Raw genomic sequence first — 72089 nt, forward strand, 5'->3', positions numbered from 1 at the left:
GAGAGATCCTTAGACGAGGAAAGGTTGAGAGGGAGGAGGGGTGGTTGTGGTGAGGGTCGTCAAACTGCTCACAGTGGCAATGCGCGACGTCTTTGGGTGGTCTACTGAAAGAGAGTGACGAAGAGAGGGAGTGAGATTCAGGGAGGAGGAGAGAGGGAGATCTAGGGGATGAGGGTGAGGCTGCGACGGATGAGGGGCTAGTCGTTGGGGAAGGTGTGAGAGCAGACGTCCAAGGTTGTGCCGTCAGCTGCAGTGGCAACAACGACAATGGCTGGTATGCAATGAGGTGAGGGAGAAGTGAGTCACCATGGAGATTTTTTTTTACGAGTATCTAGAAGAAATACAAGCTAATATACCTTTCTTTACATGGTTCGGAATCTACAAATCAAACCAATTATCAACTATAAATAGAACTACTATTCAATGGATTAAACAAGAAAGTAATTAAATTGTTTATTAAGAATATCCCCCATTTTATGTCATTAAGTATGGCTAAAGATGCACTCAAGTCTTAGTGTCACTGATAAAGAAACATAATTCAATATCAGATATTAAAAACACAGATAATATAATTCAACAAAACGATTATACTAATTTATATTTATAAATTATGAGTAAACAATAAAAAAGAATTGATACTATCTAGCATTAACCATGATGTTAAAGAAGCAAAAGAAAATCATTTATTTGTTCCCCATGAATTTCTATCTCATTTAAAAACTAGTTTTTCTAAAAGTAAAAATTATTGATTAAAACAAATCTCTAACAAGTAAGAAAAATTAAATATTTCTAATATTATTTCTACTTCACTAAAACAACCTCATATTAATGTATTAAGTAAAACAAACTCACTTATCTTATTATCTGATTCTGAAATTAGTAATATCGAAAACTAATTTAAAAATATAGATTTCAAAATAAACAAGATTAGAGAGAATCATGTTAATGAATATTCTGCTAGAGCTTCAAAACATCATATTTCCATTACTCGAAATTGACATTTGCGGCCAACATCACCAGATATACAATTTGAGGAAAGAGAACTTATAGTAAGATTTACTTTTTTCACCAGATATGCTATATGAATTGAACATAGATGGATTATCTGAATATGAAATATTAAATCGTTTTCAAGAAATGATTATGGTTACTAATGTATATAAAGGAAATGAAAAAACAAATCATTAAGTGGCTCACATTATTATTCAAGATTTTACTGGCCAACTAAAAGACTGGGATCATTATCTTTCAAGTGAATAAAGAAATAAAATATTAAATCAATATAAACATGATGAAAGAATGCATATAATCAAAGCAGATGAGGGTCAGCCATTAGAAGATGCTGTTAATACTTTAATATTTATATTAACTAAGAATTTTTTTGGAGACTTTATTCGATTTAAAGAAAGAACTAGTGATTTATTAATTAATTTAAGATACCCTCAATTATCTAATTTTTGTTAGTATAAAAATGTATTTATGTGACCAACTGCTCATTTTCCTCTCGATTGGTCAAGAGTTTTACCTTTACATTTTAAATCTCAAATTTATGTTTTAAATTTAGCAGATAATTTTTAAAGCGAAACGAGTATTTTAAAACCCTCGAAATATTTTAAATGTCCAAAATTGTTTTAAATTGGGTAATTTTTAATATTATTAAACCAATCCTAATTTTCAAGTAAATCTCTTTATATTTTGGAGTCCCGAAAATAATATAGTTTTAGAAAATCATTTTATTTAAATGATTTTAGCTATTTAGGAGTAGTACTTAATATTCATTATTTTATTTTATGTTAAAAACTCTATTTATTTAGATGTTTTTATTTCTCTTAAGAAATATTTATGAAAAAAACTCATCATTTTATTTATGATGAACAGTGTTATTTTTGGATCAATACAACAAAGTTGTATTTTTACATTTAGTCTAATTTCCATTCCTTTATATTTTCTTTTCGTCTTTTCTCCTATTTCTAAGTGTTTTAAGAGAGGTTTGTATTCGCAATCCATCTTAACTCATTTCAACTCATTTCACTACTATTCATTATTATTCATCAACTTTAACTCATAAATTTCACTACTATTCATAACTCATCTCATTACTATTCACAACCCATCTCAACTCATCTTCGAATCCAAATGACACCTTAATCTACATCATTGGACTGTCATCTTTGATGCGTCTTGCTCATGCTTGAAAGAGTATCTTTTGTCGATGTGACTAACCGCTCATTTTTCTCTCGACTGATCATGAGTCTCGTGTACACGTTTTAAATATTGAAGCTATGTTTTTAAATATAGTGAGTGATTTTAATGAAGCCAGCATTTTAAAGTCGTTGAAATATTTTAAAAGTCTAAAATTATTTTGAATGGAGTATTTTTAGTGTTATTGAATCAAGTCTAATTTTAAAGTCAGCCTTTTTATAATTTGAAACCAAATAATAATAATAATAATAATAATAATAATAATAATAATAATAATAATAAAATTTTAGAAAATCATTTTATTTAAATAATTTTAGTTTTTTCAGAGTATTATTAAATATTTCTTGTTTTATTTTATGTTAAAAATTCTATTTATTTAGATAATTTTATTTCTTTTAAAAATATTTAATAAGTTTTATTATTTGTCTTATGATAAAAAACATTATTTTGAGACTAAGAAAATAAAATTTTATTTAAAATAAAGTTTCATTTCATTTGCTACCTATTTTATTTAGAATATTTTTATTTTTTTTAAGTGTTTAAATATTTGCTATTAGATTAAAATTAGAGATCCCAAATGAAAGTTTAGGATTAAATTCGTAAAGGTAACCCTAGAACCTTCATTTTTTCCCTCCCCTCTCTCTCCTCCCCTCCGGCCGCCCTTCTCTCTCCCCGATTCCTCTTCTTCCCATCGCCCCCCCCGTCCCAGCCGCTGCCGACGCCGCCACTATCCACCGGCACCACCCTCCCGACGTCGCTGGTCCCCTCGACCTCCGACTTCCTCCTGCGACTCCTCCACAGCCCACGCCCGAAGCCTCTCTCTTCCTTTCCCTCGGTTTCTCATCACGCAACCGCCTAGCGCCACTAGCTGCGCCACCGCGAATGGCCCCCTTGTCGTTGAGCCACCGTGGGTCTTTTCCCCTCAGCCCCTCGCCCTCTCACCGAAGCCCCCACTCTCTTCTCCCATCAGATCCCAGCAGATCCGTGTACCCTCGTCGTGCGTCGTCTCCAGCCATGGCAATCGCCACCCTCTGCCGCCTACGGCTCCGCCAGTCGCTAATCATCGTCCACCATTGCTCCATCCAGCTCCCGCGTCTCTCTCTTCTTCTCTGTTTCTCAACCCACGGCCATAGCTCTTCCGCGCCGCCACCAGCCCTCCGCCACCAAGTCTGGCCGCAGCCACCTCCCACATGGTAGTAGACCGTGAAGCCCATACCACCACCATACCCTAGTCAGCCCGAGTCCTCTGTCTCACTCTCCTCCCTCTACCCCACGGCCCCACCGTCACCACCGTTCCTCCATAAGCAACAGCACCACCCACAACCGCCTTGAGCAGTGGCCACTGCAAGCCCCTTCGTGCACCCAAACCGGAGAGCCACCACTGCTCAGCTCCACCTCAGACCCCTGAAGCCGCTGCCCAGCTCGGCTCCTCCACCTGTGGTATAATTTCTGCCCCTTTCCATTGAGAAAATATTATGTTTATGTGTTTGTGTGGATGTCGATGTCTGCTTGAGTACTGAGCAGATTTGCTGTGTTTAATGGTTGTGTTGGACTTAGAAGAAGTGAGGTGGTTGGGATTTGTATTGGAGTTGGAGGTGAAGTATGCAGATTGCGAAATATGATGTTGTGCTATTTTTCCTGTGTGGAGTTTAAACAGATCTTGTTTGAGTATGTGTATGCAATGAGTGTAGTGTTGGAGTTGCTTAGGCTGGGAAGTTGTGAAAAAACATGGTTGTTGTATCAGTTTGAGATTTGTGAAGCTATGATTGATTGGGTTGTTGTCTATTGAGTATGAGTATGGACATGAATATCCAAAGAGATTTTAATTGTACTTTGTGAATGTTCAGGGGATTGATTTTATGTATATCGATGTGATACAGAGTTTATATGACTATTTGATGGTGTAGTGATTTTTAAGTGGAGCCCAAGTGTTGGGTAGAATATTTATATTTTGTTAGGTTGATGTACTTGGGGGGCAAATTGCTAGTATTTGTTATGATTTGAGTGAGATGAGGTGAATTAGTACTAATTATTGAATTAATATATGGTTATGCTTGATTGTGGATAATGCTACTTAGTTGAATTATTTTGGGATGATTGGTGTGAATGTATGAAGTTGGGATGGATTATTTTGAATTGTTGGGATTTAATGATGGAATTGTAGTGAGTTGAAGTGTAACAATCCCGTCCCGGGAAGGGCAGGATTGCTACGTACCTACCTGTTCTTTTAATTTTTCTTTCTTTAATTTTTAATTTTTTTCTAATAACATGTGGTTGGCATAAACATAATACACGTGCACTCTAAATTTTTAATTTAATAAAGGGAGCACCTGATAGACATTCTATTCGAATATTCATCTATAAAAGACTCTCAGAGTCCATCATACGTTCATAAAAATATAACTGTTCTAGTTAAGAAGAGACTCCGTCTCAACATAAAAGCAACACCCATAAACATAACCCATTATCCATGTAAAGTCGAACCAACAGAGAAGGCACTAAGCGTCTTCCTCTCCTTCTGCAGTAATGCCTTGCTCTCCAGCCTTTTTGTCGACGTTTAAAACATAAACACAAAATGAGTCGAATACTTAGTAAGTAGTACACTATGCAGTAAACATACTAGGCATCTATTCTTTTTCTTTTGAAAACATGAATACATAAACATTTTGCTAATTCTTGACAATTTTTTCATGCATAACAGTTTAAGGAATAAGTCATACTTTTATGCATAAACATTTAAGAAATAAGCAATAACTATGCTTTCATGTATAATATTTTAAGAAATAAACATGCTTTTAATGTTTCACTTTCTTTGGTCGGTACATACTATTACACCCCGTATAGTAGGGTTAACGGTCTTCCTTTGGACTTGGATTCTGCCCGTGGCTACATGTTAGAATCCCTTTCAGTCTGAGGGTAGCACTGGGTGCACTACCAGTACTACTTACTAGGCATTGTAATCTGCCCATTCCTTTGGTACCCTTTTCATTCATATGGTTGTTACGTATTTTCATACATTAAAATATTCATTCATTCAGTCTTTTCTTCCTATCATTCATGTCAGTCTTTTCAGTCTTTTCTTTTCAGTCCTTTTTATTTAACCATTCATTCATGGAAAACATCATTTAAAAGCATGAGCTTAAACATAATCTTTCATGGCATTCATAAAGCATCAGTTTATAGGGACATTTTAACATCAGTTTATAGGGACATTTTAAAACTCATTTAAAGCATCACTTAAAGCATAAGGCATGAGACGTTCATTTCCTTTTTTTTGCAATTGAAACATTTTCATCATTTTCCTTAGTCCTATGCATATGCATCTTTATAAATAAGATATATTTTCATGTTATACTACATATAAGAATAATCAATAAGTTTCTTGAGAGAGCATGTATGAAAATATCATGATTTAGAACCTACGTGCATGCATTACCTTATACACATACACAATTATAATCGATAGGGTGCTTAACAGGGGCTAGCATGAAAGAGTTTGTACATACTATATTTGTGTACTCTTTTCTTTAGAAGAACATTTGCAATAAGAGAGACATTTTTTCATAAAGAGAACTTGGTGTAAGAAGCATGGTCATAGCTGCAAGCTTTACTAGTGGGTTCCTTTGAATTTGAAAATAAACTCCTATTAAATGAAATGGAATAAACACATTAATATCCATATCACTTTAAGCTTTACTAACCGATACCCTTACGTGCTCACTTTAATTCCAATTTAGAATTAAAGTGTTTTTTCTTAATCCATTCTCACTTAATGAGCATAATCTACTAGGTACAACCTTAACCCATTTAGCTACCCACCATACATGGCACTAGGCCAAAACATTAATATCATCATTCCAAACATTTTAAAGGAACTCATGGAAATAAATAGCATGCTTGTTGTCCCTTTAAAGACCATTGTTTTCTATATGAAGGGTAGATGGAAATAATAGTTAAGAAATGCATAGATTGTAGGAATTTATTTAAGAATGAAAAGGAACAAATAACTGCTACAAGTCTGAAATTTTCATCAAAGAGGGCATTTGATAACTTTGTAATATCGTATGGAAGGTAAATCCAACAAAAGGGCCAAAGCTCACAAAAGGATTGATTTTGTCACTTGTTTTCAATGATTTTTCATACTAAAATTTAATTTTAGTTGAACAAAAGGTGAAATTGAACAAAGAGGATGAAATGGGCTGGTTTAAGCCCCAAAACAGAACACATTACAGAAAATTGTGCAGTGCATGGGTAGCAAGCAGGTCTTAGTACATTCATGCTCTTAAACATCCCTCACTTAACCAACAATCTCAACTACATAATTAAACAATACTAGAGTTGTAAAAAACTTAATAAAATATCACATTTTTTTAAAAACATAGCATAAATAATGGATACAACACTCGACAACTCAGAATTCCCAAAGCAAGCTTACTAGTTTAATTAAAATTCTTAGTGGCTTACTTAGGCCATAAACCTTGAGGAAAGTATGTCTAAAATTAAACCTCAACTCCATTAATTTAACTCATAAAGACAAGATTTAACATAATTAAAATATGGCTTAAACTCAAGAAAATACAAGGAAGAGCTACAACAAAATGTCTTGCAAAAACAGAGCATAATGCATAAAAGCTATCATTCCTCAACTTGGTTACCACCCTATTAGAACAACTATTAGGGGAAACAAATGAGAAATCAGTCTAGAAACTACCACACAACACTCGGTCAGCACAAAAATTCAAAAACCCCAAATACATGGCACAAGTTTGCTTAGCACAATTTCAATCAGCAAGAAATCTTGAGGATTAGAATGTTACCTGACTTGGCTTCCCTTTCAAGATACGGAAACAAGCAACAAACAAGAAATGGAAGAGGAAATCTAAATTTCACGGCTGCAAAATCGTTCTCCTTGAAGAAACTTTGGTTGGATCTTAAGCTTGAGGAAATGGGAGAAATTGGCTTGAAGAAGGAAGAGAAATCGTGCGGGCTCGAGGAAACCGACAGGGTCTTTCGTGTGAATGAAGGGGTTTCACTTAAGGCTTGATAAATTCTCTCTTGGCTTGCCTTAGAACTGACGGGTGCGAGGGAAGGAAAATGAATTCAATACCTTGCTTAGGAAGCCTACAGGTTCTATGGAGAAATGACTCAATTGCTTTAGTCAAAGCTTGTCTCATAAGCTAGGGAGATGAACGGTGGAGATTGAATGTAGGGAGATATTTTCCTCACCTACCCATTCTATGGTGAAGGGAGCTTGGGCCATTTATTGAATAGATAAAAATTAGAGAGCTAAAGGAAAAATATTTCAAAGTCTTAAAAATCATACCATTGATTCATTTTAATAAATCATATTTTAAAATAAAGTATATTTACTTAAAATAAAATAATTAAAATCTTTATTTTAAAATGCATAAAAGGATATTTCACTTAAAAGAATTAATAAAAACAATGTAAGAGTCTACGCAGTAGGATTCGGATATTACATGAAGAGCATAGTGATGACGTTGGTTTCTAAATTGACAAATTTGTATATTCTTAATGTATTATGTGTGGATGGTATCGTGGATACTTAGATGGATTATATGTTGATCTTAGGTGATAAGAGGGTATGACATATGTATGTTTGATAAATTGTATGGGTATGCTTGGTTGACTGGTGTTATGCATTGGATGTGAGGAAATGAATTGGGACTTAGGATTGATGTTAGTTTGGATTATGTATGGGGGAAGGGTATTATTTAAAGACTGGTATTGTGACTGCAGTTGGGTCGTATAATGAAATGAGGTTAAGCTGTAAGCTCATGAATGATGGTTGGAGATTAAAGTGAAGCATGAAAGCCTACTTTGTTAATTAGGAAATGAAGTTGGGATTTCTAGATTACAGTTTGGGCCTAAGATTTTTGACTAGGGTTATACTTCAAGGATTGGATGAATACATGTGTAAGTGAAATGAATTAATGCTATGAATACCTATAGGTGTAAATTTGTACAATTGGGGATGTCATAAAGAAGGGTGCAAGTAAGTAGATAATGAAGGTTATTTGGACAATGACTAGTTTAAGTGGAAGAAGTCTAAGTAGAGAACCAATTGGAGGTTAAAGCCATGAGGGAGACAATGGACTAAGAGTTGGATAGTTTTATTCTACAAGTTTTATGCTTAGTTGTAACGCCCTGATCCCGGAGGGGGTCGGAGAGTTATTTCATTTAATTTAAAATCATATATCACAGTACATATATAGATTCCAAATTCTCAATGACGTAAGGACCACACGAAACAAGAGGCAACCTAGGAGCATGAGGGCGACATGAGGGATAAATATCCCACCCTTTTTCTTTGAGGTGCGTTCAATTTCGAGGACGAGATTATTTTAAAAGGGGGAGAGTTGTAATACCCGAATCCTACTACTTAGGTCCTTACATCAGTTATTAATTCTTTAAGCTAAATATTTTGAGATAAAGATTTTTATTATTTTATTATTTTATTTTAAGATGGGTGTGCTTTTATTTTATGTGGATTATTAAAATAATTCAAGGTCATGATTTTAAGACCCTTACAATATTTTCTCTTAAGTCTTCTAATTTTTCATTTATTAAAGAAATGACCCAAGCTCTCTCCACCATAGGATGAGTAGGCGAGAGAAATATCTTTCCACACTTAATCTCCACCGTTCATCTCCCTAGCTTATGGGACAGGTTTTGACTAAAGCAATTGATCTCTTTCTTCCTTGGACCCGTAGGCTTCTAAGGCAAGCAATTAAATTCTTTTTTCTTTCCTTGCACCCATCGACTTCTAAGTCAAGAAAGGAGAGAAGTCCTTCAAGCCCAACCGTGCGACCTACCTCCCATTCTCTCCCATTCTATTCTTCTTCCAATTTCAAGCCAAGCATCCATTTTTCTTTCTTCTCAAGAGGAAAATAGCAAGGTAAGAATACCCTCAACCTTCTCCCTTGTGTATTTCGAAACTTAGCTATGGTTTAATCAAAGTGGGTTTTTCTTTTGTTGATTGTTGATGTTTCAGTTTTGGACTTCCAGCCAAGGGTTTGTGTACTCTCTATTTCCCTAAGCCAAACCTACCTCTTCTCTTCTCCATTTTCGTGTTTTGGGAAGGATTTACTAAAGGTAAAAACCCTAAATTGAACTACTCGGTTTTAGTTGATTTTGGAGACTAATTGAGTTGTTTTTGCTTGTATCTTAATTTTAGTTATTACCTATGTTGTTAATAAACATGAATGCTCTGTTTTTGGCACAAACCGAGTATGTTGAAGCTGCTTTGCTATGTATTTTGCTATTTAACTTGGTTAATCATAAGTGATGTTAATTGATCTTTTGGTATATATATAAATATATATATATATATATATACGTTGGTGCCATGTGTGTTTTGTTGATGTCTGGTGGTGATTTGTTATTAGGATGCTAGAGGATTGGTTTAAAGGGGTTGGCTTAGTTTCTTGTAATTTTATAACTTGCTTCTAAAATGTATTAAATGAGTAAAATATATTCTTGGGTGTTTAAAGTTGTCAAGTTTACTTAATGGGTTTAACCTAGCTGTTTTATGCTATGTTTAACTAAATAATTATGTTTTAACAAACTTTTCTTTGATTCCAATGTTACTAGATTTATAGTAAGAATTGGTATTAGAAGTAGATGATTATTTGTGCATGTTATACTACTGTGTGTGAGAGCTGTCTAACAAGCATAATCCCATGTATATACCCTGTTTTGATGACAAGTGAGCATTTTCTAATAAGTGACAACTAGCCATTCAAAAAAGGCATGTCTTTCTAAATTGATTAGCTTGTCTGAGATGCCTAATCTGTCCTAAGCGCCCTTTATTAAGCAAATTTTCAGATTTGAGCTTTTATCCCCATTAATTTCAAAGTAAGATTAAACCCAATAAACTTTGTTAAGCCTATGAGTCCTAAACTACATTTCCATATAAAATACCCAAGTGGCCTCTCGCGTTATGTTATATTCAAGTTCACGTTCATGTTATGTATGCTCCCATAGGCGTTTGTGGGAGCTTGTGGGATTTAGTTTCAGTAGGGAAGGATTATGGGTCTTAGGAGAGTAGTTGATATTGAACAAAAGTCCTTTGAGGTTTTAAGGGATGGGCGCAGGGTGCTCCTTATCGAAACAGGGTGGAAGCTGGTGAAGAAGATGAGTTTTGAGTTGGCCACGACCCTTTTTTTTTTATCAGTAAAAGATAGATATTATATATATGGATGAAAAAAGTATAGCCCTTGTACACAGGAAGTATACATAAGTGCTCCTAAATACATTCTAAGAACGATAAATTAAAGACAAGAAATCCTGAATATTGTCCCCATGCAAAACAATAGTGGAAAACCAACACATTAGAGTGGAGAAAAAAATATGATGAGAGATTTGCCTCTCTTGGATTAGAATATGCCCATATGTGAGGGGTGCATGTTGGGCAAACAACACAGACAATCATTTCCCAATGGAGAAGCTTGGAGAGCCAAATTAGTTTTAGAGCTTGTGCATGCTAATGTGTGTGGTCTCATGAGGACACTTTCTCAAAGTCAAAATAGGTACTTCACTTTCTCAAAGTCAAAACAGGTACTTCATTTTGTTTATTGATGATTTTTCTAGAATGACTTTGGTGTATTTCTTCAAAGAAAAAACACAGCTTTTGAAATTTTTAAGAAATTCAATTTGCTGGTGGAAAATCTTAGTGGCAGAAAACTCAAAATCTTGAGAAGTGATAGAGGTACTGAGTTTAACTCGAAAGTTTGATGAGTTTTGCAAAAATGAAAGGTTGGAACACCAGTTGACAGTTGCCTATACTCCACAGCAAAATGGAGTTTCGGAGAGGAAAAATAGGACTGTCATGGAGATGGCCAGATCTGTGCTAATGGCAAAAGGGCTTCCCAAAAAGTTTTAGGCTGAGGCTGTCAACACAGCCGTGTATCTCCTAAATAGATGCCCTACAAAGGCTGTGAAGGATTTAACTTCTATTGAAACTTGGAGTGGGTAGAAACCTACTGCTGGTCACAAACCTACTGCTGGTCACCTTAAAATCTTTGGATGCATATGCTATATCCATATCCCTGAGCAAAAAAGGCACAAGTTGGAAGAGAAGTCATCAAAGGGAATTTTCCTTGGATACAACTCTCAATCCAAAGGATATAAGGTCTTCAATTTAAAAACTTAGTAGCTCGTAACCAGTAGGGATGTGGTGCTTGATGAACACTCAACCTGGAATTGGGAGAAGAATGAAGACTCAAATCAGCCACTGATTATACCAGCAATTGGAGAACCTGAAGTGAGGCTTGAAAATGATGATGATAATCGGCCAGCAACACCAACTTCAGCACAAAGTTTTGATAGCGACCTTGAAGTTTCAGACCAATCTTCACTCGAGTCACCTCCTAGAAGATTAAGACCTCTAAGTGAAATCTATAAATCTTGCAACTATACCTCTTCGGAACCTAAAAACTATACAGCTGCTGTAAAAGAATCAGTTTGGGTGGATGCATTGAAGGAGGAGATCAAGATGATTGAGAAAAACAATACCTGGGAGCTTGTTCCATGTCCTGACAGCAAAGAGGTTATTGGAGTTAAATGGATTTATAAAAGAAAGCTTAACTTTGATGGCTCTCTAAAGAAATGCAAAACAAGATTAGTTGCTAAAGGGTACTCACAACAGCCTGGGATAGATTTCAATGAAACCTATGCTCCTGTGGCTCGACTAGACACCATTAGAACTGTTGTTGCACTTGCAGCTCAAAGGAGTTGGAAGATTTCCCAACTTGATGTCAAATCAGCATTCCTCAATGGAGAACTTGAAGAGGAAGTGTATGTTGATCAACCCAAAGGTTTCAAGAAAGAAGAGGGAAAAGTGCTTAAGCTGAAAAAGGCTCTCTATGGGCTTAAACAAGCACCTTGAGCATGGTATAGCAAGATTGATGGTTACTTTTGTGAACAAGGCTTCAAAAAAAGTATGAGTGAGCCCACACTTTATGTTCAAATCAAAGGTAAAAATCTGCTCATAGTTTCATTATATGTTGATAATTTAATCATAACTGTAAATGATCCAGATATGATTGAAGTTTTTAAGCAAGAGATGATGAAGACTTTTGAAATGAGTGATCTGGGATTAATGCATTACTTTCTTGGTATGGAAGTCAGTCAAGAGGATGGAATTTTCATTTCTCAAAAGAAGTATGCTGAAGATTTGCTCAAAAAGTTCAATATGTCTGATTGCAAACCAGTGGCAACTCCTCTAATTGCAAATGAAAAGTTCAAGAAAGAAAATGGGGGAAAATTGGCAGATGCTACTGCCTATAGAAGTTTGATTGGAAGCTTGTTATATCTTACTTCTACATGACCTGATCTCTTGTTTGCTACAAGTTTGCTTTCCAGGTCCATGCAAAATCCCAGTCAAGTCCATTTTGGTGCTGCAAAAAGGGTACTAAGATACGCTCAAGGCACATTGAAATATGGCATTTTGTTTAAGCCGTGTTCTTATTAAAAATAATTGGATATACAAACAGTGATTGGGCTGGTTCAATTGATGATATGAAGAGCACTTCAGGATTTTGTTTCAATCTGGGATCATGTGTTTTCTCATGGGGCTCGAAGAAACAAGGATCAGTGTCTCAATCAATAGCTAAAGCAGAGTATGTTGCTGTTGCTAGAGCTGTCAATCAAGCCATTTGGCTAAGTAGGATCCTTGAAGATATGGGAGAAAAACAACAATTTCTAGTGGAGATTTACTGTGATAATAAGTCAGCAATTGCAATGTCCAAGAATCCAGGTTATCATAGCCGAACCAAGCACATTGCAATCAAGTATCACTATCTAAGAGAAGTTGCTGCTAGAGGAAAAATTGAGCTTAAGTTCTGTAAGTCAGAAGAACAAATGACTAATATTTTTACGAAGGGCACTTCCTAGAGACAAATTTTAGAAGAAGCTACTGTGATACCCCATAAGATATGGATAAGGGTAGGTGGTGTATGGGATCCCACATTGTTTGGAAATGAGAATTTTTTGCTCTTTATAAGGTTCCAATGGAGCTTCAATTATATCATTGATTAGTCCTTTTAGAGTATAGGCCATGTGGTTTGGGTCTTCCATTAGGGTGTTACAAATGGTATCAGAGATTATCCTAACTAGAAATGTGGGACTTAAGTCGTGCCACCTACAATGGATAGGCCCGACGAGGACGTCAGGAATTTAAGGGGGTAGATTGTGATACCCTATAAGATATGGATAATGGTAGGTGATGTATGGGATCCCACATTGCTTGAGAAGGAGAAGTTATTGCTCTTTATAAGGTTCTAGTGAAGCTCCAATTGTATTATTGACTAGTCATTTTGGAGAATAGATCATGTGGTTTGGGCCTTCCATTAGGGCGTTACAGCTACGTTAGATGCTTGGAGTTTCAGAAAAATGGATCAAGGAGGGGTATTGAAGCTGCTGCACATTCATGCCGATGCAGTTTTTCAATAAACTCTATTATTAGCTTTTTGTTATTTTTAGCCAACACGGCTAACATTTTGCTTTGGAAAAAACATGTCATTAATTGCTGTTAGTTTCAAGAATGCTTATAAGTTGTATTTGGTTTATTGCATACGTGAGAACAATTAGAATCAATCAAACAAGTTGTTGGTTGAAAGTTTTCCTCTGTATTCATAATTTTCTTTTGTTATGTTCCTCTATTCCAACACCACCAAAGGATCGGATTTAGCCTCAGCATGCTCAAGCACCCTTACTGGCGGCCGGGAGCCTCAGTCAAGGATGAACCCTGTGTGCATGGAGGGAATTAATCTCCTTGATTTGTCGATGTCCGAGAAACCTTGTCGAGGAGGCCTCAAAAAATAAAAACTTACACCATGGGGGACTTTCGATGTCAATGTCCAAGGAGCAGTCTTACCCCATTCTTTTTAGTGTGATATAATCGTCTGACTAACTTAAGCATCGTAACCATTCCCTCTGGCTCGGGATGTCCTGGACGGCATTATGTGTTCGACCAGCTCTTATTTTCTGGGACTCTACTGAGAAGATGGGCAAATGTTGTACAACTTTTCTGCACAATATTAGCACATCTCGAACATGTCTCTGGCTTTTCCCCATTCGTTGTTTATTAAAAGTTGTATTGTACTCAAGAAATTAAATTACTACGTACTAGTGATTATCCAAATTAAATGCATATTGCCTGTTTACAAACTAAACATCGAATGTATTTGAAGACAAGATACACGCGGAGTACCTCTATAGCTCAAAAGAACTCTTGAAAGATACGTATCACATCCCATGTATTTCTGCTTGCATTGATCAATCGATCCATAAATCATAGCCAGTATCATGGTAAACATATGGATACATGGGCTTTTGGATCCACATCGCAGTAGCTGGAACGTCCATAAATCCAGGGTGATCTGTTTCTAGCATGCACATGTCCTGAGACAAAAATGGCTGCCATTTACTTTGGACATTTTGATAAGATATTTCAGATAAACTAAAATTCTCCTCTCTGTGTTGGCTTCTAACAATTTCAACAACTGGATCAGTGCCGCGTGAAGAAAAGAGATCATTAATGGGCATTTGTGTTGACGTCGGTATACCTTTAATGGCATCCATGTTTGGCAAAATTGGGGCATCGCAAAGTAGGAGATCTTGAAACCCGGAAGAATCGTTCTTGTTAACTTCAACCTCGGATGATTTCCCCATTTCTGATATAGTCGTTGATGACGAAGTGTTGATCTTACTTCGCTTTTTCAAGTGCGTGTGCCAGTAATTTTTTATTTCGTTGTCAGTTCTTCCGGGAAGCTTTGCAGCAGTTGCAGACCATCTGAAATAAATTGAACACAATAAGGACATTACACTCAAGTACTGTAATTTAGAAGATCACCCGCCGGGTTTTACTTTCTTTACTATTAGATCCTCTAAAAATGATTCTAAAGTATCTTCAACATCTGGGCGGTTTAACAGAAGTCTTAAAGCTTTTGCCTTTCATCTACGTACCATGGAGAGAGAGAGAGAGAGAGAGAGAGCCTTTGCCTGTCATCATGGTATGCATATAAAATCTTGCTTTTAATACTATCTGAATTCATATTACGAAAATAGAAGCGAAGTTGTAAATAGTAAACCCCAAATCATGGCATCCTTACCATCTCATAAAAGGATTATAATTTGTGAAATTAGAGCTATGTTGGATGGATTGCTTTTATGTCTAGAGTTAAAGATTCCTGCCATAGAGATTTGAGTCTGATTCTTTGGCATTAGAACTTTAACAATGCAAGTTCTTTTTCTTTGTTGTGTATAGTTTTTGAGGTTTGTACAGCTAATGTTCCATTTGATTTTGTTGAGCTTTGTATCCTGGTGTTTAGTCCCACCCAAATGAGAGCGATGCAATGATAACTCTATTGAAAAGACTGATCATACCATACATCCGTCTGCTAAAACATGCATAGGAATAAGGTAGCATTTTAACTTTGAAGTACTCGTGGAAAACGAAAGAGAAAAGATAGGTTTTTTCCTTTAGCACGTCCACTTGTTCCAAATTATATCCATTGATCATGATCTGAATCAAAATCCCATCAAATAAATTGATTAAAAACAATGTTTTCCACGTAGATATGAATTTTGCTTTATGGAATAGCAACGAATGTGCATTTAAAGAACACTATTTTCCGATCACCGGTAAATCTTCCATATAGAAGTTGTAATGTACTTTACTTACCGGTTTCCCAGCACTTCATACCACTTGAGTATAGTTTCCTCGTCTTCCTGGCTGAAGTTTCCTCGCTTAATGTCAGGCCTGAGGTAATTCATCCAACGGAGCTTGCAACTTTTCCCAGATTGTGCCAAACCTAGAAGAAAAGCCAAGTATAAACACCATGCACGAATGATCACAAAGACGGTATAAGCGAGATTGAACGTTTATAATCTGTTTCCTACCACCAGCTTCTGGCATCCAACACCAATTCCAAATGCCATATCGCTTAATATAGGCTTTCAACTTCTGGTCTTCTTCAGGACTCCATGAGCCTCTTCTGGCGGGCATTTTTTTGTCACCCTCTAAATTAGTCTTCACCATCTATAGCTGTACGTATATTATAGCTCAATATTTCGACTTGCAGAGACCTCAAAACCCTAAAAATAGTTGCGACTATTGCTTTGCTCGTAGTGTCATAGATCTCAGTAAAAAAAGGTTTTTAACTTTTCATGTGATAATGATTTCCATATATATATAAAGGGAAATTAATTAGCTTACTCGAGGTCCTGGAACACGTCTTCGTTATACTTATATAGTCAAATGCAATTCAACTTTCTTTTGAATGAAATGGGCAAGTTGATATATTTTTTATTCCGTCAATGAGCAAACAATATTATAAAGTCAAACCTGTAACGCCCCGATCCCGCAGGTTCAGAGTGTTAGCTCTTATCACCTAAAATCATCTCCAATATCACATAGTACATACTCTAATTTTTTTCTATCGCGCAAAATACTCATTAATTCACATCAATTACTCTAGTATAAATATTCTAAGACAATACAAAATCTTAATATAAACATCAACCTCCCAACAAATCACATCATTAGAGCACAACAAGCTTACTAAATAAAACCCCTCAATACTCATATAAACCTTCTATGCTTAATCCATCATTCTTAACTCATCTTACCCATGCTCCATATTCTTGATCCTCAATTGAAATATTCAAATCATCTGAAAAATATTTGGAGATAAGGGTGAGTTATCAACAACTCAGTAAGCAGAGAATATATACTAGCGTGCAAACATGAACATTTACAAAATACAGTATGCAACAAAAAATATTTTTCCAGAGTTATCATGCATAACAAAATATGTTTTTCAAAAGTAACAGAGCGATGGTTTTAAGACCAGTAAAACCCAGAGTATTTTGGCATAACATAACCTGAGCATCATCGTCACATCAAAACAGAGCATCTTACAGAGCAGAGACCATGTTTCACCCCCGTGGTAGGATTGTGCTATCCCTGGTAGCCAAACCGGGCAGAGATAGAGGTGAAATCTTTCCCTTATTCTTCTCGGAGCCCCGAGTGTGCACATAGGAAAGACCACAATAAAACCACATTGTTTCCAAAGTGGGTGCACTCAGAGACAGAGAAGTTGGTACCAACCCAAACAGAGCAGAGCATAATAGAGCAGAGACAGAGTCAGATACAAAATCAGTACACCATGCCAAAGGTTTTTAGATGCCATATCAAAATAAAACAAAGTACCAAATCATAATCAGATCATTCTCACATTTCGAAAACAAAAGTTAGAGCATCTTTCTAAATCAATGCACAAATTTTCAGATTCTCAATATTGCTCTTTTTCAGATTTCAGAGACAACATGACAAAATTTAGCTCATGTCTACACAATGCATGTCAGAAAATATTTTCTCTTTTTCATATAGATTTCATGAGTAATGCAAATAAGCGATCGAGGTTGGTTTTTCCCAAGTTCTCATTTCATCACAAAAATATGCAAAGTTTTTAGAAAGTCATCCTCAGTCTCAATAATTCGTATAAGGTCTAGCATTGAAACCCCGCTTACCTGGACTTCTTAGTTTTTTTTTTTTGAAATCTTTTTTAAAAATTTCAAACAATAATTAAGCGTCACCTATAAAATAACCACGTAATTTTCGTAAATTTTCAATTAATCATGTGTTTTGATATTTAATCCTAAGCTTCTAAAATAACCTATTTAATTCCTCAAAACCTAAAATTTACAAATCATCACTTTCTAAAATCATCAATATTGATTTAATAACTTGACTAAAACATTTAAAAGTCTGACCTATTTATTAATGAAAACAAACTATAAAGTTTAATACTAGATAATATAATTATCCCAAAATATTTTAAAATAAACCATAACTATTTTTAAATAGACTAAATCATATCTAAAATGTAAAAATAACATTACGCCAATATTTTTTACTCTAAAAATAAAACTTTACTTAATAACATGTTACAATTCTTAAGTAATTTTCTGTAATCATAATTAAAATGTTCAAAATAAAATTTCACACTTATTGTAAAAATATAATATGCTACTATTAGTACAATTTGAAAACCCTATTTATTTTCTGTAAAATTTCTTATACTTCCCGCATAAACCATGTAAAAAACAGATTTAACATAAACAAAATTTCAAATTGAAACCATCTAATAATAAGGGCAAAACTGTAATTCCGTATCTAAATAATAGGTAGTTAAGGGTATTAATGTAATTTCTCCATTCTTTGAAAACCAACAAAACGGCAAACCTACATAAAACACAAAACGTGCATGGCAGGGCTTACCCAAGGAGAAAACACGCGGCAGTGGGCGACATAGCGAGGGCTAGGCAGACGGCGGAGCACTGGAAGCGAGAGAGAGAGAGAGATGAGCGAGAGACCTCATGTAGAAAGAGAGAGGGACGGAGAGAGAGCTCGGCGTGAAAGAGAACGGAAACTCACCATGGGGCAGTGAGGCTTGCGACGGTCTGGGGGTTGGGCGTCGACCAGGGCAGTGTCCGAAGGTGGAGGCTTGTCCTCCGGCATCTTTTGATGGCAGTGGCGTCGGAGTTGAGGGGGCTGACGACATGGCTCACGGTGGGGATGCTTCCCCTGTTTCGGCGTGTAAAAACAAAGTCCTTCACGTCCCAAAGTGTATCAGCTGCTTGGTACGGAGGTGCAGGGCAGAGCAGCGGCAATCACAGTGGTTTTCATGTTTGTTGTGGCTGTGGGCAGTTTCCTACTGCAGCGTTGCTTCCGGTGGATGTTTGCAGTAGCGCGGGTCAAGCACGATGGTTTAAGGAGCTGCGCAATGGCTGAGCAAGGGGAAGCTATAGTTTCACGTGGGTGGTGCACTGGCAGTGGCGTACGTCGGAACAAAGTCTGCTCATGGTGGGACTACTCCAATGAGAAATGATGCTGGCGTGAAAAGGGCTTCCCGTGAGGTTGGGGTGGTGTTTTTCCAAGTGGGTGAGGACCGGGTTGGAGGGTGGTGCTGCTTGCAAAGAGGAGTTGTTGGCTACGGTTTTGCGTGGCAAGGCAGCGGTGTGAGGTTTCTTCGTGCTGGAAGTATGTGTGTATTTATATTGGTGATTGAACAAAAAAAAAAGAAAACCCTAGAGGTATAGGGAGACGTGAGTTGGAGAGAGCTGGAAAATAGAGTCGTGCGTGGGAATGGAGTGAATAAAAAAAAAAAAAAATACACGAGAGATGTGCAAGACCATGCATGCCGTGGACGAGAGCAAGACTTAGGGGCAAAAAAGAAAATAGACGGAAAAAAAAAAAAAAACGTGCGGGAAAGTTAACGTGTGAAAATAAAATAAAATAAAAATGAGCTTGACTGGGTCTGGGTGTTACAAAACCAATCATGGTTTCCATATATATTAGCAAGAGGGAATGATCAGAAAGAAAGGGATGCCATCTTTTGACCTAGTTTCATCGCATATGTGAATCGTATATATCTACATGCATGTACATGAAGGATATATGATCAGATTTCTCGATTGATCAGTTCAAGTTTATTATATTTCATTATAAGATTGTTTCAATCCTCTTGATCAAAATTGGTAATCCAGTTTATTGATGCATGCGTAAACCATGATGTGTAAACCATGATCGATCGGTTCAAGGATATATCATGCACTGATCTAAGAAACTGATATGATTTTAGTATTACAATGAAAGGAATTGGAAGATAATTTATAATAACAACACCAACTCTCCCTACAAATTGATCATTAAGTAAAGATTTCTCATACGTACGAAAGCAACATGCATGTTTTGCCAAGGAATTGTTCTGCATGGTCATCAACCATTGTGCAGCAAAAGTTGAAAAATATATGGAAACTTGTTGTTCTTCATTGTAAATCTTTTCATCATTTATATACATGTGATATCTCATATGATAAGGATAAGGGTAGGTAGTGTATGAGATCTCACATCGCTTGGGAAGGAGAAGTTCTTGCTTTTTATAAGCTTCCAATATGGCTCCAATTGTATCATTGACTAGCCCTTTTAGAGTATAGGTCATGTGGTTTGGATCTTCCAATGAGACGTTACATGTTATGCAACACATGATTTTAACTAGTGACTACATGCTATTTAATTAGTAGTTGGCACGTGAAACCACTTAATATACCATGCACGTACGTCAACATGTATATTTGACTTGAAATGACAAGATTCACGATGAAAAGGTAATATTATGCAAATAAAAATGATTAATTTGGTCATGATCAATAAGTGATCATGGGAGTCTATGATTAAGTATATAAATTATAAAATAAATAATCAACAGGTGTTTTTCTTTTCTTATTTTTTCTAATATTGCTGATTGTTTCATCAGCATGGAGCAATGAATTGAGAACGTCCATTTGGAATGTTAACTAGAATCTGATCACAATTAAGAGGCTCATTAAACTAATAATCAAAGTATAGATCATCAAATTAACAAAATCTAGCCTGATCCTACGTACGTGGCATTATACTTTAATGTCTAGTGTGAGATTATTATTCTGAATTCTAGAGGTTTCAACGAAATAGAAGGTGAGAGGTTTGGAAAGAAAGCGGTAGACGACAAGGAGAGGCGCATATCACAGTTCATTATAAATAATCTAAATCAATATCTTTATTTTGTTTGCTCATAAAATTATATGCTATATATATATATATATATATATATATGAACACCCATTTAGTTAAAGCTGTCACCCATCGATCCTACCATGCATATCTGTGCGCATATATATATATATATATAATTGTTATATCCTTTGCTTTCTGCATTCAACTCATGATACCCTCGTGCCTCCGTTTCATACTTCCAATTCAAAGGACGTAATATAAAATGATGTTTCTAACTAGTAGCTACTTTTAGTCGAATTAATATATATAGAGTGGTTTTTTTGTTATTTTCTGCATTGGTCTTTATAGTCTTAATTTCTTTGCTCCAAAACTCCAATTAAATATATATCTTGATTTCTTTGTCGTCTATGCATGTCTCTTTCCTCTCGTACATACATATATGATATAGATAACAGATCATCTCACTACAACACATGCAATTGCTTTTAAGTGACGGTTGGAAAATTGTGACAGTCCCTAAACCGTCATTAAAAAGTCTTTTCTATGACGGTTTCTAGAAACTGTCACTAAAGACAGATGAGACTTTTTTTACGTTCCAACGTATGAGAAATTTACATTCGAACATCACATAGATGTTCGAACATTGTGGCTACTTACGTGCGAAAGTGAAATGTTTGGGCGTCAACGTTCGAATGTTAATCGTAAATTTAAATTAAATATGACTCTAATTTAAAAATTATGTGATTTTTATAGTTCATAATTTGTGAACAAGTCTAAAAAATTGACTTGTATATATTTATATATACACAATTTGTAAAATATAATTTTTTATATATATTTATATAAAAAATATATATACACAACTTGTATATATTTATATATATTTGAAGTGCAGTGATTTAGTATTAAAGTTGAAAAATATAACATTAAAGAAGATTGAGAATTGAAATTAAAAAAACCATAGAAATATTAAATAATATTTTTCCTTACATATATTAAAAGCAAAATACAAAATATGATAGAATTTTGTAAACAACACTCAGATGACAGCGTTGTTCGTAAAATTTGTACTACATATCTCCTCAGTCAAGGTATCAATCTTATCATTGAGGATACCTACAAGATGGGCTATCTCGGTGACAGACACCTCTAGAGCCCTGAGCGATTGATCGATCTTATGATCGATATGCGCAGTCAACTGTGAGATCACTGCATAAACCCAAGCAGGCCGTGCATCTCCCGCAGATGTACTCGTCGGCTACTGATTACTGCTCCCCACACCTGGTTGAAGCTACATTGGAGGAACTAGATCCTCTATAGTGGGTGGTTGATGTCCCTTCATCTGTCCAATGCTATGTCTATGCGTGATCATGTCAATGGGGCTCATTTGATCTTTGACCCGCTCCTCTAGCTAGGTTGGCACTCTCCGAGCAAGTAATAGCCGGCTGATCAGGACACCGTATGGGAAATTTTCCGTGGAGATGATGCTTACCTCGTAATGGATCCTCTCAAAGATGTGCAGTGGAAAATCTATGGGATCTCTATGTGCCACTCATATAAAAAACTGTGCCTGAAGCTGACTAAATATGGTTTTATGTGCTATAGGATCCACGTTTGTTGCAACAATAAGATGCAACATGCTGAAAAAAGGTAGCAGATGGTTTTGGTTGAAGTCGTTCTTCCTCTCAATCTGCATGCGGTCCCACCCGGTGAGGATGTAGAAATCTTCGTTTCGGTCATCATCCCGAGCCTTAAGGCCTGTATCCTCTGCCTCTGACCAGTCCGCATCTCTGGTTGATGCTGGCTCAAATGGGCCAGTAGATAATGCAGAAGTGCCTACATCCTCATGGGGTGTAGCGTGTGCACATGTAGATGTGCGAACCACGCCTAAAGAGTCAACCGTAATCGATGTCTCAACTCCTCGACGAATCCCGAGGTACTCGGCGATGACATCTAGTGAAATCTCAATGGAAACACAGCATATAGTCACTGTGTGAGAGAATGAGTCCTGAGGCATATCACACATCCCCATATAGAACTCCTGAACCATTGAGGGATATACCTTCCCCCTCAATATACAGATATTTCCCCAGCCTCTACTGACGAAGACATCTCTGAGGTTCTTCTGCTCTCATTTGAGTTCATTGAACTTATTGATCAGGACCTCTTGCTCCACCATAACAGTGCAAGCCCTGATGCAAACAGTGTCCTGAGTGGCTCCTTCCCTCCCTCATTTCCTAGTATGCAAATGATGAGCGATATCCTAAAAATAGAAAAGAAAAAAAAATTATTTACATTGATGCATTTTTTGTGTTAATTTTAAGTTGCTCGGCATTAACATTCGAACATTGTAAAACAAATGGTTGAACGTTCAGAAAAAACGTTCGGATGTGTATCCTTTACGTTCGCATGTAAAACACATATGCGTGAACGTATAACATACGCATTTAAACGTAAGTAGTAAATTAATTTAAATGATGTACGTTTGGATGTTTATGTTATACGTTTGAATGTATGGTTTTACTTGCAAACGTAAAGGATGCACGTCCGAACGTTGAAGCATCAATAAATTTAAAAAGTAGTACGTCCAGACGTTATAATTAAACGTTTGTTTACATGGTTTGAAAGTTATGACAAAACCGCCCTTTTCTAAAAATCTGCTCTACTAGGGTTAGAGTATTTTCTTTTTGCCTGCTCTTTACGCAGGTTGCATGGCGGCCATAGATGGCCCACTGCCCCTGGCTGTCCATCCCTGGTTGTTTGCTGACCTCGTCTTTGCAGTGCCGCAACCCCTGCTGGCGGTGGAGATTCCTTTTCGTCAACCAAAAACTTTAGATGGAGAGATTTTTTTTCTCTTTTACAATGGATGAAATGGAAAAACATCTGAACCGTTTCTTTATTCCATGGTGTTGAAATTCCTTCGGCAGCGGCCATCCTTGGACGCCATTAGAGCTTTTATCCGCAGGTGCTGGGGTATGTCTAGAGAAAATGGTCTTATTTCTTTTTTTCAAGATTATAGAGAAAATGGATTTAAATCTGCTATGATTTCATCGAAAGAGATTGCAATTAGTATGGAAATAAAACCTATATTTAGAGCAAAACGAATAATTCATAGAAAAAAACAGTTTGATGAAAATGTCAATGAAGAGACAACACAATCTACTGAAGAATCTTTTAGAATTAATTATTTCTTATTTGTAGTAGATCAAGCAATTTCTTCAATTCAAATCAGGTTTGAACAATTTGAAATATATGAAAATATTTTCGTCTTCTATTTAATATCAAGAAATTGAGATCACTTGACGATGGTAGTTTGCAAAAAAATTGTCTTAGTCTTGAAAGCTTTTTTAAATATGATATTGATGGTTTAGATTTATTTTCTGAACTAAAAGTTAAAAAAAAAAAATTACCAATAGTAGAAAGCACTCCTATTGATATATTAAATTATATAAAAAGACTTGATTCTTTTTCAAATGCATGTATTGCTTACAGAATTTTATTGACAATATCTATTACTGTTGCTTCTGCAGAAAGAAGTTTTTCAAAATTAAAATTGATAAAATCTTATCTAAGATCAACAATGTCGCATAAAAGATTAAATGGACTAGCCATATTATCAATTGAGAAAGAGATATTAGAAGAACTTGAATATAAAAATTTAATTAGTAATTTTGCATCTCAAAAAACAAGAAGAATAATTTTTACATAAAAATTTATTTAGATATAACTTAGTTAATTTGATATAAGAAAAAGATCCCGTTTTAACTAATCGCCTTAGGCCTCAAAAACTATTGAGCCGGCCCTACATACAAGTTACAATTACTGGAAGGGATGCGCATTCACCCGATGTTTCACGTGTCACTACTCAAACGATACTAAGACAACGGGGGCAACGCTAAAATGCCACAGGCTGAGTTACCACCATTCACTGATGAATGGGTAGTCTTATTGGAGCCACAAACTATTTTAGACTACCGTTGGATCAAGCAAGGAACCCAACTGGTCGAAGAAAGCTTAGTGCAATGGAAGCACCTTCCAGCCGAGGAGGCAATGTGGGAGCCAACAAAGAAGTTACGGGAGATGTTTCCAAATTTAGACCTTGAGGACAAGGATCCACTTGATGGGGGAGGTATTGTTAGGCCACGGCATTCGAATAGGGGCTATAAGCCAAATCTCAAATACTTGGGATAAGTTGGGACGTGAAGAACTAGTGCATGCGGTATGCATGCAACAAAGACAGCGGACTGGGTCATGGCAATCGAGAGTTTTATGTGCAAATGGGTCCTTAGTGGTCGTGTGAATGGGTCCTTTGTGGTTGCGCGTTTTACATCATTTTATTTCCGTTAGTTATGCTCAATTTTTTTTACATATTTGCATGCTCTGTTTTACGTGCGTTGTAGTCCAGTTCTTAGCTAATATTTTCCCTTTTATTTCGGTTTTATTGGACATGGCTTCGCTTATTTAAGCAGCCAAAAATTATCAATGGAAATCCAGTAATGATTTTTATTCGAAGTGTGGTACGTTTCTCACCCGGAGAGAAGACAAATTATCTTAGCATTTTTATTCTCTGAATTTGGGACCTATCAGCTTAAAACAAGTACTCTTGAAAGATACATCCTATCATGCACATCCCATGCATTTCTGCTTGCATTGATCAATCGATCCATAAATCGTAGCCAGTATCAAGGTAAACATATGGATACATGGGCTCTTCGAGCCACCTCACAGTAGTTGGAATCATAAATTAAAGGTCTGTTTCCAATATGCGCATGTAACATACGGGCCAAAGCACTAAGTCCGCTCTCTAAATATTTTTTTTAAAGGGTTTGACATATGAAAAATCCCATTTTATTCTTTATTCACTACAGAGTCAAATTTTTTTTTGAAATGGCCAAATAGCCCAAGCCGTAGGATATTGTATTAGAACCACGACATGCACGTTCGTATCCTTTGCATGCACGTCTATTTCGCTAGGGTTAACGGCACCACTATTTATTCATAATTTTTTTTTCACTTCACGAGCAGTTCACGTAAAGACTCATTTTGCTTCGACCACCTGCAACCCTTGACTAGGTTACCACCCCTTCTCGACGCACCACCGACCTCTAGTCCTTGTCCAGAAAACGTCTAGCAATAGTAGTGAATCGCAGTGCTGCTACACCATCCAGAACGCAAGCTGCCGCCCCATGCAGAATCGATGCAAACCGTACATGCACTGCATCTCCACTAACCGCAGCACCACCTCGCCATGCGCCACCTCCACTTGACCCTCACTAGAGCTCCAGCTCTTCCGCCGCACACCACTGCTCCACCACCATATTGTCGAGGACAACCACCTACAAAGTGAACCGAAAACTCCCCTGTTTTAGCCACCGAAAACAGAGCAACACAGCCCGGTGCCCTTGTCGTTCAACGCCACCACACATGGTGCCTCCACATCGTTACCACCGGCAAAGAGAACCCCGACGGTCACTCCATGCCACTCCTATCACGCCGCGTCCCTACCGGTAAGCTCACGCCGTTTACTTTTTTTTTTTCTCTTCTCTTTTCTTTCAATCTCTCCCTCACTCTCTCACCGCATGCGTCTCTTGATCATCTCTCTCTCTCTCTCTATCATTCGCAACTACCTAGGCGCTGCCCTCACTGCCGTCGACCTCAGCTAGTCCCTGCGCCACACGTTTCCTTCTCGGTGAGCCCTGCCATGCAAAAGTATTTTTCACGCAAGTTTCGTATGTTTTCAAAGACAAGAGGTCTAGCTATACCTTACCGAGCGATTGGTTCATTGATTAAATAAAATTACAGTATTACCCTTCGAGTAAAGCTGTGTAAATATGTTTTAAACTTTTAATATATATGTTGGTAGACTTATTTTGTTTAGGTTTACAAAAAACTTTAGTATTTTGACATGTTATTAGGTAAAAATTTATTTTAAGAGTAAACAATAGTAGTGTAATGCTATTTTTACACTTTAGATATGATTTAGTCTATTTAAAAATAGTTATGGTTTATTTTAAAATATTTGGGATAATTATAATATCTAGTATTAAACTTTATAGTTTGTTTTCAATAATAAATAGGTTAGATTTTTAAATATTTTAGTCAAAGTTATTAAATCAACATTGATGATTTTAGAAAGTCATGATTTATAATTTTAAGTTTTGAGGAATTAAATAGGTTATTTTAGAAACTTAGGCTTAAATATCGAAATACATGAGTAATTGGAAATTTATGAGAATTATGTAATTATTTTATAGGTGACGATTAATTATCATTCGGCATTTTTGAGAAAAATTCAGAAAAAACTTAGAAGCCCATGTAAGTGGGGTTCCTATGCTAGACTTTGCATTAAAATAAAATGAGCTGGGGTTGACTTTTTGGAAAATATACATATTTGGTTATGAAAATAAATTTGAACTACCTCAGTTATTTGTTCTGCATTATTCATGAGATTCTGTTTAAAAAAAAAATATTTTCCATCATGACTGGTGTAGACATGAGCTTATTTTTTACATTCTATTGCTGATCTATGCAAAAGGAGTGAATATGAAAATTTGTTCATAATTATGTAAATATGTTTTGGATCTGCTTTGATTACAAAGATTATATGATTTTGTTCAGTGCTCTGTTTGGATAAGATGTGATTTCTGAAAACCTTTGGTATGACTCTTTGATTCTGAATTTGATTTTGTTTTCGCTTTGTTCAGATACAGCCCAACCACAGGTTATAATAGTGGATACGGCCCAACCACGGGTAATAATAGTGGATACGGCCTAACCACGGGTTATAATAGTAGATACGGCCTTGCCACGGGTTATAATAGTGGTCTCTATTTTGAGTGCACACCTTGGTGACAGAGTGATTTATTTTCTGCTTGGCTATCTGCAGACCCACGGCCCTACCACGGGGTTATACATGGCTTCTGTTCTGATGATGATGATGATCATTTATGTTATGCCAAAGGATATTTTTGAATGAAATTATTTCTAAATCTTCGCTCTGATATTTTGATAACATGTTTTGCTTCCGCACTCTGAAAATGAAAATGTTTTGTTCTGCATTCTGATCTCTGTAAATGCTCATGTTTATACACTGGTATATGCTCTCTGTTTACTGAGTTTTTGATAATTCACCCCTTATCTTTAAACATTTCTCAGATAATCTTGATGGTTTTACTAGAGAGCAAGAGTATGCAGTATTATAGAGGTTTGATGTTCGCTGAGGAATAAGTACCTGAGGGTGCAAGTTTTTATTTGAGAGTCTTAGTTAGTGATTTGGTTATTTTCAGTTATTTTGATTTTATAAATTAATGATATTTTCGAGTATTTTGGAGAGTTTCAATTTATTTTATTAAGAATTTATGTATTGTCCTTATGAAGGAACATATATATATATATGGTTTGAGTAAATGAATATATTTATGGAGTTTCTGGATTATTTATAGTTGTGATTTTGAGTTGATATTTAGATTACAAGACCTAACTCTCTGGACCTCTGGGAACGGGGCGTTACAGCGCATGTCCTGAAATGAAAATGGCTGCTCCCATATACTTAAGACATTTTGATCAGATGTTTCAGATGCACTAAAATTCTCCTCTATATGTTGGACAGTTTCAACGGCTGGATCAGTGCGTGGAGAAGAGATATCATTAATGGGCATTTGTGTTGACATCGGTATACCTTTAGTGGCATCCATGTTTGGCAAAATTGGGGCATCGCAAAGTAGATCTTGAATCCCAGAAGAATCATTCTTGTTAACTTCAACCTCGGATGAGTTCACCATTTCTGATATAGTCGTTGATGACAAAGTATTGATCTTACTGCGCTTTTTCAAGTGTGCGTGGCAATAATTTTTTATTTCGTTGTCAATTCTTCCAGGAAGCTTTGCAGCAATTGCAGACCATCTGAAATAAATTAAAGACAATTAGGACATTACACTCAAGTACTATAACTTGAAGATCATCCGGGTTTTACTTTCTTCACTGTTAGATGCTCTAAAAATGATTCTAAAGTATCTTCAACTTCTGGGTTTAACAGAAGTTTGAAGTCTTTTGCCTTTCATCCACCATGGAGAGAGAGAGAGAGAGAGAGAGAGAGAGAGAGAGCTCAGTCGCCTTTGCCCCGTCATCATGGCATACTTATAAAATCTTGCTTTTAACAGTACTAACTGAAGACTGAAATCATATTTACGAAAATAGAAGCGAAGTTATAGCTAATCTACAACCCTGGATTTTCTAAATAGTAGACCTCAAATCAAGGCCGGTCCATTGGATTCTTCTTTTTCCCTTTCTTTTTCTTTTCCCACTCCATCCCCAGCCCCGATAAACTTACCCAATCTTTTTTTCTCTTGTTTTCATGCAGCTGAGTAACCCACTAACCTCCCTACCCCACGACTTCGTTTGCAGTGAGCTTCATCTTGCCGCTTGCATTTTTTTTTTTTTATCTTCTTGATGGTTCTTCAATTTCAGTTTCTACACTTCCGAAGATTCCTCCACCCAACCTCCATTATCTCCACGTCTAGGCAGTTTGAAGTTTGAAATTCCTTTCCGTTTTTGTGTTTTCTCCTTTATTTCATTTTTCATCCATCACTCGAGTCTCTCCCTCCTATTTTTATTGTTTTCTACTTGCAGTGCATTTCTATTTTTTTCTTCCATCCTCTCAAACTCTCTCTATTTATCTATCTTCTCTGCACCAAGTTGCTAGGCACCTAGAAACTCCACCATCCAACCACCATGGGTCAACCCCCATGGCCCAACACCTCTGTGTCCTCAACGGAAACCTGTCCCACAAACTCGTCAGCCTCCGCTGAACCAGTCAAGATCACGCCAAAAAGGAATCAACATTGTTGCATGTCTATCCCTCCTCAGCGAAATAGACAACAACTTTCCTCCTCTGCTCAACCACCTAGCAAGGCGCTACCTCACGTCAGAAATACCATGAAAACAGCCCATCAACCGCGTCCCAACTGCCCAACAACTTCCTCTGTTTTGCTATGCCAAAAACAGAGCCACCGACCACCAGTTCCACCTTAAACCGAAACTCCTTGTGTCAAGCGAACCCACCACAAGCTACCCACCCATCACAAGCATCGTATAGTGCAGCCCTTGCCACACTCGAGCAACCACCCAGTCACCGTGAGCCCTATCTCAAACCACCAACCGTTGCTCCAAGAGTCCCCATGCTCGGCCATTCGCAGTTGATAGATAAGGGCTCGAGAGACAGTTCGATCTTCTGACCACTACCAACACCACGCTTAGATCCTCCGTCCAAGGTTGCACCACCGTGCACGACCTCCACCCCTCACGGTAAGCCTCTATCACTTTCACCATGTCTTCCTCTCACGAGTCTCACTCTTGGACTGTCTCTCTTTTGCTCTCTCTCTCGTCCAAGGCCATGCCGCTGTGCTCACCACCGTCGATCCCTGCCCAGCTCACTCTTCCGTCGCGCCTCTCATCCTCCCTCAGTGAGTATGCCTCTGAGTTGCTCAGTTTTGATCCAGGCGTTCCTATTATTTTGTCCCACATTTTTCTTGTTTCTAGCCGTACCCAACGAGCATTCATGTTGATGTTGTTAGTTTTCCAAGACACCCTTTTCATTTAGATGGTTTCATATTGGACTGATTTTATATTAAACTTGTGTTAAGTGGGCCATGTTTGAAGTATAAGAATTTACATTTACGAATTCAAGTTAAATGACTAAATATTTTTACAATTTGGTTTTGGTAGTAAACTGTAAGCATTTTAATCTTTTATTTTTTTTAAGCACTTTAAGCCTATTACATGAAATAAACCTTGTATGGTTGTAAATTAGATATGATTAGTAGTTTGCAATGATTTTTAATATAAATATTATTAAGTATATTTTATGAACTACTATTGTTTAAAGAAATTTACGATTTCCTACTACGTTATATGTTAGTGCTATTGAATTATGAATTCAATAATAGTTTATAAATATATGAGTTTTGAATCTGATTAAGTTAATTTTCAACATGAATCTAAGTTTTTTTGCCATATTTGATAAAATTCTATTATGATAAGTTAAGAATATATTTAATAATAATAGTATATATTAGATTTTTAATAATTATCAAAGCTATTTTTCCGTAGTATGAATTTAGGTAAATAGAGAGTTTTAGCAAGTCCTTGTAAAAGTTTAGTAATGCTTACTATTTTGTATAGATGACGATTGACATTCATTTAATACGATTATGGAAAGATTTATAATAGTTCAAAAGTCTAGGTAAATGGGATTCATATACTAGTTTTACATAAAAGAAATGAAATGAGGTTGACTTTGAAAATAAACATGTTTGTTTTTTAAAAGAAATCTGAAAACGACCTCAGATGTTTATTCTACATATGCATAAATTCTATATAAGAGAAAGTATTTTCTGTCATGACTGGTGTGGACATGAGCTAATTTTGTGCATTCTGTTTCTGAACTATGTAAAAAGAGCGAATATGAAAATCTGAAAGTTTTTGCTATGAATAAATGAAGATGTTTTGATTCTGTTTATTTCGAACATGTGAAATGATCTGAAGCTATTCAGTATTTTGTTTTGATATGATGTATCATCTGAAAACCTTGGCATGAAATTCTGATTCTGTATCTGAATGTGATCTGGTTCCAATGATGTTCCATTCTGTTTCTCTTAAGGCCCAGCCACAGGTATAATGGTGGTTTATAACCCTACTACAGGATGGAACATGGTATACGGCCCAGTCACGAGTATAATGGTGGTTTATAACCCTACCACGGGGGTGAAACATAGTATACGGCCCAGCCACAGGTATAATGGTGATTTATAACCCTACCACGGGGTGAAACATGGTATACGGCCCAGCCATGGGTATAATGGTGGTTTATAACCCTACCACGAGGATTAAACATGGTATTTGTCTCGATATCATACTATGAGATGATATGAATATAATGTTTCAGTTTGGATATGCCAAAAGATTTTCTACTTGGGAACAAGTTTGTTTTTCTAAAAATATCGGTCTAATGTTTTGTACCAAGTTTTTTTTATACATTTCGAAAGTAGATATGTTGTTTCTGCATTCTGAAAACAAATGTTTTGTTCTGCATACCACACTTTATAAATGCTCATGTTTACATGTTAGTATATGTTCTCTGCTTACTGAGTTGTTGATAACTCACCCCTTATCTTCACAATATTTTTTAAGATAATTTTGGATATTTCAGCTAGGGATCAAGATTTTGAAGCTTTGGGTGATATGATTTAAGAGTAGTGGATCAAGTATAGAAAGTTCTCGATGAGTATTGGCCATTTTTATTAATAAATTTTATTGTGTTATGATGGCTTGGCATTTTGGAAAATTGGTTATATTCAGGAAATTAGTTTGAATTGAAATTTCTTTATGATATTGGAAATTTGGAGTCTATAATTATATTATTGAAATGTGAGTGTTAGTAACAGGAAGTGTAACGCCCGTCCTTGTGGTGTGACTTTTTATAAAATATTTTCATAAAGGATGATGAGAATTACCGTTTGATTTAAAACTTTTTACTTTCTTCCCAAGGTGCAAGACTCTACGTTTATAAAATAAAAAGTGCTTTTACAATAAAAGAGGTTTACAGCGGAAAACATTAATTTTACAATAAAAGGGTCCCTCGTAAGATTAAAACTCGTGCCTAGACTTCCGTGCTCTTCCCTATGGTCGTGTCTGTCCTGATGCGTACTTCTCATTTCGTCCCTGTGAGGGGGAGGGACATGCATAAAAACTAAAATGAGTCGAAGACTTGTAAGCATTACGTCATACGGTTAAAATATAACAACATAGGTTTTCATTCATGCATTCATCATTCATACATACTATACTTATGTGCTTACATACATACGTGCGTTCTTTTGAAAACGTCACTAGACGAGATTTTCCTTTGAAAATGGACTTTCTTTTCATAAAACGTTTCCCCCGTCAGTGCCTTCATTTCTATAAGAATGCGGTGTATTCTTGTATAAGTGTGTTCATTCAAAAACATCACTGGACGGGATTTTCTTTCAGTAAAACGTTTCCCCCGTCAGTGCCTTCATTTCTTAAAAGTTTGTGCGTTACGTGCATACATGCATACATACATCCATTCTTTCTTATCACTTTCATAGGCCAGTACACACTGTTACGCCCCGTGTGTTAGGGTTAGCGGTCTTCCTTTGGACCCGGACTCCACCCGTGGCCACGGGTTGGGAATCCCTTTTTAGTCAGGGGCAGCACTGGGTGCACTACCAGTACTACTTACCCGGCATTACAATCTACCCATTCATTGGTACCCTTTTCGTTCATTCATGTGGCTGTTACGTATCTTCATACAGTTCATGCTTTTCATGTCTTTCTTGCCTTTCATTCATTCATTCATGCCAGTTCTAAAGAGCTGGAGCTTTCATTCAGTCATTTCTTTCATTTAACAATCCTTTCATGAGAAAGCATTCATTTTCATGAGAAAAACATTTATTTTCATGAGAAAACATCGTTTGGGGCATAAGCCCAAAAATCGCCTTTCATGTTTCAGTTCATTTTAGTCCTATCTTTCATTTAACAGTTCGTTCGTGGAAAACGTCATTAAAAACATACATGGGCTTAAACGTCAGCTTTCGTGGCATCCATAAGCATCACCTTGAACGTCGTTTCTCATGACATCCACGAGCATCACCTCCTGGCGCACATGAAAGCGTCGGTTCGTAGGATCCATAAAAGCATCAGTTTCATACCTTTCATGCATTTTCATCAGTTTATGGATTTTTCTAGAAAATACATACAATAGATATAGCGTATAGTCATCTATTCACATGCGTACAATTAATACTTTCGTTGCGTAAAAAGGGGCTGCCAAGGAGGGCCGTACATACGTATACCTTTGAACACTTAGCATTTTCTTCAGTAAAACGTCTTTGGTTTCATTTCATCATGCATGGTGAGGAAAGCGTTTCATTGTCTTTTCTTTATATTTTAGAAGACTCTATAAGAGTATGAACGTAATACTTACTTGGACTCCATGCTACCTGCATATCATGCAGTCCATTCATGTGCGTGTCAGATGGCAACCTACATGCATACACATAACCTTAATGTCATTCTCTATCTAATGCATAAGCAACTTAACCTATAAATAGAACTACGCTATACTTGGAGCACTCTCCTTCTATCCCATGCACTTACGTGCCCTTTACTATGTTAAAACCTTCGAGGACCACTTACGGTCACCACATCTTCCAACTCAATGTCTTGCCTTGAGTGCTCATCCACTAAAGTGAACCCATGATTCACCTTAGGATTAAGACACTAAGACCTTAGTCTTACTCTTCTTACTAACCACATTCGACGCATGATTCCAACCGATGGAATCACGCATCTCAATCCTAACAATACACCTGTCACTACCTCTATACATCCTAGCCCATACTAAATCTTCATTCCCATCCATACAAGCCACACGGCTCTACGCCAACTCTGAGGCTTAAGCACCGTGTAACTGTGCCAAGGACAGATTACCCATTACATATTGTGAATCCGCCCGGCACATATGTCTCACTAGATTACACATGTACCTTACTCCTTTATCACCTAAGATCAACATATGACACATTGATCACCTGCTCGTAGGGACAAGGGTCATACTCTGATACCAACCTTCTCTTAACTAGGCTAGCATGACTCTTCATGCTATTCGTCCCTTTTGATAGTTCATCCCAATATTTAACATGACAAGGCTCCATTCACCATTACGCCTTATGTCACGTCATATAGCTCGAGACTACACCCGAGCTATACCATGACCTTGTCATCTCACCTGACATCCCGCTACGTCATTCTTACATCAACTCCTTAACTCATCATGAGTACGGTTCCTCACGTACTTCTGTCACATTGTGACATCTCGTCACGATCCTGCTATGCCATTACTACAATAACTCTTCACCCATCATAAGCCTGACTGTCAGGAACCGCGTCACTTCGCGACGTTGCCCAGTCATGCTTCCGCTGTGTACTCTTATACTTGTTCTGCTACTTCACGCATATTCCTAGCCATAAGTCTATCACAGTGACACTTGTCACCTTAGACTACAGGCTACGCCATAACTACTTCGGGACATTGTTCTCCAATTTCCGACACTATTCACCACGTTCCAGGCCCATAAATCACACAACCATCCTTATCTCTAAGACACGCCACATGGAGTGTCGCTGCCTCGTGGAGTACACTCCACGTATACTCCCTTTCCACACACTACAACCTATCATCAATATGGCATACTTGCCATATGATGCATCACTCTACCACATAGAGTACACTCCGCGTGTACTCCCTTTCACATGCTACAACCTATCATCAATATGGCATACTCGCCATACAATGCATCACTCCTCCACATGGAGTACACTTCTCATGTACTCCCTTCATACACACTACGACCCATCACCATCATGGCATACTTGCCATATGGTGCATTTTTCCACCACATAGAGTACACTCCACGTGTACTCTCTTCACACACGTCACATCACCATTACGGCATACCCGCCATATAGTGCATCACTCCACCACATAGAGTACACTTTACGTATACTCCCTTCATACACACTACGACCTATCATCAATATAGCATACCCGCCATAAGATGCATCACTCCACCACATGGAGTACACTCTGGGTGTACTCCCTTTACACACGCTACAACCTATCATCAATATGGCATACCAGCCATACGATGCATCACTCCACCACATGGAGTACACTTCTCGTGTACTCCATTCACATACGCCACATCACCACTATGGTATACTCGCCATATGGTACATTACTCCATCATATGGAGTACATTCCACATGTACTCCCTTCATACACATCACGCCACATCATCATTATGGCATATCCACCATATGGTGCATCACTCCACCACATGGAGTACACTTCACGTGTACTCCTTTTATACGCACTATGCCACAGAGTACACTCCACGTGTATTCATCCCGTTCCACAATACCCAGGAGGGTATAGTTTACATATACTCTCCTTATTCCACAATACGTCACACATAGAGTACACTCAGCGTGTATGGTTCCCATTCCACATTACGCTAGGAGGGTATATTTTACATATACTCTCCTTATCTCACTCTATGCCACACACAGAGTACACTCAGTGTGTACTCTTCCCATTCCACCTGCCACGTCACCAATACAGCACATACTCCACAACCACACTATACGGCACAGTCCACAACACTTCACAGCACACTTCCCAACTACGCCTAACACATCACAGCGCACTACACAGATAAGCCTAACACTTCACATACACGGCACATCACATCACCACACTACACAGATATGCCCAACACTTCACATACACAGCACTTCTTCGTACTACACAGTCATTCCCCTAATACTAACAGCACAGTCCACAACCTAATCAACTAATCAATATCTAACATAAATAACGAGAGATAGAGGATTATACCATCGACGGGATAACCCGTGCGTTGCTCGATGATCGTCACAGCCGATGACGTCGGAATGGTCTTACGTGGTGACTAACCCACGTACGTTGACTGTTTGGGCGTTTGGATAGCTAAGTGTGGTCTTGGAAGGGCTCGTGAAGGCCTTGTGATGGTGGCAAGGAGCGTAACATGGCGGATCTAGCCGTGTACAGTGGCGGTCAGCCACATGCAGTGATTGTCCATCACGTGCAGTGGTTACCCACCACATAAAGTGGTGGTTTAAACCTAGGGCTCGACAAAGGGAGGTGCGGTGGATCTCATGGTGGCGTCAACGTGGCGCCACGGTGGCTCACGACGGCAGATCTGGCTGCACGATGGAGGAGAAGTCGTGGGAGAGTGAGAGAGAGTGTGCGTGCATGGGTGACAGATCGGGGCAGTGGGTGGTTGGGTTGGCTTGGTGGTGGCCTGAGGAGGCTGAAGGTGGCGGTTACACACTGTGGGTGGCGGTGCACTGCGGTGCACAGTGTAAAACCCGTGCGTGTGAGGGGGAGGAAGCCGTGCAGTGGAGGGAGGCTATAGGCCTCGGGTCACATGGAGGACGAAGGGGAAGGGAGAAGGGAGGTCCATGGTGGTGCTTTGTGGCCTTGGGTGCCGCGCACGGCGGCGCTAGAGGTCGCGCACGGTGAAGCCGTGCGTGGGTCTCTTGTACGTGCGTGCTACAGGGAAGGTGGCTGCATGGGAGGGGCTGAGTTCGCTAGAGGGTGATGACCGGTGGCAGAAGAAGCTGCTGGGGAGGTGGTGGCGCCGTTGGACGGCGAACGGCAGTGCAGTGGCCATCAAGCAAGTTCGGGCTTTGCACTTCCGGAAGGGAGAGCATGAGGGAGAGAGATCGGGCTGGGGAGGCTTGCTGGCGTGAGGCAGAGCTGGTGGTGTCGGCGGTGAGGTCTGGCGACACACGGCGGCGCCAAGCTGAGGCAAGGAGCATTCGGCAGAAGATAGGGACGGCTGCGTGTTGTGCAAGCTGAGAGGGAGGAGAGAGAAAGGGGAGGGAAAAGTGAGGGAGAAAGAGAAAAGGTCTGGGTATTTAATCTAATCCCTTCATCTTGGAGTCTACAACGCGATCTAACGACGAAGGATTAAAATACTAATTTGAAAATGCGTAAACGTTAACTCAATTAAAAGCACTTAGAGGAATTAAGGTAAATATTATTTTAAACTAACTTTAGTTTATAAAATAATATTTCTTCATTATTAATGAGATGATGAAGTCTTATTTAATATATTTAAAAGGATGAAACCATTTAATTTAATTAAAGCCTTCAACATAATTTAAATCCCATAATATTTTAAATAACTGAAATCATTTTAATATTATATTAAAATGATTTCTGACAATTATAATATTTTTGGAGCTCTTCAAGAATATTATAATTGTCGTATTTAAAAATCAAGCTTAGTTCAATAACACTGGAAATACTCCTTATAAATATTTCTAGTACATTTAAAACATTGAGCGTGTCTTAGAAGTCACTTAATATCTTTAAAGACACGCCATCGGGGTTCAGCACGCATGATGAAGTTCGCAGTCGCTAGATGGAAGGGACAGACAGATCATATAATCTTTGCCCTTGGGATTTGCTTACGTCATAAAGAGGGAACGTACGTCAAAAAAGAGAAGCGTACGTAAGAAGGAAGGAGCAGGGTATTACAGGAAGTAACTCTCCGATTCCTGTGAGACCGGAGCGTTATTGGCATCCTTAGGCCATCTCATAAAAGGATTATCATTTGTGAAATTAAAGCCACATGGGATGGATTGCTTTTATGATTGAAGTTAAAGATTCTGTAACACCCCGTATTTTAGTGTATTTTTACTGAAGGATTATTTTTGACTGTTCAAAAATTTATCCTCTTATTTAAAAATTGGTTGGATTTTTAGTAAGTTTATTTCTATGATTTTAATTTGGTGAAAATTATTTTTATGTGCTTTCCAAATATTTATTTATTGTTATGCATTTAAATTGCTTTTAATATTTAAATTAATTACTGTGGGATTTAATTATTTCAATTTGACTTTACCATTACGTTTAAATTATTTTATTTAACTTGTGGTTTTAAAATCATCTCCGTTGGATCATTTTTGTGACCCAAGTTATGAGGATTGGACCTCATTTCTTTTCCCTCTATTTTTCTTTCCTTCCTTTTTCTTTTATTTCTTTTCTTTTTCTCCTTTATTTTTCCTCCCCGCGCAACTCCCTCTCCCTCCCTCTCTCTCCGTCCGTTCTTCCTCTCCCCCAGCCCGCCGCCGTCGCGCCGCCGTGCGCGACACCGCCCGGCCGACCAGCTCCCCCTCCCTCCGGCGACCTCACCTCCCAAATCTCAGCCCCTACCTCGCCGCCGGTAGCCCACACGCACCCCACGAAGCCGCGGGCCACCTTCACGCCAGTGCCGCCGTGAGCTGGCGGTGGCCTTCACCGCCCAGCCCGCTAGCTTCCCCAGCCGCCGGCGACCTCACCCCACCAACCTCACCTCTATCCGTGCCGCCGTTAACAACCAGTAGCCCTTCGAAGCCGTGGCACTCTTTCCGCCGTTGCGCCGCCGTCGCACCACCATTGGCCACCATCTTCCTACCACTTCATCCCCGACCTCTTGGCAACCCATTGGACCCAACCCCAGCTCCGATCCGTTACCGGTGAAGCTCCACCATCTACATTTCCGATTTGGGCATTTTGGTCTTCTACCGCCCATTCCACCGCCACCCACGGCAAGCCACCACCACCATTGGCTTCACCGACCTCTCTAGGCCCTACCCTATCATTTTTGGGTCTTCGTTTGTCCTCGTTGAAAAGTGGGTATCTGTGACCCACGGCCACAGTGTATTTTACACTGTGGTGTTGCTCAGACATCACCACTTGCAGCTTCGTGATCCTCCGGAAATTATTATATTGCACTGTAAGTATTTTCCTTAAAGAACTTTCGTGATTTAAATATATTTTTGCACTAACACATATTATCTGTGAATTGGTTTGTTTTGCCGGACTGAGTCCGAGGAGTTTCGGGGGTCGGATGGATTGTAGACGGAGTTGTGTGTTTGTTTGCATTGTGAATTGTGGTTGTTGGTTGTTGGTTATGGCTTGTTCATGTACATCGCATATTGCATGCATGATCATGTTTGTAAAGAAAACTGGGTTTTCGCATGATTGCATACATGTTCATGTGTTTATTGGAATTGGATTTTCATGTGAGTAAAAGGAAAATAGACTGTAAAGATGGTGGTAAGCAGGGATGGTGGTTGTGTCCCGCCTGTGATTCCCGCCTACAGTGCTCTGTTAAGTATTCATTGTGTGTAAAGGAACTGTAGGGATGGTGGTAAGCAGGGATGGTGGTAGAGTCCCGCCTGTGATTCCCGCCTACGGTGCACGCGATAGGGATGGTGGTAAGCAGGGATGGTGGTTGTGTCCCGCCTGTGATTCCCGCCTACGGTGCACGCGGAAGGGATGGTGGTAAGCAGGGACGGTGGTAGAGTCCCGCCTGCGATTCCCGCCTATAGTATCCGATAAATGGATTGTTTGTGTGAATCATTTTATGGGAAAATGTTTTACGGATATTTTGGGCCAAAATGGGATTTTTGGCGTGTGTTGGAAATAATCATTTTTCTGGAAAAAAATGGTATTTTATGGCTAAATGTATTTTGCTATATTGTTGGTTGCATTAATGTATTTTTATCCCGAGAGTTGTTTGGTTTATACTTACCTGTGGTACCATTTTATGGTATCGCAGATTTTGATGCAGATGATGATGACTAGCCTTCGCTTGGCTCCCCTTGGAGGAGTGATCTGGGATTGCTCCTGTTTAGTGAGTTATGTTTTTATCAATTTATGTATTTACCTTTTGTATTATATCTGGGATGACTGTATAACTGCTATTTAAATCTTTACTGATGTTTGATTGTAAATAAATTCTGGTACTTAGTTGACTATCCGCTGCGTTATTTTATTTGTACACTGTTGCATGTACACACACTGGCACTTCGTTGGGATGTGTGACCGTGTTGTCACCATCCTGGCGTCTCGATCCCTGTGTATTTATATAAGGGGGATTGGGGGCGCCACAGGTGGTATCAGAGCAGTTCGGCTCTGGGTAAAACCACATGTCCCATAGGTGTAGTACCAGAAAATTTTAAAATTTTGATTTGAAATTATTTTGTTGGGAGTATATTATTTTAATTTATTTTATTTATTTTATTGTACGTTAATTGTTTGTTTATTTATCTTATTTTTGTTATTTTAGTTTATTTAGTTATTTTATTATATGGCAGGCAATTTTACTTGTTTCAATTATTTTCTTGTGTACTATTTCATTTGTTTTATTCCTTTTGTCTTATGATATTTTATTTTGTTGGTTTTATTTTATTTTATTTTATGTGAGATGGTTGTATTTAAATTTATTTTACTATAATTATATTTTTAGTTTGTTTTAAGCTGATAGTGGGGTTATGGGTTACGCTATGGCAGGAAAATGGTACGACCAAGAAGGCAAGCTAATGAGCCCGAGGATGAATTACCGAGGGGTGATGGAAATTATGCCATGGTGAGGGCGTTGAATAGGATGACGGAGTTTCTTCAGCAGAATTTTCGTCCACAGCAAGGAGAGCAGTACAGGGCGATGCAGGCCGGGTGCACCTATGAGCGCTTCTTAGCGCATAGGACCCCTGCTTTTTCTGGTGAAGAGGATCCATTACGGGCTAGAAGGTGGATTCAAGTTCTGGAAAGAACGTTGAAGTCTGTGGATGCACTGAGGCCCAGAGGGTATTAATATGGGAGCTATATGCTGCAAGGTGAAGCGGCAAATTGGTGGGAGACCAAGCGGTCACTTTTAGAGATGGAGTTGGGATCCTTGGCTGCTGTGTCTTGGCAGCGTTTTAAGAAAGAATTTGATGATCGATTCTTTCCTGTTTCGGTGAGACGGCAAATGGCTCGGGATTTCAATAATTTGGTTCAAGGAGACATGACTGTCGAGCAGTATGCAAGGAAATTTATGGAGCTTGAACGGTTCGCTCCTCACCTCATTGCTACGGAAGAGATGCGGGCTGAACGTTTCCAAGAAGGGTTGCGCCCTCAAATCCGCAGGCAGGTCGCATGCCTAGAAATCCAGAACTTTCAGAGGTTGGTCAATGTGGCCTCAATTGCTGAGCGAGAGCGAGGTGCTGTGGTAGGTTCCCCTCCGGGTAAGAAGCGACTGAACGTTGATGGTGAAGGGAGTAGCTCCGGGTCGCCACAGAAGTTTGTGCAAAGGATCGGGGCCAGAGCGCAGGCAGCTTCCGGTATACGTATTGGGGGTCGAGCTCCAGTTTGTGGTAGATGTAATAGAGCCCACGAGGGCGAGTGTCGTCAGGGTTGGAACCAGTGCTTTGAGTGTGGTCAGACAGGACACTTTGCTCGTGAGTGCCCTAATTGGACCCAAGGAAATCAGGGTGGTCATCGCGGTGGTAGGACTAATCAGAGGCAACTAGTTCAGGCTCGGGTGTATGCGGTGACTCCTGGTAGTGCTGGCGACGAGATTCCAGGGACTCAGGACGCTGGGGTTACGGCAGGTATGGTCTAATCTTACCTTTCGTAATGGATGCCATGTGTGGTTTATTCTTGGGTTTTGGAAAGTTATGCAAGCTGTACCCATGCCCGTTGAGTGTTGGAGGTTGTGTGATTTTCTTAAGAGTGTTCTGGTTGTATTGGGTATCCTGCCTTAGAGTGATGTTTGGCCCTACAAATTTCGAGGACGAAATTTTATTTTAAGGGGGGAGGATGTAACACCCCGTATTTTAGTGTATTTTTACTGAAGGATTATTTTTGATTGTTCAAAAATTTATCCTCTTATTTAAAAATTGGTTGGATTTTTAGTAAGTTTATTTCTATGATTTTAATTTGGTGAAAATTATTTTTATGTGCTTTCCAAATATTTATTTATTGTTATGCATTTAAATTGCTTTTAATATTTAAATTAATTACTGTGGGATTTAATTACTTCAATTTGACTTTACCATTACGTTTAAATTATTTTATTTAACTTGTGGTTTTAAAATCATCTCCGTTGGATCATTTTTGTGACCCAAGTTATGAGGATTGGACCTCATTTCTTTTCCCTCCATTTTTCTTTCCTTCCTTTTTCTTTTCTTTCTTTTCTTTTTCTCCTTTATTTTTCCTCCCCGCGCAACTCCCTCTCCCTCCCTCTCTCTCCGTCCGTTCTTCCTCTCCCCCAGCCCGCCGCCGTCGCGCCGCCGTGCGCGACACCGCCCGGCCGACCAGCTCCCCCTCCCTCCGGCGACCTCACCTCCCAAATCTCAGCCCCTACCTCGCACCACCATTGGCCACCATCTTCCTACCACTTCATCCCCGACCTCTTGGCAACCCATTGGACCCAACCCCAGCTCCGATCCGTCACCGGTGAAGCTCCACCATCTACATTTCCGATTTGGGCATTTTGGTCTTCTACCGCCCATTCCACCGCCACCCACGGCAAGCCACCACCACCATTGGCTTCACCGACCTCTCTAGGCCCTACCCTACCATTTTTGGGTCTTCGTTTGTCCTCGTTGAAAAGTGGGTATCTGTGACCCACAGCCACAGTGTATTTTACACTGTGGTGTTGCTCAGACATCACCACTTGCAGCTTCGTGATCCTCCGAAAATTATTATATTGCACTGTAAGTATTTTCCTTAAAGAACTTTCGTGATTTAAATATATTTTTGCACTAACACATATTATCTGTGAATTGGTTTGTTTTGCCGGACTGAGTCCGAGGAGTTTCGGGGGTCGGATGGATTGTGGACGGAGTTGTGTGTTTGTTTGCATTGTGAATTGTGGTTGTTGGTTGTTGGTTATGGCTTGTTCATGTACATCGCATATTGCATGCATGATCATGTTTGTAAAGAAAACTGGATTTTCGCATGATTGCATACATGTTCATGTGTTTATTGGAATTGGATTTTCATGTGAGTAAAAGGAAAAGAGACTGTAGGGATGGTGGTTGTGTCCCTCCTGTGATTCCCGCCTACAGTGCTCTGTTAAGTATTCATTGTGTGTAAAGGAACTGTAGGGATGGTGGTAAGCAGGGATGGTGGTAGAGTCCCGCCTGTGATTCCCGCCTACGGTGCACGCGATAGGGATGGTGGTAAGCAGGGATGGTGGTTGTGTCCCACCTGTGATTCCCCCCTACGGTGCACGCGGTAGGGATGGTGGTAAGCAGGGACGGTGGTAGAGTCCCGCCTGTGATTCCCGCCTACAGTGTCCGATAAATGGATTGTTTGTGTGAATCATTTTATGGGAAAATGTTTTACGGATATTTTGGGCCAAAATGAGATTTTTGGCGTGTGTTGGAAATAATCATTTTTCTGGGAAAAAATAGTATTTTATGGCTAAATGTATTTTGCTATATTGTTGGTTGCATTAATGTATTTTTATCCCGAGAATTGTTTGGTTTATACTTACCTGTGGTACCATTTTATGGTATCGCAGATTTTGATGCAGATGATGATGACGAGCCTTAGCTTGGCTCCCCTTGGAGGAGTGATCTGGGATTGCTCCTGTTTAGTGAGTTATGTTTTTATCAATTTATGTATTTACCTTTTGTATTATATCTGGGATGACTGTATAACTGCTATTTAAATCTTTACTGATGTTTGATTGTAAATAAATTCTGGTACTTAGTTGACTATCCGCTGCGTTATTTTATTTGTACACTGTTACATGTACACACTCTGGCACTTCGTTGGGATGTGTGACCGTGTTGTCACCATCCTGGCGTCTCGATCCCTGTGTATTTATATAAGGGGGATTGGGGGCGCCACAGATTCCTGCCATAGAGATTTGAGTCTGATTCTAATTTGTTGTGTACAGTTCGAGGTTTGTACACGTCTTAAGGCTCTGTTTCCGTTGGATTGAGATATAGTCAAATGCAATTCGATTTCCGTTGGATTGAGATATTGAGCAAATTGATATATGTTTTATTCCGTTAACAAGCAAACAATATTATAAAGTCAATCGAATCATGGTTGCCATATATATTAATAAAATGGAATATCGAGTACTGGGATTGGGAGGATGCATGCATGGCACCAAAGTTAATTATGGGAATTTTCTTTAAAGAGAAATATATGCTTTAGGCACGTCTACAAACCGACATAGTTTTATATGATAAGTTAGATTCTAAAAGTACTACTAATTTTATTATAAAGTAAATATAACATATAATATTAAGTCACGTCAATTTATAGATTTAGTTTTATAGAATTTCATTATAGCTATAACACTTCTCTTCTTTGGAAAGATAGTGCTCCTTGAACCAAAAAATTAGTAAATATTTAGAACATTTTCAGGTATTAGAAATCATAAATGACTGTTGAATTAAACAAATCTCGATCTTCTAGAGACATGGCCTTAATTAATTAAGAAGTCATCAATACCTTGAATTAAAATTGATCGTCCATGTTTGTGAAAGTCATCGATGATGAAAGATACCTCAGCAGGATAAAAGTTTATATTCACATGTATATACGATTGAATATATATGTGAATATAAAAGTAGAATTCAGAGTCAACAAGCTGTGATCAGAAAGAAAGGGATGCCATCTTTGAGCTGTTTCAACATATGTGAACACCAACTCCCTACAAATTGATCATTAAGTAAAGATTTCTGAGAAAGCAACATGCATGCTTGTTTTTCCAAGGACTTGTTATGCATGGTCATGATCAACCATTGCGTACCAAAAGTTGAAAAATAAATAGAAAAATGTTGTTCATAATTCATTTGTAAATCTTATGATCATTCCCAACAATATAAGGTATCCAATCATGGGTATGAGTACCAGATCCTAGGTGGAATTGTGGTTAGTGGGAGATTATTATTCTGAATTCTAGAGGTTTTAGCGAATTAAATAGAAGGTGATGAGAGGTTTGGAAAGAAATGAAGCGGTAGACGACAAGGAGAGGCGCATATCGATATTCACATGTTCATAAACAATCTAAATCAATATCTTAATTTTGTTTCATAAAATATACTATATATCATGATGAACACCCAATTAGTCAAAAGTCACCCCATCGATCGGTCCTACCATATATGTGCATAAAGATATAATAATGTGAGTATATATATATATATATATATTTGTTACATGATCTTTTGCTTTCTGCATTATTCAACTCATGATCCCCTCTTGCCCCCGTTTCATACTTCCAATTCAAAGGAAGTACTATAAAATGATATTTGTAACACGTAGTTTTAGTCAAATTAATATATATATATATATATAGTGGTGTTTTTGTTATTTTCTGCATTGGTCTTTCTAGCTAGTCTTAATATCTTTGGTCTAAAACTCCAATTAATATATCTTAATTTCTTTGAATATGCATGTCTCTTTCCTCAGCTCGTACGTACATATAGATTAGAGGTCATCCTGCATACATCACCAGGTTTTCATATGCATACGTAGCTAGCGCATTAATTTGTAAATTTAGGACCAACTTAATTAAATGAATCTCCTTCTTTGAATTATTTTCTTTTTCTTCAAATAATATAATAAGCTTCAATATTTTTTTTAATGTATGGCATAAAACGTTTTTAGATGATAATATGATCTAATTCTAGGAAAATTACAGATTTTCCATTAATATTGAGTGTTACCTTATATAAAATAAAAATAAAAAATAAAAAGAAAGAAAGTGATCACAATATATGTAACACCCCGCTTAATTAACCATTAGGATTAATCTCTAAATGCCCTTAGATTAAGCTTAAGATTTTGGGCTTTAAATATTTTATTATTACCATTATTATTATATTATTTTGTTTGATTATTTTATTTATTTACTTCAATGTTGATAGTTAGATTTATTTAGACCATAACACTTAATGTCATTAATTATTAAGCATGAAGGATTAGAGAAGCAAGCCCATTAGTAATTCTATTAAGGCCTTTAGACCCTTGGGACATTTATGCATGAGCCAAGCCTTAGAAGCCTTAAACCAAGCCTCTTAGAAATTCAAGACTTGGTAGGATAACCTTGACCAAGTGTGGGGAAGGCATAAAGTCTTTGGGCCAAGCTTGGTATAGTTTTGACGCATGGCCTAATTAGGTCAAGGTAAGCCCTTGCAAGCCCCATTTTTGTGGATCTTAATGCCTCTTTTAATCCCTCAAAATCTGGAAACAAGACCTCATTCACTCAAACCCAAAAGCCCATGAACCATTAAACCCACACTCATGGCCCTTTTAAGCCTGGCCTTGTTTTGTTTCTATTTCACTCTTCAATTTGAAAGCCTAATGTACCATACCAAGAGTTTCTTCAAGCCTATGTCATACCCTAAGCACCCAAATTATGTTTTGAAATTAGGTTAAGACCATTAATCAACTTACCTACAATTAGTGATCTTTAAATCATGTTTTAGAACTTAATTTTCTTTCTTAATCTTTTTAGCCTATTCGATCTGAAATTTTCTTGTTTCCTTATTCAATTACATCATTCTTAGATCATATTTGGACCCTAAATAAACCTCCACACATGTCATTAGAAGAATTGACATATCAAACTCCAAACTATACCAATCGACACACATATGTGCCCTTTGTGTGCATTGGACTGTTTTATCCTTAAGCCCAATCTTTTTGTGCCTTTTTCTCTAGGGCACTATGGTTTTTAAGCACCTCACATGACCCATTTAAACCATATCATGCTTTGGACAAATTTTGGCTTAAAAAACCAAGCCAAAACCCCAAACCAATTGCACCTAGAAGGCTAGCTAGTTGAGTAGGAACCGAATTGGTTGAGTTTCAACCACCCTTCTACCCATGGCTGAGCCACCACCCCATGCCACCTCCAGCACCACCCAATCCTCAAGAGGTACTCATGGTCATCAAGAGCCTTGACCGATTTTTCCACCCAAAGAAGGCACCAAAAATCGTAGGCACCCAAGCCACTTCACTCGGCAACCACCCTCCCTTGCATCATCTTCTTTGTGCTGCACTTCCATGATCACATGGGAGCCAACCCTCCACCTTCTTCCACCTGAAAAAGCCTTCAAGAAGTGACCTTACACATTCACAAATTAGCCATGATGAATAGTCTAGAAGATGAGTCAAAGCTATGATCAAATCTGTCCAAGGAAAACCACCTTGAACCCATCAGCCCCATGGATGGTTTTGATGGTTTTTCTTCTCTTCCTTTTGCACCACCACTTGACCAGCACCCTTAGAAGCAATGTAGCACATAAAGTGATGAATTCATGGTGGTTTTATGCGACTAATCACTCTGCACAAGTGACACACGGTGATGAAGTGCAAGCTGAAAAGTCAGCCTCTTATACCACTGCCCATGTCATCCAATCCCCATGGACTTAGACCAATGTCTCCCCTAGGCCACCTATAAAAGGATCCTCCACTCCCTCATTTCCTCCACACCTCATCTCCAGCTCCCCTTTGAGCATACAGAGCCATCTTCCCCCTTAATTTTCAGAGAAACTGAAAGGTGTGTGAGCTTAAGTGTTCTTGAAGTTCTTGTGCTAGGAGCTTGAGTGGGCTACAAAATTTATAAGTATTTTTGCCCTAGATCTTAGTTTATATGTTAAGTTGTGATTTTAAGTGTTGGAGTGATTTTTGGATGAATTTAGAAAATGTTACCATACATGATTCAAAATTGGGTTCATTAAGAATGGTTTAAGTGTTTAAATTGTTTTAAGTGGAAATTTTAACTATGACATATCTTAGCATATTTTAATATGATTTATTAATGTCTTAGAATGATCATGAAAGGTTTGATTTTTTTTTTTTATTAGGAGCATGCCATGATAGGTGTTAAATTCTATCTTGTGTTGATCATCAAAACATGCATGGATTTTAAGTAAGTTTGTAATTAAGGCATGAAGTTTGATTATTCCACCTAAGCTGATGATTAATCATACAGAACATAATTTTATTAATTAAAAATACCATACTAGTATTACAAGAATTGTAATTGCTTCGGATAAAAGAGCTGAATTATTAGCTCTACTGTATGGCCTTAAAGCTAGCTTTAAGAATTGGTTATGTGGAAGTTGAACTAGACTCACAGGCCGTGGTTTCATGGTGAAAACAACAGAGATGTGGGGTTTGGTATCTTGAGAATTTTTGGGAGGAGATTCTAGGTTTTTTGGATTCGATGGTCTGCTTTATTTGTCATGCCTTCAGATAAGGTAACAAAGCTGTTGATTGGCTTGCAAAGTATGGTGTGCTTGGTCATCACATGTAGCAGCAAGTGATTGGGGAAGTGTCGAGGTTACTGAGAGGTTTAATCCGCTTGGACAAGCTGGGTATCCTCGTTACGCTGTCACTAATTTTTATTGCTTTTGTTGTTGCTTATTCAGGCTGGTTTAGTTTTTTTCGAGTATTGTTGATTTTTTGGTTTAGGCTTTTTAGAATTTGTTTTGTTCTTTTCTTTTTATTTTTTATTTTTGGCTTATTTTGACACTTTTGTTTTGGGTTAGTTTATAGCGTTTTATCCTGTAAACCCCTAAGTGAAATAATGTTATCATGGTATTCATCTATCATAAGTAAGGGATGATTGATAAACTTGATACCGGGCTGCTATGTGTATAGCTATCGGCTCTTCTTTAAAAAAATAAAAAACAAAGAAACTTAAACTTACATAATTTGTCTCTGCTTTGGGATTGGCCCAAATATCATCACGATTTTTATGTGCTTTAGCATATAATTTGGTTAGATCATAGTCAGCAGGACTTTCTTCTTTCTACAAAAGAAAAATCGATATTAGAACTTACATGAGAAAAATGTATTATATGTTAATATTTAACGGGGACTAAAATAACTTACTATTTTGTTAGACAAACGATGAAAAGATTGAAAACCCACATGATGGTGTATCATTAAATTTGATCTATTTGCTTTATTCACAATACTCTGTTGCTAAAAAAATATTAGTCTATATGTTTAATACATCAATCATATACTATTAAAAAAAGATGGCAATAAAATTACCTGATAAGTAGGATCTTCAAACATATCACAAACCCTCTCCCATTCGTTTGGTGGCATTGCTTGGAATGGATTTTGACGTGCTTCTATTGTAATACGAACTTCTTACAGTGTGCATGATATCGACCTTTGTACCTCCGGAATGCATTCGACAACAGTTCCTCAACCGTTAATCGATCCTCTTGTTAGCCAAAATTAAATTCAAACTCATCATTTCAAAAATTATAAACAATTAGTATAACGACAAAGTAACTTAAAAGTAACAAGTTATGTACTTAGTTGCTTGGGATGTAGCTTATTACCGAGCAACCCTTTTTTATGTGGCCTTTCATATTTTGGAGAACTTTAGACCAAGAGAATGTAGTACTCGGTGCATACGTGCGAGTAAGCATACCAACATAAGAAGCAAGCCACGCTGCCAAATCTCCAGAGCCACCAGTGTGATCATCAGGAATATTAATTTTAATTTTACTCATTTTCCTTACTTTCTCTATGAAGACACCCCTCGTATTGTCTCTACCTCGACTCTGACTTACAACAGCTATATATATAGTAATTAAAGCATCTATTTTAATTAAATTATTTATTTTATAGATATATTACTTAAATCGAGCATAAAATATGGTATTTAATTTGATAAAATACCTTGTTTTGAGTCTGGTGATGTTAGCTCACTATTCATGGCAGGTGAACTACACGGAGAGTCAGTAATGGATGGGGATGGCACATGTGTTGCTTTGCGTTTGGGAGGTATATCTATTTGAAATTGAAAGAAATTATTATTCAAACGGACGTTACGAATATTTATAAGAATAATAATTACAAAAAATCATATTTGAAATTCATTCACCTTCCGTTTTGCTGAACCAGTCGCCCTCATCCTCACTAGACACTTCAATTGATTCATCTTCTTTCAATATTTCACCCTCAATTACTATGGGTTGAACATCTTCTCTATGCAATGAGACCATATCATATTGGTTTAGATCAACAAATAGATTGATGTCTACTTCGTTTTCTTGATATGCTTCTTCATTTGTTGGACTATCAACTTCTTCATGTGGTTCGCCTGCCTCTGAAATGTAATCATATATATTTTTTGGTATAAACTTCTCTACTACCCGCCATGGGTTTCCGTACTCCGGATCATCTAAATAAAAACTTGGTTCGCTTGGCAAGCAAGAACGAAGGGATCATCCTCATACATGTGCGAGATGTATTGACACTCACAAAATAATCAACGTTACGCACTCCCAACCTAGGGTTTGAGACATCCCACCAATTACATTTAAACAACCAGATCATATTTCTCCCCATGTACTTTAACGCGATGATATATTCCACAATTCTGTAGAAGTCAATGTTATCATCCCCATGGCTTCCTTCGACTACCACCCTACAATTTTGAGTTTTCCTGTTTTCTGTCAGTTTGTGAAATCTGTATCCACGTACCAAACATCCTGAGTACTGGATGTCACTCCTTGACGGACCACATGCTAGAGCATACAATTCTAGTGAAATTTCTTCTTAATTTTCACCATATTTTGATACAACCTACATTAATAAATATTATTCTATGGAAAAAAAAGTGGAGTTTAGTGGTATGAAGTTCATATTATAAAATGGGTTTTACAGTAATATCGTATGTTCAAACCACGAGGCAAATTTCTCTTTATGCGTCTTTTCTACGTCAGTTACACCATTTGTGCTAAGTAGTTGTATATGCTCACCACGCATGTTCATGTGAATTGTTAATTTGTATGAAGTTATACTATATTATTATACATGGACTTAAAGATAATATTGATTTAGAGGATCATCACTAACCTCAAGTAATGGTCAATCTCTACGCAATTATTCCAGACATACCATCAAACTCTTTTAAACTCTCGCTCACATAGGTCGTAGCCCCCTTGTGTGCCTATGGGACGTACGGTCTGGGGAAACACGGTAAATGTCGATGAGACTCCCATCTCTCGTCCACCTTCATAATGTTGGTCTAGTATTCTAAATCTAGTATCAACACCATGAAAATACATTTAACATAAAGTATGCCACTCATTATTGATATATGAATCTGCAATCGAATTTTCTATACGAGGTTTATTCCCCACAGATCGCTTAAGTTTTCCCAAAAACCATTCAATAGGATACATCTATCTATACTAAACCGTGCCAGCGACTAAAGCCTCATGAGGTAGGTGCACAACCAAATGAACCATTACATCAAAAAATGAAGGTGGATAGAAACTCTTCAATTTGCACAATATTACTGCAATGTCAGCTTCCATTTTTAACAATCCATCAACTTTCAACGTTCTACTACAAATGTCTCTAAAACATCTCCCTAATTCTGTGAGAGCTGTACAAACATCTCGAGTAAGCTTTCCATGCATACCAATCGGCAACAGACGCTGCAAAAATATATGACAGTCGTGACTTTTAAGACCAGTTATCTTCCAATCATGTGTTCAAACGCATCTTGACATGTTTGAAGCGTAGCCATTGAGTAATTTGATTGTCATGAACAAATCACAAAATTTCTATCTCTCATCATTTGAAAGTGTATACCATTCGATGAGCATATAAGCTGACGATCCATTATCTTGCAAATGCAACTCTAGTCTTATCTCCGACTCTTTTAAGTTTTTACGAGAGTTAGCTGTATCTTTGGTCTTCCATTCTATTGACATCAGAGTGTCCAATATATTCTCACATATATTTTTCTCGATGTGCATAACATTTAGATTGTGATGCAATGTCAAAGTAGACTAGTATGTCAACTTAAAGAAAATAGTTTTTTTATCCAATTCAACTTCACTGCTTGTCGTTTTCTCTTTCGAACTCTTGTATCTTTCCTAAATCTGTTTTTTGAAACATCCCCAACTGGCGGTAATGACTTGCGCTCAACCCTTCCATTAAACATCATTCTATTTGAACACCATCTATGATCATGTGGTAACTAACGACGATATCTCATAAAACATAATTTTCTACCATGACTCAACCACTGAGACTGTGTATCTTTATTGCAAACACGACAAGTCATTTTATCTTTTGTGCTCCACCTAGACAAATTTTCATATACTGTAAAATCATTTATTGTCCACATCACTGCAGCATGCATCTTGAACTCCCGCGACGAGGTCGCATCATATGTACTGACACCCGGATCCCTCAGCTCTTTCAACTTTACAATAAGTGGTTGAAGATATACATCTAATTTGTTCCCTGGTGACCTTGGCCCTGATATCAGTAGAGTCATCATAAAATATGGATCCTTTATACACTTCTAATGTGGCAAGTTCTAGGGCATTAATATGACAGGCCAAGTACTATGAGAAGTGCTCATGTTGTCACGTAAATTAGAACCATCCGTTTTTAAACCAAAACGTACATTGTGAGATTCTTCAGCAAACCATGGATACTGACGTCAAATTTCTTCCATTGTAGGGAATCTATAGGATGCGAGAGGAAGTTTTCATTTTGGACTCTTTCTGTGTGATGCCAAGACATATATTTCGCAATCAACTGGGAGTAAACAATCTTTGAAGTCGAGGAATTAAAGGAAAATGTCTTAATACTTTTCGGGGTACATTATGTTTATCGGATGTCCATCTTGACTCATGACACACTGGGCATGTGTCAAATTCTGCATATTGCTGCCAGTAAAGAACACAATCATTTTACAAGCATGGATAATATTATAACCAAATCATAGCCCTCACTTCAATTGCTTCGCTTCATAAAAATTACGGGGTACTACGTTATCCTAAGGAAGAGCCTCTTTAAATAATTCTAGCAACATGTAGATGGCCTTGGCAAAAATACAATAAATAGACTTAATATGGAGCAACCTCACCTTGAAAGACAAATTGCTATGACGAGTGCACCACTTGTACAACTCTCTTTGTGCATCCTCTCATAGTCTTCCAAAGTTTCCACTTTCGTCAAATGATTATGCAGATGTTCTTTCTACGTCTTTCATCCCAAATATTTCTGCACCCAGATCGCCTAACATCTCAGTCATATCCTCTCCATTATCATCACTGTTATCAGGATCATTCACATTAATGTCGTCCATGTCGATGTCATTACCCTCCTCCATTTGATTGGTCTGATTGCTAAATCTAACTCTTTTGGAAAATGGTTCACCATGTAAGACACAAGGTAAGTATTTAGGATCGATTCCATTTGCAAATAAATGATCTTCCACTACAACCAAATTATAAAAACTTAGATTTTTGCACTTCTTGCATGAACATCTTATAAATCATCGACTGTCAATACTCATGCGAGCAAACTCTATAAGAAACTTCATCACCCCTTGTGCATACTCCTTATAGTCTCGCCCAAGTCTATCTCCTAATAGTATTAAACATTAATTTAATTATTAGTAATTCCTATGTTATATTATATTTTAAGTGTTAATTTTAATTTAAGTACAAAATATTTTGTTATAATTCTTAAGTTTTTTATATTTTAAGTATAATTTTTATATATCTTATTTGTCTTTTAAGTAAAATCTTGTAAGCAAAATCTTATTAGTCTATTCAAGCAGGATTTTATTCGAACAAGATTCTGTTCAAATGAACATTATAGCGTTCGAATGGGACAAGCCCAAATTCCAGACAAGAAACAGAGACAAAACGTTTGCCACAAAACACAATTTTCACAAACACAATCTCATAAGATGCGTATTGGTGTAGGATACATTTTAAATGGGATTGCCCAAACACGAATATACCAAAAATCTTAACATATAAATTAATTAAAAACAAAAAATTATCACAAATCTAAAAATTAGAAATATTACCTCAAATTTAAACAATCCAAACAAAATATGAATCCACAATGTCTACATAAGCATAAAACACATTATGAGAAAACCATAAATCATGTGCAATAAACTAACATTAATGAAACTCAAAACAAAAAAAAAAAAAAAAAAAAGAAAAAAATCAAGTAATACCTCTTATAAACCTCTCTTCTCTCTCAAGAATCCATTCTCTCTCACTAAGTTTGTTCCTCTCTCTCTCCACAACACTCTCTCACACATACAAAATCTCTTGTCGTGCTTTGCCTCCAAAGAAATCCAACTTCACTGTGAAAATGAACTGGAGGTTGAGGTATTTGAATCTATGAAGTCTCATTCGAATTGGACATTTACACATTCGAACACGAAAATTTCAAATAAGCATCATATCTTCTGCGATTTAATTCATGTTCGAACGTGTAATACTGTCGTTCGAGCTAACAAGTCAGAATATTCCTTGGCATATTCTTCAAATGTAGAGAAGATCAAAGGGTATTTTCGTAACACAATTCCATTAGTGCATTCGAATGAGGAATTTTCACGTTCGAATAAACTAACATTCAGAGTATTTAGCGTTGAGTTTCCCTCCAAACACATTCCACGAGATAAATCCGTTCGAACTGGACGTTATTGGGTTCAAACTAATAATAGTATCATTATACTTATGAGTAATTTCCTATAATTTTAATAATCTATTGTATTAATTGATAATATATATTATATTAATATAGTTACTTCTAATTTTGTACTATATATTATATAACTTGTTACCTTGTTATATAAAATATAATAAATATAGTAGCTATATAATTAAGCCAAATGGATTATACTAAGTACTTAGTATGTTATAGGTAATAGAATAAGTATATTACAAATAATATACTAAATATATTAAATAAAAGTATTATAATACTATTATTTGTTTTATTTTTATACTTTTGTACTTTGTAATTGTGACGCCCCGACTCCCACGTACAAAAGAATGGGAATCGTGACATCGGGATGATGACAATACGGTCACGCATCCCAACGAAATGTGCTCAAGTGTGTGTGAAACATGCAAATGTGCACAATAAAAATTCGCAGCGGATATTATAATAGTCAACTAAGTACCAGAATTTTAAATACAAATATTCAACACAATTTATCTTTAAAGAGTTATACAGTCATCACAAATATATTATAAAGACAATATATAAATTGATAAAAACATAACTCGCTAAACAGGAGCAATCTCAGATCACTCCACCAACGGAACCAAGCTAATGCTCGTCATCATCATCTGCATCAAAATCTGCGATACCATAAAATGGTACCACAGGTAAGTATAAACCAAACAACTCTCGGGATAAAAATACATTAATGCAACCAACAATATGACAAAATACATTTAGTCATAAAATACCATTTTTTCCAGAAAAATGATTATTTCCAACACACGCCAAAAATCCCATTTTGGCCCAAAAATATAGTTTGTCATTTTCCCAGAAAATGATTCACACAAAACAACCCATTTATTGGACACTGTAAGCGGGAATCGCAGGTGGGACTCTACCACCGTCCCTGCTTACCACCATCCCTACCGCGTGCACCGTAGGCGGGAATCACAGGCGGGACACAACCACCATCCCTGCTTACCACCATCCTTATCGCATGTACCGTAGGCGGGAATCGCAGGCGGGACTCTACCACCAACTCTGCTTACCACCATCCCTACAGTTCATTTCCACACAATGAATACTTAATCGAGCACTGTAGGCGGGATTCACAGGCGGGACTCTACCACAGTCACTGCTTACCACTATCCCTACTGCGTGCATCGTAGGCGGGAATCGCAGGCGGGACACAACCACCACTCCTACTTACCGCCATCCCTATCGCGTGCACCGTAGGCGGGAATCGCAGGCGGGACTCTACCACCATCCCTGCTTACCACCATCCCTACAGTCTCTTTTCCTTTTACTCACATGAGAATCCAATTTTCAATAAACACATGACCATGTATGCAATCATGCGAAAACCCAATTTTCTTAACAAACATGATCATGCGTGCAAATGCAGTGAACAAGACACGACACCAATATCCAACAAATGTCAACACAATCCAATCACAAACTAAACATACAATCAACTCCATCCGCAATCCATCCGACCCCCGAACTCCTCGGACTCAGTCCAGCATAACCAACCAGTTCACAGTTAAAATGAGTTAGTGCAAAAATACATTTAAATCACGAAAGTTCTTTGAGAAAATACTTACAGCGCTATAATATGATTTCTGGAGGATCACGGAGTTGCAAAAGGTAGCGACTCAGCAACAACACAGTGTAAAATACACTGTGGTCGTGGGTCTCAAATACTCACTTTTCAACGGGGACAAACTAAGACCCAAAATTGATAGGGTAGGGCCTAGAGAGGTTGGTGAAGCCAATGGTGGTGGTGGTTTGCCGTGGGTGGCGGCGCAAGGGGTGGTTTTAGGCCAAAGATGCACAAATTGGAAATGGGCTTGGTGGGGCTTAACCGGTGACGGATCGGAGCTGGGGTTGGGTCCATTGGATTGCTAGAAGGTCGGGGATAAAGTAGTGAAGAAATGGTGGCCGGAGGTGGCGCGACGGCGGCGCAACGGGGCAAAGAATGCCGAGGCTTCGTGGGGTGCGTGCGGGCTACCGGTAGCGAGGTAGGGGCTGGGATTTGGGGGGTGAGGTCGCCGGAGGGAGGGGAGCTGGTCGGCCGGGCGGTGTTGCGTACGGAGGCGCGACGGCGGCGGTCTGGGTGAAGGTGACGGACGCACGGGGAGAGAGAGGGAGAGAGAGGCAAGTGGGTCGCGCGGGGAGGGGGGAAAAGTAGGGGAAAAAGAAAAAAAAGAAAGGAAAAGAAGAAAAGAAAAAAAAAAAAAGAGGAAAGAGAAAATGGAGTGAAAGAAATGAGGTTCAGTCCTCACATATTGAGTCACGAAAATGATCCAACGGAAATGATCTTAAAACAACAAATCAATTAAAATAATTTAAACGTAATGATACAATGAAAATAAAATAATTAAATTCCACAATCAATTAATTTTAAAGAAGAACAATTTAAATGTATAACAATAAATAAATATTAAGAAAACATAACAATTTAATTCCCACAATTTAAAGATCATAAAATAACCCATTTAAAATATCCGATAATTATAAAATAAGAGAATAAATTTTGAATAAATAAATAAAAATGCTTCATTAAAAATGCACTAATTTACGGGGTGTTACAGTAATATTAGTATTATTATATATGACTATTAGTAATATAATTAGAAATATATTAGTATAATAATCGTTCGAAATGATATTTATACCCAATTCGAATACAATGAAACAAATCACTCTAGTTCGAACTAGCAGCCATCAAGGGCAACGATTTCGCCCTTTATCTCCACCGCGAAAACCACCACTCAACCGCCGTAGCAACCCCACATTTGAACTTCTAAGAGATATGGGTCAAGTCTCCACATCTATTGTTTGGTTTTATGTTCAAATGGGTTGTGTTTTGGGGGGGGGGGGGGTAAGGATTTCGAATCCGAAATCTCCCATTTTGGTGTATTCCATAGAACTAATATCAAAATAATCGGTAAAAATGATTGGGCTTCACTCCTTAATCATTTCTACTGATTAAAACAAAAGATAACATCTAGATTGGATTTTTTCGTTCGGGATTGAGTCGACTCAGCCATGGCTATTTGGCGTGTTCCCATTTGAACGAACGCTAGTCCTTTCGAATGCTCAGTTGCTAAACATATTTATTTCGGTTTGAACAAAATAAATTTGTTCGAATGAACACAAATTACCGGTTCGAATGAACAAAATAGTCCATTTGAATAGATTTTACTAGTTCAAACAAAATATGTTTCGTTCGAACTTATTATTTCAATTCAGTTCAATATAGTATATTTCTTCAATAATATAATCTAAATATTATGGCTAATTATATTCTTACTTTTCTTGTGGTTAAACAGTATACTAATGGCATTCAGAGAAGAAAACGTGCGAGAGATCAGCCCGACCGAAGTAGTGGAGCAGCTCGTGCTCAGGAGATGAGACCTATACTTGTCGAGCGTGGGATCATTTTGTCTGACTTCTCCGATCTTTCATGAGAGGAACGGAGCATACAGTCCATCTTCACCGAGCAGGGATGGACACCGATTTGTTAGTGGCGGGAGACTGCATATCCAGAGATGGTCGGTGAGTTTTACCGTACCATGGGAGAGGATAACGCTGATGCTTTGTTCTACACCTTAGCGATCTGGGGAGTGAGTATTACTTTCTCTCCCCGCATTATTGTTGAGTTCCTTGATATCCCGTGCGTGGGCGGCACATATCCTACAGTGACTACACCGGGACTAGCGGCTGCACCAACTGATTTCCACACACTGGCCACATCCTCAATGCTAGCGCTGAATGCTAGTTTGGATGGTAGTGAGGATGAGGATCTACCTGATGATGGTCTCACAGAAGATCAGGCCCATGAGCTAGTGTGGGACCCTTTGGCTCCTCAAAATGATTGGAGCAAGGTGATCTGACATGCCGATTGTATAGCATTTTTCAGAATGCTTAATTTGATTGTTGGCTATAACATCGATCCGAAAAAACATAAGATTGATTTCGAGATTGATCGAGCCAGATTTTTGTTGCGAATAGCACGGGGGAACCCTATTGATCTGGCATTGTATTTCTTCCTCTACATTCAATTGGAGTTACGCTATTCCAGTGGAGGTAGTATACCATTTGCACTGTTGATATCTAACATTCTACTCCGATCGGGGGTTACAGTGTCTGTGATTGAGCGAAGGTCGCCACAGATGGGCCCCTTAACAAGATCACATTCAGCAAGAACAATGGGCACTTGCAGAAGACTGCACCAGAACAACCTAGTGCCACACCAACAGATTCAGCTACTAGTAGTACCGCAGCTGTTGAGAGTCAACCTTCTAGGGCTACTTTGGATCAGGTACGAGCTCTATTTATGGAATTCGTTGAGTCCATCATGGAGAAGCTTAGGGATCTAGAAGGACGTATTAAAATGTTACAAGAGGATGTTGATCTACTTAGCAAATAGATCATTTTACTTATTATTTTACTTTTCTATGTTGTATTGAACATTATATATTTGGAATGTAATTAATGTATGGTTTTTTATTTTCGTGTTTGCTATCTTATTTATCTTTTTCATTTTACTTGCCGTTCATGATAATATAAAAAATGATACTATCTTTAAATTTATGTTTATATAAATTTAACATAAAAGAAATCACTATAAAATTTTGAAATTAATTACATAAAATTAATTAATGAATTTATAAATATTTTAACTCACCGCAAATCATAATATATAATATAGACACATTTTTATATTTTGAAAATGATAACAAATTAATGGAAAAATATTTATTACTTTAATGGAAAAAATATATGCACAAATTAATGATGATAAACAAATAAATTTAAGTTCGAACGGTTATTAATTTTCTTCCTGAAAACTAAATTAATTTCCCGCCATTATTATTATTCGAAGAGATTATATACTATTCGAACATATATTAATTCCATGTTCAAATTTATTTTGTTCCGTTTGAACGGTTTTTCTTTTTTGAGACGATTTTGTTCGTCACAAATTATCTTGTTCGAAAGGATATTTATCCGTTCGAAAAAATTTAATAGTTTAGGCATTTTTAGAATTTCGTCTCCAAAAATGACTTTTAGAGACGAAATTTAATTTGTTTCTAACAAATTTCATCCCTAAAAGTCAAATCTCTTATAGTGAATGCTAGCTCGCGAGGATCCTAATTGTCAAGGAGGCCTCAGCCAAGGGTTTACCCTCAGCATGCTCAAGTGCCCTTACCGGCCGGGAGGCCTCAGTCAAGGACGAACCCTGTGTGCATGGAGGGAATTAATCTCCTTAATTTTGTCGATGCGAGAAACCTTGTCGAGGAGGCCTCAATAAATAAGAATTTACACCATGTGGGACTGTCAATATGCCAATGTCCAAGGCTCAGTCATACCCCATGAAACAAGGGCGCCCAATGGCTATAAATTAGAAACAGGCCGCAATGGCGATGGTTTCAATGGCTATAAATAATTTGCACATCTCGAGCATGTCTATGCATGCTTTTTCCCCATTCGTTGTTTGTTAAAAAGTTGTTTTGTACTTGAGCGACGCTACTTAAGATTTAAACACTAGTAATGATCCAAATGCATATTGCTTATTTACAAACTAAAATGCATCGAATGTATTTGAAGACAATAGATCACACGAGTTCCTCTAGCTCAAAACCTGTACTCTTGAAAGATAAGTCCAATCATGCACATCCCATGCATTTCTGCTTGCATTGATCAATCGATCCATAAATCGTAGCCAGTATCAGGGTAAACATATGGATACACGGGCTCTTGGAGCCACATCGCAGTAGTTGGAACCATAAATTCAGGGACTGTTTCCAATATGCGCATGTCCTGAAACGAAAATGGGTGCTCCCGTATACTTAAGACATTTTGATCAGATGTTTCAGATGCACTGAAATTCTCCTCTATATGTTGGACAATTTCAACGGCTGGATCAGTGCGTGAAGAAGAGATATCATTAATGGGCATTTGTATTGACATCGGTATACCTTTAGTGACATCCATGTTTGGCAAAATTGGGGCATCGCAAAGTAGGAGATCTTGAATCCCAGAAGAATCATTCTTGTTAACTTCAACCTTGGATGATTTCACCATTTCTGATAAAGTCGTTGACGACGAAGTGTTGATCTTACTGGGCATTTTCAAGTGCGCGTGCCAGTAATTTTTTATTTCGTTGTCAGTTCTTCCAGGAAGCTTTGCAGCAATTGCAGACCATCTGAAATAAATTAACGACAATTAGGACATTACACTCGAGTACTGTAACTTAGAAGATCATCCGAGTGTTACTTTATTCACTATTGGATGCTCTAAAATGATTCTAAAGTATCTTCAACATCTGGGTTTAACAGAAGTTTGAAAGCTTTTGCCTTTCATCTACCATGGAGAGAGAGAGAGAGAGAGAGAGAGAGAGAGAGAGCTCAGTCGCCTTTGCCCGTCATCATGGCATGCTTATAAAATCTTGCTTTTAACGCTATCTGAAGACTGAAATCATATATACGAAAATAGAAGCGAAGTTGTAGCTAATATACAACCCTGGATTTTCTAAATAGTAGACCTCAAATCATGGCATCCTTAGGCCATCTCATAAAAGGATTATCATTTGTAAAATTAGAGCTATTTGGGATGGATTGCTTTTGTGCCTAAAGTCAAAGATTCCTGCCATAGAGATTTGAGTCTGATTCTAATTTGTTGCGTATGGTTCGAGGTTTGTACACAGCTAATGTTCCATTTGATTTTGTTGAGATTTGTATCCTGGTGTTCACTCCTACCCAAATAAGAGCGATGCATTAATGATCGATTATTCATATTTGTTAAGAAAACTCGTGGGTATTTTTAAGATCTAAAAATGTAATGAGTTAATTATTGTCAACTTCGAAGTGATACTAAAAAAACCTTGCAGACTGATACGATCGAGTACTACGTTATGATGCAACTTATAACAGTACGTACTAAACATCCGTCTGCTAAAACGTGCATATGAACGAGCTAGCATGCATGCATTTTAACTTTGAAGTACTGACCATGCATGAAAAACGAAAGAGAAATAATAGGTTTTTTCTTGTAGCATGCAAGTCCACTTGTTCCAAATATCCATTCATCTGAATCAATATCCCATCAAATAAATTGATTGAAAACGACATTTTTCACGTAAATATGAATTTTGCTTTATGGAATAGCAACGTATGTGCATTTAAAGAACATTTGTTTTCCGATCGCCGGTAAATTTTCTGTATAGAATTTGTAGTAAGTACTCACCGGTTTCCCAGCAGTTCATGCCATTTGAGTATAGTTTCGTCTTCTTCCTGGCTGAAGTTTCCTCGCTTAATGTCAGGCCTGAGGTAATTCATCCAACGGAGCCTGCAACTTTTCCCAGATCGTGCCAAACCTAAAAAAAACGTAGAAATAAAAGCAAGAAAAATTAGGTGAATCAAAGTATATATAAACAGTACCATACCGCATGCACGAATGACAATTCCTACCGGCAGCTTCTGGCATCCGACACCAATTCCAAATGCCATATCGCTTAATATAAGCTTTCAACTTCTGGTCTTCTGCAGGACTCCAAACCCTTCTTCTCGCAGGCATCTGTTCACCATCCGAATTAGTCTTCACCATCTCTAGCTAGCTCAATAGTTCGACTTGCAGAGACCTCAACCCTGTTAATAGTTGCGAATATTGCTTCGTACTACTGTCATAGAATTAAGTCAAACACGTTTTTAACTTTTCATGTGATAATGATTTCCATAGATAAAGAGAAATTAATTAATTATCTCACTCGAGGATCGGTCTGGGCTTCATCAACACGTCTTAGTTATACTTGTATAGTCAAATGCAATTCGATTTCCGACGTTGGATCAACACGCCTTGATCAACACGTCTTAGATATGTTTTATTCCGTCAATCGAGCAAACGATATTATAAAGTCAAACGAATCATGGTTGCCATATATATTAATAAAATGGAATATTGAGTACTGGAATTAGGAGGATGCATGCATGGCACCAAAGTTTATTATGGGAATTTTCTTTAAAGAGAAATATATGTTTTAGGCACGTCTACGAACCGATGTAGTTGATGTAATAGGTTAGATTGTAAAAGTATTAATAATTTTATTGTAAAGTAGATATAACATATAATATTAAGTCAGGTGAATTTGTGGGTTTAGTTTTATAGAATTTCATTATAGCTATAACAGTTCTCTTCTTTGGAAAGATAGTGTCCCTTGAACTAAAAAATTAGTAAATATTTAGAACATTTTCAGGTATTAGAAATCATAAATGACAGTTGAATTAAACAATTCTCGATCTTCTAAAGACATGGCCTTAATTAATTAAGAAGTCATCAATACCTTGAATTAAAATTGATTGTCCATGTTTGAGAAAGTAGTCGATGATGAAAGATACCTCAGCAGGATAAAAGTTTATATTCACATGTATATACGATTGAATATATATGTGAATATAAAAGTAGAATTCAGAGTCAACAAGCTGTGATCAGAAAGAAAGGGATGCCATCTTTGAGCTGTTTCAACATATGTGAACACCAACTCCCTGCAAATTGATCATTAAGTAAAGATTTCTGAGAAAGCAACATGCATGCATGTTTTTCCAAGGAGTTGTTATGCATGGTCATGATCAATCATTGTGTACCAAAAGTTGAAAAATAAATAGAAAAATGTTGTTCATAATTCATTTGTAAATCTTATGATCATTCCCAACAATATAAGGTATCCAATCATTTGTAAAACCCGTGCGTGTGAGGGGGAGGAAGCCGTGCAGTGGAGGGAGGCTATAGGCCTCGGGTCACATGGAGGACGAAGGGGAAGGGAGAGGGGAGGTCCATGGTGGTGCCTGGTGGCCGTGGGTGCCGCGCACGGCGGCGCTAGAGGTCGTGCACGGTGAAGTCGTGCGTGGGTCTCTTGTGCGTGCGTGCTACAGGGAAGGTGGCTGCATGGGAGGGGCTGAGTTCGCTGGAGGGTGATGACCGATGGCAGAGGAAGCTGCTGTGGAGGTGGTGGCGTCGTTGGACAGCGCATGGCAGTGCAGTGGCCATCAAGCCAATTCAGGCTTTGCACTTCCGAAAGGGAGAAAGGGAGAGCGTGAGGGAGAGAGATCGAGCTGGGGAGGCTTGCCGGCGTGAGGCGGAGCTGGTGATGCTGGCGGTGAGGTCTGGCGACGCACGGCGGCACCGAGCTGAGGCATGGAGCATTCGGCGGAAGAGAGGGATGGCTGCGTGCTGTGCAAGCCGAGAGGGAGAAGAGAGAAAGGGGAGGGAAAAGTGAGGGAGAAAGAGAGAGGTCTGGGTATTTAATCCAGTCCCTTCGTCTTGGAGTCTACAACGCGATCTAACGACAAAGGATTAAAATACTGATTTGAAAATGCGTAAACGTTAACTTAATTAAAAGCACTTAGAGGAATTAAGGTAAATATTATTTTAAACTAACTTTAGTTTATAAAATAATATTTCTTCATCATTAATAAAATGATGAAGTCTTATTTAATATATTTAAAAGGATGAAACCATTTAATTTAATTAAAGCCTTCAACATAATTTAAATCCCATAATATTTTAAACAACTGAAATCATTTTCATATTATATTAAAATGATTTTCGACAATTATAATATTTTTGGAGCTCTTCAAGAATATTATAATTGTGGTATTTAAAAATCAAACTTAGTTCAATAACACTGGAAATACTCCTTATAAATATTTCTAGTACATTTAAAACATTGAGCGTGCTTTAAAAGTCACTTAATATCTTTAAAGACACGCCATCGGGGTTCAGCACGCATGATAAGGTTCGCAATCGCTAGATGGAAGGGGCAGACAGATTATATAATCTCTGCTCTCGGGATTTGCTTACGTCATAAAGAGGGAACGTACATCAGAAAAGAGAAGCGTACGTAAGAAGGAAGGAGCAGGGTATTACAGAAAGTAACTCTCCGACTCCTGTGAGACCGGGGCGTTATTGGCATCCTTAGGCCATCTCATAAAAGGATTATCATTTGTGAAATTAGAGCCACATGGGATGGATTGCTTTTTTGACTGAAGTTAAAGATTCCTGCCATAGAGATTTGAGTCTGATTCTAATTTGTTGTGTACAGTTCGAGGTTTGTACACGTCTTAAGGCTCTGTTTCCGTTGGATTGAGATATTGAGCAAATGGATATAAGTTTTATTCCTTTAACAAGCAAACAATATTATAAAGTCAACCGAATCATGGTTGCCATATATATTAATAAAATGGAATATCGAGTACTAGAATTAGGAGGATGCATGCATGGCACCAAAGTTAATTATGGGAATTTTCTTTAAAGAGAACTATATGCTTTAGGCACGTCTACAAACCGACATAGCTTTATATGATAAGTTAGATTCTAAAAGTACTACTAATTTTATTATAAAGTAAATATAACATATAATATTAAGTCACGTCAATTTATAGATTTAGTTTTATAGAATTTCATTATAGCTATAACACTTCTCTTCTTTGAAAAGATAGTGCTCCTTGAACCAAAACATTAGTAAATATTTAGAACATTTTCAGGTATTAGAAACCATAAATGACTGTTGAATTAAACAAATCTCGATCTTCTAGAGACATGGCCTTAATTAATTAAGAAGTCATCAATACCTTGAATTAAAATTGATCGTCCATGTTTGTGAAAGTCATCGATGATGAAAGATACCTCAGCAGGATAAAAGTTTATATTCACATGTATATACGATTGAATATATATGTGAATATAAAAGTAGAATTCAGAGTCAACAAGCTGTGATCAGAAAGAAAGGGATGCCATCTTTGAGCTGTTTCAACATATGTGAACACCAACTCCCTGCAAATTGATCATTAAGTAAAGATTTCTGAGAAAGCAACACGCATGCTTGTTTTTCCAAGGACTTGTTATGCATGGTCATGATCAACCATTGCGTACCAAAAGTTGAAAAATAAATAGAAAAATGTTGTTCATAATTCATTTGTAAATCTTATGATCATTCCCAACAATATAAGGTATCCAATCATGGGTATGAGTACCAGATCCTAGGTGGAATTGTGGTTAGTGGGAGATTATTATTCTGAATTCTAGAGGTTTTAGCGAATTAAATAGAAGGTGATGAGAGGTTTGGAAAGAAATGAAGCGGTAGACGACAAGGAGAGGCGCATATCGATATTCACATGTTCATAAACAATCTAAATCAATATCTTAATTTTGTTTCATAAAATATACTATATATCATGATGAACACCCAATTAGTCAAAAGTCACCCCATCGATCGGTCCTACCATATATGTGCATAAAGATATAATAATGTGAGTATATATATATATATATATATATTTGTTACATGATCTTTTGCTTTCTGCATTATTCAACTCATGATCCCCTCTTGCCCCCGTTTCATACTTCCAATTCAAAGGAAGTACTATAAAATGATATTTGTAACACGTAGTTTTAGTCAAATTAATATATATATATATATATATATATATAGTGGTGTTTTTGTTATTTTCTGCATTGGTCTTTCTAGCTAGTCTTAATATCTTTGGTCTAAAACTCCAATTAATATATCTTAATTTCTTTGAATATGCATGTCTCTTTCCTCAGCTCGTACGTACATATAGATTAGAGGTCATCCTGCATACATCACCAGGTTTTCATATGCATACGTAGCTAGCGCATTAATTTGTAAATTTAGGACCAACTTAATTAAATGAATCTCCTTCTTTGAATTATTTTCTTTTTCTTCAAATAATATAAAAAGCTTCAATATTTTTTTTAATGTTTGGCATAAAACGTTTTTAGATGATAATATGATCTAATTCTAGGAAAATTACAGATTTTCCATTAATATTGAGTGTCACCTTATATAAAATAAAAATAAAAAATAAAAAGAAAAAAAGTGATCACAATATATGTAACACCCCGCCTAATTAACCATTAGGATTAATCTCTAAATGCCCTTAGATTAAGCTTAAGATTTTGGGCTTTAAATATTTTATTATTACCATTATTATTATATTATTTTGTTTGATTATTTTATTTATTTACTTCAATGTTGATAGTTAGATTTATTTAGACCATAACACTTAGTGTCATTAATTATTAAGCATGAAGGATTAGAGAAGCAAGCCCATTAGTAATTCTATTAAGGCCTTTAGACCCTTGGGACATTTTTGCATGAGCCAAGCCTTAGAAGCCTTAAACCAAGCCTCTTAGAAATTCAAGACTTGGTAGGATAACCTTGACCCAAGTGTGAGAAAGGCATAAGGTCTTTGGGCCAAGCTTGGTATAGTTTTGACGCATGGCCCAATTAGGTCAAGGTAAGCCCTTGCAAGCCCCATTTTTGTGGATCTTAATGCCTCTTGTAATCCCTCAAAATATGGAAACAAGACCTCATTCACTCAAACCCAAAAGCCCATGAACCATTAAACCCACACTCATGGCCCTTTTAAGCCCGGGCTTGTTTTGTTTCTATTTCACTCTTCAATTTGAAAGCCTAATGTACCATACCAAGGGTTTCTTCAAGTCTATGTCATACCCTAAGCACCCAAATTAAGTTTTGAAATCAGGTTAAGACCATTAATCAACTTACCTACAATTAGTGATCTTTAAATCACGTTTTAGAACTTAATTTTCTTTCTTAATCTTTTTAGCATATTTGATCTGAATTTTTTTTGTTTCCTTATTCAATTAGATCATTCTTAGATCATATTTGGACCCGAAATAAACCTCCACACATGTCATTAGAAGAATTGACATATCAAACCCCAAACTATACCAATCGACACACATGTGTGCCCTTTGTGTGCATTGGACTGTTTTATCCTTAAGCCTAATCTTTTTGTGGCTTTTTCTCTAGGGCACTATGGTTTTTAAACACCTCACATGACCCCTTTAAACCATATCAAGCTTTGGACAAAATTTGGTTTCAAAAACCAAACCAAAACCCCAAACCGATTGCACCTAGAAGACTAGCTAGTTGAGTAGGAACCGAATTGGTTGAGTTTCAACCACCCTTCTGCCCATGGCTGAGCCACCACCCCACGCCACCTTCAGCACCACCCAATCCTCAAGTGGTCCTCATGGTCATCAAGAGCCTTGACCAATTTTTCCACCCAAAGAAGGTACCAAAAATCGTAGGCACCCAAGCCACTTCACTCGGCAACCACCCTCCCTTGCATCATCTTCTTTGAGCTGCACTTCCATGATCACATGGTAGCCAACCCTCCACCTTCTTCCTCTTGAAAAAGCCTTCAAGAAGTGACCTTATACCTGCACAAATTAGCCTTGAAGAATAGTCTAGAAGATGAGTCAAAGCTACGATCAAATCTGTCCAAGGAAAACCACCTTGAACCCATCAGCCCCATGGATGGTTTTGATGGTTTTTCTTCACTTCCTTCTGCACCACCACTTGACCAGCACCCTTAGAAGCAATGTAGCACCTAAAGTGATGAATTCATGGTGGTTTTATGGGACTATTCACTTTGCACAAGTGACACACGGTGATGAAGTGCAGGCTGAAAAATCAGTCCCTTATACCACCGCCCATCTCATCCAATCCCCATGGACTTAGACCAACGCGCCCCCCCCCCCTTGGCCACCTATAAAAGGATCCTCCACCCCCTCATTTCCTCCACACCTCATCTCCAGCTCCCCTTTGAGCATACAGAGCCATCTTCCCCCTTAATTTTTAGAGAAACTGAAAGGTGTGTGAGCTTAAGTGTTCTTCAAGTTCTTGTGCTAGGAGCTTAAGTATTTTTGCCCTAGATCTTAGTTTATATGTCAAGTTGTGATTTTAAGTGTTGGAGTGATTTTTGGATGAATTTAGAAAAGGTTACCATACTTGATTCAAAACTGGGTTCATTAAGAATGGTTTAAATGTTTAAATTGTTTTAAGTGGAAATTTTAACTATGACATATCTTAGCATATTTTGATATGATTTATTAATGTCTTAGAATGATCATGAAAGGTTTGATTTTTTTTATTAGGAGCATGCCATGATAGGTGTTAAATTCTATCTTGTGTTGATCATCAAAACATGCATGGATTTTAAGTTTGTAATTAAGGCATGAAGTTTGATTATTCCACCTAAGCTGATGATTAATCATACAGAACAAAATTTTATTAATTAAAAATACCATACTAGTATTACAAGAATTGTAATTGGTTCGAATAAAAGAGCTGAATTATTAGCTCTACTGTATGGCCTTAAAGCTAGCTTTAAGAATTGGTTATGTGGAAGTTGAACTAGACTCACAGGCTGTGGTTTCATGGTGAAAACAACAGAGATGTGAAGTTTGGTATCTTGAGGATTTTTGGGAGGAGATTCTAGGTTTTTTGGATTCGATGGTCTGCTCTATTTGTCATGTCTTCATATAAGGTAACAAAGCTGTTAATTGGCTTGCAAAGTATAGTGTGCTTGGTCATCACATGGAGTAGCAAGTGATTGGGGAAGTGCCGAGGTTGCTGAGAGGTTTAATCCGCTTGGACAAGCTGGGTACCCTCGTTATGCTGTCACTAATTTTTATTGCTTTTGTTGTTGCTTATTCAGGTTGGTTTAGTTTTTTTCAAGTATTGTTGGTTTTTTGGTTTAGGCTTTTTAGAATTTGTTTTGTTCTTTTTTTTTTTTTGGCTTATTTTGACACTTCGTTTTGGGTTAGTTTATAGTGTTTTATCCTGTAAATCCCTAAGTGTAATAATGTTATCATGGTATTCATCTATCATAAGTGAGGGATGATTGATAAACTTGAGACCGGGCTGCTATGTGTATGGCTATCGGCTCTTCTTTAAAAAAATAAAAAAGAAAGAAACTTAAACTTACATAATTTGTCTCTGCTTCGGGATTGGCCCAAACATCATCACGATTTTTATGTTGTTTAGCATATAATTGGGTCAGATCATAATCAGCAGGACTTTCTTCTTTCTACAAAAGAAAAATCTATATTAGAACTTACATGAGAAAAATGTATTATATGTTAATATTTAACGGGGACTAAAATAACTTACCATTTTGTTAGACAAACGATGAAAAGATCGAAAACCCACATGATGGTGTATCATTAAATTTGACCTATTTGCTTTATTCACAGTACTCTGTTGCTAAAAAAATATTAGTCTATATGTTTAATACATCTATCATATACTATTAAAAAAACATAGCAATAAAATTACCTGATAAGTAGGATCTTCAAACATATCACGAACCCTTTCCCATTCGTTTGGTAGCATTGCTTGGAATGGATTTTGACGCTCCTCTATTGTAATACGACCTTCTTATAGTGTGCATGATATCGACCTTTGTACTTCTGGAATGCATTCGACATCAGTTCCTCAACCGTTAATCGATCCTCTCGTTAGCCAAAATTAAATTCAAACTCATCATTTCAAAAATTATAAACAATTAGTATAAAGACAAAGTAACTTAAAAGTAACAAGTTATGTACTTAGTTGCTTGGGATGTAGCTTATTACCGAGCAATGCTTTTTTATGTGGTCTTTCATATCTTGGAGAACTTTAAACCAAGAGAATGTAGTAATCGGTGCGTACGTGCGAGTAAGCATACCGACATAAGAAGCAAGCCACGCTGTCAAATCTCCGGAGCCACCAGTATGATAATCAAGAATATCAAGTTTAATTTTACTCGTTTTCCTTACTTTCTCTATGCAGACACCCCTCGTAGTGTCTCTACCTCGACGTTGACTTACAACAGCTATATATATAGTAATTAAAGCATCTATTTTAATTAAATTATTTTATTTTATAGATATATTACTTAAATCGAGCATAAAATGTGGTATTTAATTTGATAAAATACATTGTTTTGGGTCTGGTGGTGTTGGCTCACTATTTCATGGTAGGTGAATTACATGGAGAGTCAGTAATAGATGGGATGGCACATGTGTTGTTTTGCGTTTGGGAGGTATATCTATTTGAAATTGAAAGAAATTATTATTCAAACAGATGTTATGAATATTTATAAGAATAATACTTACAAAAAATCATATTTGAAATTCATTCACCATCCGTTTTGCTGAACCAGTCGCCCTCATCCTCACTAGATACTTCAATTGATTCATCTTCTTTCAATATTTCACCCTTAATTACTACGGGTTGAACATCTTCTCTATGCAATGGGACCATATCATATTGGCTTAGATCAACAAATAGATTGATGCCTACTTCGTTTTCTTGATATGCTTCTTCATTTGTTGGACTATCAACTTCTTCATGTGGTTTGTCTGCCTCTGAAATGTAATCATATACATTTTTTGGTACAAACTTCTCTACTACCTGCCATGGGTTTCTGTACTCCGGATCATCTAAATAAAAAACTTGGTTCGCTTGGCAAGCGAGAACAAAGGGATCATCCTCATACATGTGCGAGATGTATTGACACTCATAAAATAATCAACGTTACGCACTCCCAATCTAGGATTTGAGACATCCCACCAATTACATTTAAACGACTAGACCATATTTCTCCCCATGTACTTTAATGCTATGATATATTCCATAATTCTGTAGAAGTCAATGTTATCATTCTCATAGCTTCCTTCGACTACCACCCTACAATTTTGAGTTTTCCTATTTTCTGTCAGTTTGTGAAATCTGTATCCACGTACCAAACATCTTGAGTACTGGATGGCCCTCCTAGATGGACCACATGCTAGAGCATACAATTCTAGCGAAATTTCTTCTTAATTTTCACCATATTTCGATATAACCTACATCAATAAATATTATTCTATGGAAAAAAGTAGAGTTTAGTGGTATGAAGTTCATATTATAAAATGGGCTTTACAGTAATATCATATGTTCAAACCACGAGGCAAATTCCTCTTTATGCGTCTTTTCTACGTCAGTTACACTATTTGTGCTAAGTAGTTGTATATGCTCATCACGCATGTTCATGTGAATGGTTAATTTGTATGAAGTTATACTATACTATTATACATGGACCTAAAAATAATATTAATTTAGAGGATCATCACTAAACTCAAGTAATGGTCAATCTCTACGCAATTATTCAAGACATACCATCAAACTTTTTCAAACTCTCGCCCACATAGGTTGTAGCCCCCTTGTGTGCCTATGGGACGTACGGTCTGGGGAAACACGGTAAATGTCGATGAGACTCACATCTCTCGTCCACCTTCATAATTTTGGTCTAGTATTCTAAATCTAGTATCAACACCACGAAAATACATTGAACAAAAGGTATGCCACTCATTATCGATATATGAATCTGCAATCGAACTTTCTATACGAGGTTTATTCCCCACAGATCGCTTAAGTTTTCTCAAAAACCATTCAATAGGATACATCTATCTATACTGAACCGGGCCAGCGAC

The 72089-nt window shown here is 37.5% G+C and overlaps 4 protein-coding genes and 1 long non-coding RNA gene across 5 annotated transcripts; 1 reads left to right on the forward strand and 4 right to left on the reverse strand.

Moving 5' to 3' along the window:
- Nucleotides 1-10826: 10826 nt before the first annotated feature.
- Nucleotides 10827-12110, reverse strand: LOC121267793. The gene is made up of 3 exons (XR_005941081.1): nt 11868-12110; nt 11469-11759; nt 10827-11273 (listed from the first exon to the last, which is right to left on the reverse strand). It is a non-coding gene; the product is annotated as an uncharacterized LOC121267793 (long non-coding RNA).
- Nucleotides 12111-14502: 2392 nt separating this feature from the next.
- LOC121267164 (transcription factor MYB63-like) lies at nt 14503-16267 on the reverse strand. Its single transcript, XM_041171025.1, has 3 exons — nt 16129-16267; nt 15911-16040; nt 14503-15019 (listed from the first exon to the last, which is right to left on the reverse strand). The coding sequence occupies exons 1-3, from the start codon at nt 16265-16267 to the stop codon at nt 14503-14505; spliced, it is 786 nt and encodes a 261-aa protein (XP_041026959.1).
- A 7578-nt stretch (nt 16268-23845) lies between these two features.
- Nucleotides 23846-24379, forward strand: LOC121267165. The gene is made up of 2 exons (XM_041171026.1): nt 23846-24043; nt 24306-24379. The coding sequence occupies exons 1-2, from the start codon at nt 23860-23862 to the stop codon at nt 24377-24379; spliced, it is 258 nt and encodes an 85-aa protein (XP_041026960.1). The 5' UTR covers nt 23846-23859.
- A 2036-nt stretch (nt 24380-26415) lies between these two features.
- LOC121267166 (transcription factor MYB3-like) lies at nt 26416-53370 on the reverse strand. Its single transcript, XM_041171028.1, has 3 exons — nt 53282-53370; nt 28270-28690; nt 26416-26484 (listed from the first exon to the last, which is right to left on the reverse strand). Exons 1-3 carry the CDS (start codon nt 53368-53370, stop codon nt 26416-26418), a joined length of 579 nt encoding a protein of 192 aa, XP_041026962.1.
- A 7073-nt stretch (nt 53371-60443) lies between these two features.
- LOC121267167 (transcription factor MYB23-like) lies at nt 60444-62348 on the reverse strand. Its single transcript, XM_041171029.1, has 3 exons — nt 62213-62348; nt 61989-62118; nt 60444-60948 (listed from the first exon to the last, which is right to left on the reverse strand). The coding sequence occupies exons 1-3, from the start codon at nt 62346-62348 to the stop codon at nt 60444-60446; spliced, it is 771 nt and encodes a 256-aa protein (XP_041026963.1).
- Nucleotides 62349-72089: the final 9741 nt, after the last annotated feature.

This window comes from Juglans microcarpa x Juglans regia, chromosome 5S (assembly GCF_004785595.1).
Source record: "Juglans microcarpa x Juglans regia isolate MS1-56 chromosome 5S, Jm3101_v1.0, whole genome shotgun sequence".
Classification (NCBI taxonomy): domain Eukaryota; kingdom Viridiplantae; phylum Streptophyta; class Magnoliopsida; order Fagales; family Juglandaceae; genus Juglans; species Juglans microcarpa x Juglans regia.

What these genes read in the sequence shown, in the direction of transcription:
- LOC121267167 (XM_041171029.1), bottom strand. Translation starts at nt 62,348, where the DNA reads ATGGTGAAGACTAATTCGGATGGTGAACAGATGCCTGCGAGAAGAAGG. An exon ending in TCGGATGCCAGAAGCTGCCG is followed by an intron (nt 62,119 to 62,212) that starts GTAGGAATTGTC and finishes CGTTTTTTTTAG; the next exon opens with GTTTGGCACGATCTGGGAAA. An exon ending in CATGAACTGCTGGGAAACCG is followed by an intron (nt 60,949 to 61,988) that starts GTGAGTACTTAC and finishes AATTTATTTCAG; the next exon opens with ATGGTCTGCAATTGCTGCAA.
- LOC121267164 (XM_041171025.1), bottom strand. Translation starts at nt 16,267, where the DNA reads ATGGTGAAGACTAATTTAGAGGGTGACAAAAAAATGCCCGCCAGAAGA. An exon ending in TTGGATGCCAGAAGCTGGTG is followed by an intron (nt 16,041 to 16,128) that starts GTAGGAAACAGA and finishes CTTTTCTTCTAG; the next exon opens with GTTTGGCACAATCTGGGAAA. An exon ending in TATGAAGTGCTGGGAAACCG is followed by an intron (nt 15,020 to 15,910) that starts GTAAGTAAAGTA and finishes AATTTATTTCAG; the next exon opens with ATGGTCTGCAACTGCTGCAA.
- LOC121267165 (XM_041171026.1), top strand. Translation starts at nt 23,860, where the DNA reads ATGGAAATAAAACCTATATTTAGAGCAAAACGAATAATTCATAGAAAA. An exon ending in TGAACAATTTGAAATATATG is followed by an intron (nt 24,044 to 24,305) that starts AAAATATTTTCG and finishes ATATCTATTACT; the next exon opens with GTTGCTTCTGCAGAAAGAAG.
- LOC121267166 (XM_041171028.1), bottom strand. Translation starts at nt 53,370, where the DNA reads ATGGAGGAGGGTAATGACATCGACATGGACGACATTAATGTGAATGAT. An exon ending in GGAGAGGATATGACTGAGAT is followed by an intron (nt 28,691 to 53,281) that starts GTTAGGCGATCT and finishes AATTTATTTCAG; the next exon opens with ATGGTCTGCAATTGCTGCAA. An exon ending in CGTTCCCAGAGGTCCAGAGA is followed by an intron (nt 26,485 to 28,269) that starts GTTAGGTCTTGT and finishes TTTGCATGGCAG; the next exon opens with GGCTCACCGAGAAGGAAACG.